The sequence below is a fragment of the Nerophis ophidion genome, linkage group LG27 (assembly GCF_033978795.1).
Source record: "Nerophis ophidion isolate RoL-2023_Sa linkage group LG27, RoL_Noph_v1.0, whole genome shotgun sequence".
In the NCBI taxonomy this organism is placed as follows: Eukaryota; Metazoa; Chordata; class Actinopteri; order Syngnathiformes; family Syngnathidae; genus Nerophis; species Nerophis ophidion.
Genome location: NC_084637.1, coordinates 3,856,587 through 3,928,675, shown reverse-complemented (window position 1 = coordinate 3,928,675; position 72,089 = coordinate 3,856,587).

Sequence of the window (72,089 nt, the reverse complement as noted above, 5' to 3'; positions counted from 1 at the left end):
TATTATGTTAGATCCACTATGGACTGGACTCTCACACTATTATATTAGTTCCACTATGGACTGGACTCTCACTATTATGTTAAATCCACTATGGACTGGACTCTCACACTATTATGTTAGATCCACTATGGACTGGACTCTCCCACTATTATGTTAAATCCACTATGGACTGGACTCTCACACTATTATGTTAGATCCACTATGGACTGGACTCTCACACTATTATGTTAGATCCACTATGGACTGGACTCTCACACTATTATGTTGAATCCACTCTGGAATGGACTCTCAGTATTATGTCAGATCCACTATGGACTGGACTCTCACACTATTATGTTAGATCCACTATGGACTGGACTCTCACACTATTATGTTAGATCCACTATGGACTGGACTCTCACACTATTATGTTAGATCCACTATGGACTGGACTCTCACACTATTATGTTAAATCCACTATGGACTGGACTCTCACACTATTATGTTAAATCCACTATGGACTGGACTCTCACACTATTATGTTAGATCCACTATGGACTGGACTCTCACACTATTATGTTAGATCCACTATGGACTGGACTCTCACACTATTATGTTAGATCCACTATGGACTGGACTCTCACACTATTATGTTAAATCCACTATGGACTGGACTCTCACACTATTATGTTAGATCCACTATGGACTGGACTCTCACACTATTATGTTAGATCCACTATGGACTGGACTCTCACACTGTTATGTTAGATCCACTATGGACTGGACTCTCACAATATTATGTTAGATCCACTATGGACTGGACTCTCACACTATTATGTTAGATCCACTATGGACTGGACTCTCACTATTATGTTAGATCCACTATGGACTGGACTCTCACACTATTATGTTAAATCCACTATGGACTGGACTCTCACACTATTATGTTAGATCCACTACGGACTGGACTCTCACACTATTATGTTGGATCCACTATGGACTGGACTCTCACTATTATGTTAGATCCACTATGGACTGGACTCTCACACTATTATGTTAGATCCACTATGGACTGGACTCTCACACTATTATGTTAGATCCACTATGGACTGGACTCTCACTATTATGTTAGATCCACTATGGACTGGACTCTCACACTATTATGTCAGATCCACTATGGACTGGACTCTCACACTATTATGTTAGATCCACTATGGACTGGACTCTCACACTATTATGTTAGATCCACTATGGACTGGAGTCTCACACTATTATGTTAGATCCACTATGGACTGGACTCTCACACTATTATGTTAGATCCACTATGGACTGGACTCTCACACTATTATGTTAGATCCACTATGGACTGGACTCTCACACTGTTATGTTAGATCCACTATGGACTGGACTCTCACAATATTATGTTAGATCCACTATGGACTGGACTCTCACACTATTATGTTAGATCCACTATGGACTGGACTCTCACTATTATGTTAGATCCACTATGGACTGGACTCTCACTATTATGTTAGATCCACTACGGACTGGACTCTCACTATTATGTTGGATCCACTATGGACTGGACTCTCACTATTATGTTAGATCCACTATGGACTGGACTCTCACTATTATGTTAGATCCACTATGGACTGGACTCTCACACTATTATGTTAGATCCACTATGGACTGGACTCTCACACTATTATGTTAGATCCACTATGGACTGGACTCTCACTATTATGTTAGATCCACTATGGACTGGACTCTCACACTATTATGTCAGATCCACTATGGACTGGACTCTCACACTATTATGTTAGATCCACTATGGACTGGACTCTCACACTATTATGTTAGATCCACTATGGACTGGACTCTCACACTATTATGTTAGATCCACTATGGACTGGACTCTCACTATTATGTTAGATCCACTATGGACTGGACTCTCACACTATTATGTCAGATCCACTATGGACTGGACTCTCACACTATTATGTTAAATCCACTATGGACTGGACTCTCACACTATTATGTTAGATCCACTATGGACTGGACTCTCACACTATTATGTTGAATCCACTCTGGAATGGACTCTCAGTATTATGTCAGATCCACTATGGACTGGACTCTCACACTATTATGTTAGATCCACTATGGACTGGACTCTCACACTATTATGTTAGATCCACTATGGACTGGACTCTCACACTATTATGTTAGATCCACTATGGACTGGACTCTCACACTATTATGTTAAATCCACTATGGACTGGACTCTCACACTATTATGTTAAATCCACTATGGACTGGACTCTCACACTATTATGTTAGATCCACTATGGACTGGACTCTCACACTATTATGTTAGATCCACTATGGACTGGACTCTCACACTATTATGTTAGATCCACTATGGACTGGACTCTCACACTATTATGTTAAATCCACTATGGACTGGACTCTCACACTATTATGTTAGATCCACTATGGACTGGACTCTCACACTATTATGTTAGATCCACTATGGACTGGACTCTCACACTGTTATGTTAGATCCACTATGGACTGGACTCTCACAATATTATGTTAGATCCACTATGGACTGGACTCTCACACTATTATGTTAGATCCACTATGGACTGGACTCTCACTATTATGTTAGATCCACTATGGACTGGACTCTCACACTATTATGTTAAATCCACTATGGACTGGACTCTCACACTATTATGTTAGATCCACTACGGACTGGACTCTCACACTATTATGTTGGATCCACTATGGACTGGACTCTCACTATTATGTTAGATCCACTATGGACTGGACTCTCACACTATTATGTTAGATCCACTATGGACTGGACTCTCACACTATTATGTTAGATCCACTATGGACTGGACTCTCACTATTATGTTAGATCCACTATGGACTGGACTCTCACACTATTATGTCAGATCCACTATGGACTGGACTCTCACACTATTATGTTAGATCCACTATGGACTGGACTCTCACACTATTATGTTAGATCCACTATGGACTGGAGTCTCACACTATTATGTTAGATCCACTATGGACTGGACTCTCACACTATTATGTTAGATCCACTATGGACTGGACTCTCACACTATTATGTTAGATCCACTATGGACTGGACTCTCACACTGTTATGTTAGATCCACTATGGACTGGACTCTCACAATATTATGTTAGATCCACTATGGACTGGACTCTCACACTATTATGTTAGATCCACTATGGACTGGACTCTCACTATTATGTTAGATCCACTATGGACTGGACTCTCACTATTATGTTAGATCCACTACGGACTGGACTCTCACTATTATGTTGGATCCACTATGGACTGGACTCTCACTATTATGTTAGATCCACTATGGACTGGACTCTCACTATTATGTTAGATCCACTATGGACTGGACTCTCACACTATTATGTTAGATCCACTATGGACTGGACTCTCACACTATTATGTTAGATCCACTATGGACTGGACTCTCACTATTATGTTAGATCCACTATGGACTGGACTCTCACACTATTATGTCAGATCCACTATGGACTGGACTCTCACACTATTATGTTAGATCCACTATGGACTGGACTCTCACACTATTATGTTAGATCCACTATGGACTGGACTCTCACACTATTATGTTAGATCCACTATGGACTGGACTCTCACTATTATGTTAGATCCACTATGGACTGGACTCTCACACTATTATGTCAGATCCACTATGGACTGGACTCTCACACTATTATGTTAAATCCACTATGGACTGGACTCTCACACTATTATGCTAGATCCACTCGAGGTCCATTGCACTGGTTGCTCAATCTGCGTTCCCCTCCAAAGTTTCTCATTGTCATCCCATTGGCTTGAGTTTTTCCTTGCCCTGATGTGGGATCTGAGCCGAGGGCATCGTTGTGGCTTGTGCAGCCCTCTGAGACACTTGTGATATAGGTCTATACAAGTAAACATTGATTGGTTGATTGATAAAAAGCATCTTTAGTTATGATCATGGTTTGTGGTTTGATGGCAGTAAGTCGGCTTTCTCGCTGACATGTTCTCCGACACAAGTGGACTCGCTGTCAAAAGACGTACTGAGGCCGATACATGAGGGGAAGAACACAGGCTAGCAGATCACTATGTGGCGATGAAACAAGTTGCCTCATCCTCGGAGGTCGGCGGCGTCCTCCAAGGTCGTTCCTCGCCAGGTGAGACTTGTCCCGCCTCCTCCGACGTGCTCTTCACGAAACACCAGCTTTGTCTGCCAATGACGTTTTGGCATTCTGGCTGCAAAGTCACAGTCTGCGGCGGAGTGCCACCGGCCGCCAACCGTCAGCTTTAGGACGCCGAAGACGTTTGACGGGGGCAGAGAGGAGGCCAGGTGGAGGTGGAGCTGCCAGCAACTATTTGTCGAAGCTTCACTCAGCACTTTGGCGGAGGTGTCCGCTTAGTCTTACGCACATCCATGCTCGTCGGTCTCCTCGCCGCCGTCCAAACACGGGAAGGTTGCCTTGGTGAGTTCATCTATCTCTGTCAAGGTGGATCGTGTTCAGGTACACGCCATCTTTTTAGCTGCTCGTTATCACGTCTGTAGTGGGCTTGGTGAGGCGGATCTGACAATATCATCTCTGTGGATTAGTGTCAATTAAATACATGTTTGATTCATATGATCAATCAATGTTTATTTATATAGTCCTAAATCACAAATGTCTCAAAGGGCTGCACGAACCACAACAACATCCTCGGTAGAGCCCACACAAGGGCAAGGAAAAACTCACACCCAATGGGACGTCGGTGACAGTAACAATGAAAAATGGGTTGTACTTGTATAGCGCTTTTCTACCTTCAAGGTACTCAAAGCGCTTTGACACTACTTCCACATTCACACACACATTCACACACTGATGGCGGGAGCTGTCATGCAAGGCCCTAACCACGAACCATCAGGAGCAAGGGTGAAGTGTCTTGCTCAAGGACACAACAGACGTGACGAGGTTGGTAGAAGGTGGGGATTGAACCAGGAACCCTCAGGTTGCTGCCACTGCCACTCTCCCAACTTCGCCACGCCGTCACCATGATGACTATGAGAAACCTTGGAAAGGACCCCCCCCCCCAGGACATCAGCACCGTAACACAACATAAACACAAGAGAACAAATACCCAGAACCCCTTGCAGCACTAACTCTTCCAGGACGCTACAATTAAGATATTCTGATTAACATTGAAGGGATTGGAATATCCATCCATCCATTTTCTACCTCTTATTCCTTTCAGGGTCACGGGGGGTGCTGGAGCCTATCGCAGCTGCATTCGGGCGGAAGGCGTTGTACTCTCTGGACAAGTCGCCATCTCATCACAGGGCCACTGATAGACAATATTCACACTCGAAGGCCAATTGAGTGTTGCCAATCAACCTATCAACAGGTGCATGTCTTTGGAGGTGGGTGGGGCCTATCCCCAGGTGCATGTCTATGGAAGTGGGAGGGGCCTATCCCCAGGTGCATGTCTTTGGAGGTGGGAGGGGCCTATCCCCAGGTGCATGTCTTTGGAAGTGGGAGGGGCCTATCCCCAGGTGCATGTCTTTGGAGGTGGGAGGGGCCTATCCCCAGGTGCATGTCTTTGGAGGTGGGTGGGGCCTATCCCCAGGTGCATGTCTTTGGAGGTGGGAGGGGCCTATCCCCAGGTGCATGTCTTTGGAGGTGGGAGGGGCCTATCCCCAGGTGCATGTCTTTGGAGGTGGGAGGGGCCTATCCCTAGGTGCATGTCTTTGGAGGTGGGAGGGGCCTATCCCCAGGTGCATGTCTTTGGAGGTGGGAGGGGCCTATCCCCAGGTGCATGTCTTTGGAGGTGGGAGGGGCCTATCCCTAGGTGCATGTCTTTGGAGGTGGAAGGGGCCTATCTCCAGGTGCATGTCTTTGGAGGTGGAAGGGGCCTATCTCCAGGTGCATGTCTTTGGAGGTGGGAGGGGCCTATCCCCAGGTGCATGTTTTTGGAGATGGAAGGGGCCTATCCCCAGGTGCATGTTTTTGGAGGTGGAAGGGGCCTATCTCCAGGTGCATGTCTTTGGAGGTGGGAGGGGCCTATCCCCAGGTGCATGTCTTTGGAGGGGGGAAGAAGCCAGGGTAATGAAGTGAAGTGAATTATATTTATATAGCGCTTTTCTCTAGTGACTCAAAGCGCTTTACATAGTGAAACCCAATATCTAAGTTACATTTAAACCAGTGTGGGTGGCACTGAGAGCAGGTGGGTAAAGTGTCTTGCCCAAGGACACAACGGCAGTGACTAGGATGGTGGAAGCGGGAATCGAACCTGCAACCCTCAAGTTGCTGGCCCGGCAGAGTCCCGGGGGAGAACATGCAAACTCCACACAGCCCAACACCCGTGTCTCCTCATTGAACCAAATTGAACTCTGTCTCTGCATGATTCCTTGCTTCTTGTCTGTGTAATAAATGTCATCAGTGTTTGAACCTGACAAAGACAGATGCATACTATTGAAGCCTTGGTGGAGGTCTTGTTTGCAAGCATGTTAAGCAGCACTAAGTGGTGTAGTCCTGAATCCACGCTGGAGTTGGCAAGATATTTCCTTCCGCCGCGTCACTCATCGGACAATCTGTATTGAATTTCCAACGACAACCCGTGTCTTGTCCGACACATTCTGGGAAGTAGATTTCTCTTTCCTTTGGACATGACCTTTTAAAGCCACCCCGACCTTCCCTCCCTCTCCTGGCTCTTGATTTCCCCAAAGTGCCGTGTTTCATGTGTGCTTTACTTTGGACGGAGCACGGCGGCGGGGTCAGGAGGAGCGGAGACCAGCATCCCCGAGACGTGGGAGAGTGAAATGAGGTGGCTGTTTATTCTCCCACCACCACGGCTACATACCTTTTTTTTTTTTTTTTTTTCAGGTGGCTTTGGAGTGCGGCCTGAAACAACACCAGAGGCCATGTGTACCCATTACAAGTCTTCCATGGAAAAGGAGGGCTGGGTACAGTTCCCACTCCAGACTATTTATTACAATAAAGTCGAGTCCTTTTAAGATCCACACCGACTGCGAAAGATTACTTTTTCTTTGTGACACCCCCGCCATTCCTCCATTTTTTTTTTTTTTTAAATGCATGTCCATTTTTCCCATCTTTGTGCAGGGTTCATCTGGAGGCCGCGGCAGATTATTCAAACTGAGAACTCACGTTTCATTTTGCAGAGGAAGCCGTTGTGACTTTGATAGATTACAGCCAGAAAGAAGTGTCCTAATTGAAATGAATATCACAATCTTCCCTCTGCGTATTTGTCTTGTCTGCAGACAAACAACAGCACACGCACTACAGACCGCAATAAGAGGAGCAACACTGGTAATAAATGTTGCGAGAAATAAAAACAACTATTGTGAAATGAAGGTACTGTATTTTCCGGACTATAACCCTTTTTTCGCTCAAAACTCGACATTGTCCGCCCTGAGCTGGGTAGGTTGTGAGTCATACCAAAGACTATAAAAATGGAACCCATTACATCCATGCTTGGCACTCACCAAAAATGATTTCTGGGCGTGGCCACCGCTGCTGCTCACTGCTCCCCTCACCTCCCAGGGGGTGATCAAGGATGATGCGTCAAATGCAGTGAATAATTTCGCCACACTTTGTGTGTGTTTGTGACACTTTAAATGAACTTAAAGGCCCACTAAAACCCACTACTACTGATAGTTTATATATCAATGATGAGATATTAACAATGCAACACATGCCAATGCGGCCTTTTTAGTTTAATACAGGGGTGCCCAAACTTTTTCTGCAGGCGAGCTACTTTTCAATTGACCAACTCGAGGGGATTTACCTCATTTATATATATCATTTATATTTATTTATTTATGAAAGAGACATTTTTGTAAACAAGTTAAATGTGTTTAATGATAATACAAGCATGTGTAACACATATAGATGTCTTTCTTTCACGAAGACAAGAATATAAGTTGGTGTATTACCTGATTCTGATGACTTGCATTGATTGGAATCAGACAGTAATGATGATAACGCCCACATTTTCAAATGGAGGAGAAAAAAAGTTGTCCTTTCTCTACAATACCACATGAAAGTGGTTGGTTTTTGGCATCTAATTCATCCAGCTTCCATACACTTTACAAGAAAAACATTGGCGGCAAATTCCGTAGCTTGCTTGATTGACATTCACGGCACCAGAGGGTCTTGTGAGATGACGCTGGCTGCTGCCAGTTCATTATTATGAAAAAAGGACAGAGAGGAAGGCGAGAAACACTTTTTATTTCAACAGACTTTCGCGCCGTCCCTTCCGTCAAAACTCTAAAGGCCGACTGCACATTTCCTATCTTCACAATAAAAGCCCTGCTTCATGCTGCCTGCGCTAACAAAATAAAAGTCTGGGAAAGCTGGCGTGCACAAGTGATGTGCACGCCAGCTTTCTGAGGGATCGCTTGTGCACGCCAGTTTTCCGAGACTGTATTTAGTTAGCGCAGGCAGCATGAAGCAGGGCTTTTATTGTGAAGATAGGATATGTGCAGTCGGCCTTTAGAGTTTTGACGGAAGGTACGGCGCGAGAGTCTGTTGAAATAAAAAGTGTTTCTCGCCTTCCTCTCGGTCATATTTTCATAATAATGATCTTGCAGCAGCCAGCGTCATCTCACAAGACCCTCCGGTACCGTGAATGTCATTTAAGTGACGTCTTGGTGAAGATTGATGATCACTCATTTTTAGGTCTATTTTTTTTAAAAGCCTGGCTGGAGATCGACTGACACACCCCCCGCGGTCGACTGGTAGCTCGCGATCGACGTAATGGGCACCCCTGGTTTAATAAATAGCAATTTTAAATTTTCCGCATAGTGTCGTGTTGAAAACGTCACGGAATGATGACGCCTGCGTTTGACGTCTCGGGTTGTAGCGGACATGATTTTCCAGCCCGGTCCAAGCTATAAGTAGTTAGCTTTAGTCGCATAAATCCACAGTCTTTTGGACATCTGTGTTGCTGAATCTTTTGCAATTTGTTCAATTAATAATGGAGACGTCAAAGAAGAAAGATGTAGGTGGGAAGCTTGTTTTAAATTCCTGAAGGTGAAGCTTTACTATGGAATGGAGCGGTCAACCGGCAGGTTTCGGTGAGAAAATTGTGGTAATAAGTCGGCTCTTAGCAGAGACATCAGCGGAACTTTCTCCTGCTGCAGCTGCGTGACTTCCCTCAGAGATACTGGCGGTCAACACACCCGTGGCCACACCCCTACGACTTGCAGGTACTATTTAATCTCACTAAAACACTAGCAACACAATAGGCAAATAAGGGATTTTCCAGAATTATCCTAGTAAATGTGTCAATCCATCCATCCATCATCTTGCGCTTATCCAAGGTCGGGTCGCGGGGGCAACAGCCTAAGCAGGGAAACCCAGACTTCCCTCTCCCCAGCCACTTGGTCCAGCTCTTCCCGGGGGATCCCGAGGCGTTCCCAGGCCAGCCGGGAGACATAGTCTTCCCAACGTGTCCTGGGTCTTCCCCGTGGCCTCCTACCGGTTGGACGTGCCCTAAACACCTCCCTAGGGAGGCGTTCGGGTGGCATCCTGACCAGATGCCTGAACCACCTCATCTGACTCCTCTCCATGTGGACGAGCAGCGGCTTTACTTTGAGTTCCTCCCGGATGGCAGAGCTTCTCACCCTATCTCTAAGGGAGAGACCCGCCACACGGCGGAGGAAACTCATTTGGGCCGCTTGTACCCGTGATCTTATCCTTTCAGTCATAACCCAAAGCTCATGACCAAAGGTGAGGATGGGAACGTAGATCGACCGGTAAATTGAGAGCTTTGCCTTCCGGCTCAGCTCCTTCTTCACCACAACGGATCGGTACAACGTCCGCATTATTGAAGACGCCGCACCTATCCGCCTGTCGATCTCACGATCAACTCTTCCCTCACTCGTGAGGGAATGTGTCTAATAACATCTGAATTGCTACCACTGCAATCACCTTTTTTTTTTCTTTTCTAGTCCTTCACTCCAAATTTCCTCATCCACGAATCTTTCATTCTCGCTGAAATTAATGGGGAATTCGTCGTTTTCTCGGTCCGAATAGCTCTTGCTGCTGCTGGCTATGATTGTAAACAATGTTCAGATGTGAGGAGCTCCACAACCCGTGACGTCACGCGCACATCGTCTGCTACTTCCGGTACAGGCAAGGCTTTTTTATTAGCGACCAAAAGTTGCGATTTTTATCGTCGATGTTCTCTACTAATTCCTTTCAGCAAAAATATGGCAATATCGCGAAGTAATCAAGTATGACACATAGAATGGACCTGCTATCCCCGTTTAAATATGAAAATCTCACTTCAGTAGGCCTTTAATAAGCGGGATCACGACTTTGTGAGAGGTTGAGAACGCCAAGCTTTATTTACTCAAATATCATCCTGAGAACCAGCGTCCTCTGCAGTTGACATCTGTTTTCAGTCTATTTCTTTTTGTCAGGGTTACACATTTGGGAAAAAATAAAAAAATAAAAAAATGCTCAAGCTCCCAGGAGGACGCAGGACATTTAGTGTCCACAGCTTACTAATAAAAGCCTGCTTTATTTGTTGTATCAGCACTTTAGCTCCGCTGCACCCATAACAGTCCATACCTGTTATTGTTGGCTAGGTTATTATTTACCCAAGCTCAACAAAAGTGACAATTCCTGAAGTGTTTACACACATAAATCGGAGCCCAGGTCTAAGCCCCACCTCCCAGGCCTGAGCCGGTCCCGGGGCTGATAGAGGTCAGCGCGGAGCAGGAAACGGGGGGCGGGGGGGGAATTGTTCCTGGGCGCCACGCCGATGATGACCAGTGGTTTGGAAAGCATAAGCTCATCCATCATGACATCCGCTATCTCGTGACCCGGCTCGGGGTGTGAATCGATGTCCAGTGTGTAGCACTTTGTCGTCGGTGTTGTGAAGTCAACGTGGCTGATTGTTGTAATTATAGTCTTTGCGGTTCAGTGAGTGTGTGTGTGTGTGTGTGTGTGTGTGTCAAAAGGTGGAATAGCGAGGGTGTGTGAGTGCAAGATGAGACTCTATATTCCCGCAAGTTTTTGTGTTTGTGCGCAGGCATGGCATTGTTGGGCAGTCAAACGCTACATTAGTGGTACGTCAGGCTTGGACACACCCCGGCTGTCCTCTGCAAGTACGCAGGTTTCGAAACTATTTCGGGTTCCCGCTCCAGTCTGCGGCAGAACCGCCTCGCCTCTCTGCAGAGCACCGTGTGGTTATTTTATTTTTTTTTGTCACCGACAAAAACACACACTAACGCGCGCTCGGAAACATCGGGAGTCTCGCGAAGGAAAGACAAAGCGGTGGCTGCAAGAAGGACAAGGATGGACGGAAGAAACAAAGCGATGCCAAAGTCCTGCACAACTCGGCCGGGCCTCCAAACCATCCGAGTCTGCTCCGCCACAGGACTCGTGAAGACGGCGACCGCATTACGTACTCGCTCAGAACAAGAGTCATAACAAGCTCCTCTGCATGGGGAAGGAAATCATGTTTAGCGGACAGCTGTGTGGTTGTTTGGCAGTATGAATACTAAAAGTTAGTCAGGAAAAGTCCTTTGCAATGACTCAGCAAAAAACAACAACAAAAAAAAAAAAGATTAAATGCGCCCAACATTACGAGTTGTCATTATTTTCATCTTTATTATGTTGGATCCACTATGGACTGGACTCTCACTATTATGTTAGATCCACTATGGACTGGACTCTCACACTATTATGTTAGATCCACTATGGACTGGACTCTCACTATTATGTTAGATCCACTATGGACTGGACTCTCACTATTATGTTAGATCCACTATGGACTGGACTCTCACTATTATGTTTGATCCACTATGGACTGGACTCTCACTATTATGTTAAATCCACTATGGACTGGACTCTCACTATTATGTTAAATCCACTATGGACTGGACTCTCACACTATTATGTTAGATCCACTGTGGACTGGACTCTCACTATTATGTTAAATCCACTATGGACTGGACTCTCATGCTATAATGTTAGATCCACTATGGACTGGACTCTCACACTATTATGTTAGATCCACTATGGACTGGACTCTCACTATTAAATCCACTATGGACTGGACTCTCACTATTATGTTAGATCCACTATGGACTGGACTCTCACTATTATGTTAGATCCACTATGGACTGGACTCACACAATATTATGGTAGATTGACTATGGACTGGACTCTCATTATTATGTTAGATCCACTGTGGACTGGACTCTCACTATTATGTTAAATCCACTATGGACTGGACTCTCAAACTATTATGTTAGATCCACTATGGACTGGACTCTCACTATTATGTTAGATCCACTATGGACTGGACTCTCACTATTATGTTAGATCCACTATGGACTGGACTCTCACACTATTATGTTAGATCCACTGTGGACTGGACTCTCACTATTATGTTAAATCCACTATGGACTGGACTCTCATGCTATAATGTTAGATCCACTATGGACTGGACTCTCACACTATTATGTTAGATCCACTATGGACTGGACTCTCACTATTAAATCCACTATGGACTGGACTCTCACTATTATGTTAGATCCACTATGGACTGGACTCTCACTATTATGTTAGATCCACTATGGACTGGACTCACACAATATTATGGTAGATTGACTATGGACTGGACTCTCACTATTATGTTAGATCCACTATGGACTGGACTCTCACTATTATGTTTGATCCACTATGGACTGGACTCTCACTATTATGTTAAATCCACTATGGACTGGACTCTCACTATTATGTTGGATCCACTATGGACTGGACTCTCACTATTATGTTAAATCCACTATGGAATGGACTCTCACACTATTATGTTAGATCCACTGTGGACTGGACTCTCACTATTATGTTAAATCCACTATGGACTGGACTCTCACACTATTATGTTAGATCCACTATGGACTGGACTGTCACTATTATGTTAGATCCACTATGGACTGGACTCTCACTATTATGTTAGATCCACTATGGACTGGACTCTCACTATTATGTTGGATCCACCATGGACTGGACTGTTACTATTATGTTGGATCCACTATGGACTGGACTCTCACTATTATGTTAGATCCACTATGGACTGGACTCTCACACTATTATGTTAGATCCACTATGGACTGGACTCTCACTATTATGTTAGATCCACTATGGACTGGACTCTCACACTATTATGTTAGATCCACTATGGACTGGACTGTTACTATTATGTTAGATCCACTATGGACTGGACTCTCACTATTATGTTAGATCCACTGTGGACTGGACTCTCATTATTATGTTAAATCCACTATGGACTGGACTCTCACACTATTATGTTAGATCCACTATCGACTGGACTGTCACTATTATGTTAAATCCACTATGGACTGGACTCTCACTATTATGTTGGATCCACTATGGACTGGACTCTCACTATTATGTTAGATCCGCTATGGACTGGACTCTCACTATTATGTTAAATCCACTATGGACTGGACTCTCACACTATTATGTTAGATCCACTATGGACTGGACTCTCACTATTATGTTAAATCCACTATGGACTGGACTCTCACTATTATGTTAAATCCACTATGGACTGGACTCTCACACTATTATGTTAGATCCACTATGGACTGGACTCTCACTATTATGTTAAATCCACTATGGACTGGACTCTCACACTATTATGTTAGATCCACTGTGGACTGGACTCTCACTATTATGTTAAATCCACTATGAACTGGACTCTCACTATTATGTTAGATCCACTATGGACTGGACTCTCACTATTATGTTAGATCCACTATGGACTGGACTCTCACTATTATGTTAGATCCACTATGGACTGGACTCTCACTATTATCCACTCAATGTCCATTTTATATATATGTATATTTATATATTTATATACAAACCCTGTTTCCATATGAGTTGGGAAATTGTGTTAGATGTAAATATAAACAGAATACAATGATTTGCAAATCATTTTCAACCCATATTCAGTTAAATATGCTACAAAGACAACATATTTGATGTTCAAACTGATAAACATTTTTTTGTGTGCAAATAATCATTAACTTTATAATTTGATGCCAGCAACACGTGAAAAAGAAGTTGGGAAAGGTGGCAATAAATACTGATAAAGTTGAGGAATGCTCATCAAACACTTATTTGGAGCATCCCATAGGTGTGCAGGCTAATTGGGAACAGGTGGGTGCCATGATTGGGTATAAAAACAGCTTCCATGAAATGCTAAGTAATTCACAAACAAGGATGGGGTGAGGGTCACCACTTTGTAAGCAAATTGTCGAACAGTTTTAGAACAACATTTCTCAACGAGCTATTGCAAGGAATTTAGGGATTTTACCATCTACGGTCCGTAAAATCATTAAAAGGTTCAGAGAATCTGGAGAAATCACTGCATGTAAGCGATGATATTACTGACTTTTGATCCCTCAGGCGGTATTGCTTCAAAAACCGACATCAGTGTGTAAAGGATATCACCACATGGCCTCAGGAACACTTCATAAAACCACTGTCAGTAACTACAGTTGGTCGCTACATCTGTAAGTGCAAGTTAAAACTCTACTATGAAAAGCAAAACTCATTCATCAACAATATCCTGAAATGATAGGCAATTATATAATTCGCAACCGCATCACCAAAGTCGTCACCCACCCGCCGTCCATCCAAACCAACATTTTATCAGGACCGTACCCGCCCGCCAACTGCCCGCCAACCGCCCGCCAACCGCCCGCTGAAATACATCAGAGGTCGGCCGCCTTTACCACTCACAGAGCTATTTAAACCTGTTTCACAGAGTAATGAAGACAATTGGAGCCGCTATCGTTCTCGCAACTATCCAATGGCCTTCATCCTGATGACAAGAATATGGGCGTGCTGTGATGCCATTGCCTTAGACACCTTCAACAACATGTATGAACCGATTGTTGGTCCGGCAACATGTTGTGTGCAGCTTCCGCAATTACATGTACAAGATTGAAAGGCATACTGAGTGATACAGAGTAACTATAACACTTACTAATATCCGCCACGCTGTGAAGCCACACAATACAAGATTGACAAACACATTTCGGGAGAACATCCTCACAGTAACACAACATAAACGCAACACAATAAATACCCATAATCCTTTGTATCCGTGATAAACATTAATATATTTTACACCCCCACGCCCGCCCACCTTACCGACGCACGGTGGGGGTGTAAAATATATTCATGCGTATCACGGATACAAAGGATTATGGGTATTTGTTGTGTTGCGTTTATGTTGTGTTCCTGTGAGGACGTTGTCTTGAAATGTGTTTGTCAATCTTTTACTGTGTGGCTTCACAGCGTGGCGCATATTACTAAGAGTGTTAAAATTGTTTATATCACAACCATTAGTGTACTCTGTGTCACCCAGTATGCCTTGCAGTCGTGTGCGTGTTCGAGCGGAAGGATGACAAGCAGATCGTACATGTTGTAGAAGGCGACAAAGCCAATGGCTTCACATCACGCCCTAATACTTATCATCTGGGTGACGGCAGGCAGTCATCCAGAGAATAATAGTATCTCCTATTGTCATTTAGCTTTATGACACGGGTCTTAAATGGCTCTTTGAATGGCAAAAGGATACCGATCCAAGAACCAAGTATAGCAAATATTTCTGGATGGTTCAACCGCCACCCGCCCGAATCTAATTAAAATATATTTTTTCGTCATGTCAACCGCCCGACCCCCGGTCTAATCCGCGGACTCCGTGGATTAGACCGCAAACCGCGCATCTCTACTAGGGACCAATTTTAGTGTTGCCAATCAACCTATATATATATATATGTTTATATATTAGGGCTGGGCAACAATTAAAAATTTTAATCGAAGTTAATCGCACTATGTCTCCGATTAATCGCGATTAACTGCATTGTATACACAAAGCCCAATAATGAATTCCAAAGTAGTGTGTAGTGCACCTTTATTGGAATATTCTCCCACATGAACAAAAGCGCCAAAACATTTGTTGTGCAAACACAATTTAAATCAGTCCTTGTTAAACAGTAGCAGTTAAATAGCATATTTTATGAAAATCAACTCCAAAAATGTAAATACAAACATTTAAGCTTATTGCCACTGCCAGGGTATTTAAGTTATCCTGTTTGTTATGGAAAATAAATATAATCTACATACAAATCTCTGAGCCACAATCATAACATCTGAACAGGCAATTTCTGAGGTAACAGCAGAAACATTTTTTTTAATCAGGGATCTTATGTTTAAAAAACCTATATTATAGGTAGTGGGCTGTTTTAGGGAATTTTTGATCAAATTATCCGTAGTAGCAATATTAATAATGTTGTGTTTATTCTGCGTAGTGCACTTAAAATAATTATGACCATATCTAGGAATTGATATGATGGGAATTTTCCGATTGTTTGCTAGGTGCTTTGATAAACTGAACGCATATACATGGTACTATATTGTGATGTTATGAGCCAGGGAAAAAAAGAACTACCCTACCCAGCACGCAACAGGAGTGAGGAGCATGCGCGGTAGCCCGGTATAGGTTGTGTCGCCATGACGGCATCTTGTATGTTGTGATATGCACGCTCTGAAAGCAAACGTTAAGAACTCAGCCAACACTCCTGGTCTGCATTATTCATAAATAGACAGACAACACATATACTCCGCTGCTTCACAGGCCGCTGGATGTAGCCGGCAAAGTATTCCCATGCTAGCTAGCCGGTCTAGCAAGCACGCCTCATTCAGTCCAAAACGGCCCGATCTATCCACATCCAGAATTGTCTGGCGGTCGTAAGTGATCCCGGAGTGACCACGCTGTAAGCCAGCCATGACATTTGCAGAATTGTCCGGTATTTTTGCCAAATGTTCCATCTTTACCAAGAGCCCCTCCACGCCGAAGTACATCCGGGAGATGCCATCTTGTTAAGAAAAGGCGTTAACAAGATAAAAGCATGTAAACAACATACGTAAATGTGCGATAAAATTATTGTCGGCGTTAATAGATTGATGAGTTAATGCGTAATTAACGCATTAATTTGCCCACCCCTAATATATATATATATATATATATATATATATATATATATATATTGTCCCCCTCACGACCAGTAGGTTGTGAGTTCAAACCCTGGCCGAGTCATACCAAAGACTCTAAATCAATCAATCAATCAATGTTTATTTATATAGCCCCAAATCACAAATGTCTCAAAGGACTGCACAAATCATTACGACTACAACATCCTCGGAAGAACCCACAAAAGGGCAAGGAAAACTCACACCCAGTGGGCAGGGAGAATTCACATTCAGTGGGACGCCAGCGACAATGCTGACTATGAGAAACCTTGGAGAGGACCTCAGATGTGGGCAACCCCCCCCCTCTAGGGGACCGAAAGCAATGGATGTCGAGCGGGTCTAACATGATACTGTGAAAGTTCAATCCATAGTGGCTCCAAGACAGCAGTGAGAGTCCCGTCCACAGGAAACCATCTCAAGCGGATCAGCAGCGTAGAGATGTCCCCAACCGATACAGGCGAGCGGTCCATCCTGGGTCCCGACTCTGGACAGTCAGTACTTCATCCCTGGTCATCGGACCGGACCCCCTCCACAAGGGAGGGGGGGACATAGGAGAAAGAAAAGAAGCGGCAGATCAACTGGTCTAAAAAGGAGGTCTATTTAAAGGCTAGAGTATACAGATGAGTTTTAAGATGAGACTTAAATGCTTCTACTGAGGTAGCATCTCGAACTGTTCCCGGGAGGGCATTCCAGAGTACTGGAGCCCGAACGGAAAACGCTCTATAGCCCGCAGACTTTTTTTGAGCTCTAGGAATCACTAATAAGCCGGAGTCTTTTGAACGCAGATTTCTTGCCGGGACATATGGTACAATACAATCGGCAAGATAGGCTGGAGCTAGACCGTGTAGTATTTTATACGTAAGTAGTAAAACCTTAAAGTCACATCTTAAGTGCACAGGAAGCCAGTGCAGGTGAGCCAGTATAGGTATATATGTATGTATATATGTATATAAAGGTATATACAGTATAGGTATATATGTATGTATATATGTATATAAAGGTATATACAGTATAGGTATATATGTATGTATATATGTATATAAAGGTATATACAGTATAGGTATATATGTATGTATATATGTATATAAAGGTATATACAGCATAGGTATATATGTATGTATATATGTATATAAAGGTATATACAGTATAGGTATATATGTATGTATATATGTATATAAAGGTATATACAGTACAGGCGTAATATGATCAAACTTTCTTGTTCTTGTCAAAAGTCTAGCAGCCGCATTTTGTACCAACTGTAATCTTTTAATGCTAGACATTGGGAGACCCGAAAATAATACGTTACAGTAATCGAGACGAGACGTAACAAACGCATGGATAATGATCTCGGCGTCTTTAGTGGACAAAATGGAGCGAATTTTAGCGATATTACGGAGATGAAAGAAGGCCGTTTTAGTAACGCTTTTAATGTGTGACTCAAAGGAGAGCCATTACCTCCCTGCTTGGCACTCAGCACCAAGGCTTGGAATTGGGGGTTAAATCACCAACAATGATTCCCGGGTGTGGCCACCGCTGCTGCTCACTGCTCCCCTCACCTCCCAGGGGTTGAACAAGGGTGCTGGGTCAAATGCAGAAGATAATTCGGCCAAACCGAATGTGTATGTGTGACAATCATTGCTACTTTAACTAGTTTTAACTTTTTTTTCCACATGTGTCGGAATGGCTGGGACCATTGTGAGAGAACCACAACTTGGCACGTATGCACGAGCGAGATTAAAAAGTAGTTTTTTTCCGTGCAGAGGTCACAGTGTGTGTAGGGCTCATATATATTTAGAAGCCGGGAAACATATACATTGTGAATCGCTTGAAAGCAACTCCCGACTGGAGGCCAAGTGGGGCGGCGGCAGAGGAGAAAGACGGCGGAAGGCAAACAGCCACGTTCAATTCCCCCGCGCTCCCTGCCAGCCTGGAGATAGCCTCCTCCAACTGCCCAAATCCGGAGCAAGCCCTCTCTCCTCCCGATGAGGGGGGACACACGGCTAAAGCCTCTCCCAATGTCAAGTGGCATTTATTAAACACACGCCGAGACGAGCGCTCCTCCTGCCAGCGTCGCCCCGGTGGTCCGTGTGGTCCGAGCGGCGCTGCCAAGTCCCTCTTTCTCCTCGTCTTAGTTTGCGTCGCGTCCTCCGCGGTTGACATTCGGCCAGCTTCGTGGTAATCCCTCCGCAGGAGTCTCAGGTACACGCGACAAAGGCTGGCTGATAACGAAGCGGGCGGAGATAAATAAGCCATTAGAAGAACAAAACCTCGGGGAGATCCGTTCGGCGCCTGAGAAGAGACGACGCCGCCACACTCTGAGGATGCGGGAGGATTTAGGAGCAAATCACATTTTTATTTCTCCCTCCTCCTTTGTGTTTTTTTGGCGAGGGGGTGCGGTAGGGTGGCATCTTTCACAGGCGGCTGGCGGAATCACGGGTGGTAAATCGGCGCTGCGAGACAGGCGGAGGTTCGGCGAGGAGGCCCCCACGGAGCCGCAGATTAACTCTATTTGTCTTCCGCACGCGAAGTCGCCGCGTCTTATTTGGTGTCGCGCCGCAATCTGCGAGTGCAGACCGTCCTGCCCGCCGACCCCGAGTCGCCCGCTTATTGTCTCTCTTTTTGGCGTCGGCTGTCCGGCGAGCGGAAGAACGCGGGACTTGGTATCCAAGGATAATCTTTATTTGCTGGCCGCGTTTAATGCCGTGTCCCCGGGTGTAGCTCGGCTTTTTGCTGGGAAGAATAGCAGGGAGAGCGTGGGATTAGGAGTACGGCGGCCCCTAATCCTTGGGTGACCGGTGCTGAGGCCCAAAAGAGCGCTTACATAAACGCGAGCGGAATAGTTTGCAAAAGTAGCGGGCCGGCTCTTTGTCTTTGGCTCGCATTAAGCTGATCCGGAGACGAGGCGGGGCGACATGAGAAGCTACTTTTATCAGTTCACAGTTTCAGAGGATATTGCAAATCAATTTATTAGATTATGAGGCCTGCTTTGAGCTCTGCTTTTTCTCCCCTCCCCTCCGTCCTCCGGCTTCAATCGTGCTGTTTTAAAGGGAACTCTATTTCTGGATTATGGAGCACTTTATCACACAACTGGGAAGCATAAATTCAGGCCGAGACATCCTAAATCCTATTTTCCCTCTAATGCATCTTTGTGTTCTCAAGGACACGGACATGATGGACATGTTGTCCGTTCTCACCTCTCTAAGGTCCCTTCTACACTAAGTCCTTTAACCCCTTAAACCAGGGGTAGGGAACCTATGGCTCTCGAGCCAGTTGTGGCTCTTTTGATGACTCCATCTGGCTCTCGGATAAGTCTTAGCTGTCATTGTGTCACGCCCTCATGCGCGCTCGGACACGCCCCTGCTCGCGCTGAGAGCAGCACGCCCACGCAGCTACAAGCCTATAAACGATTGCCTTTCTACACACCTGGAATTGATGAGGGCGAGCTGCTTAAAAGACCAGTGGACCCAGGGATCCTCGCGGGAACTTAGTTCTCATATGGTGGACCTGTTTTCCTTCCGCTGCCCTGGATTTCGACTGCCTCCCTCGTTCCTCGACTACTCGCTCGCCCCTGGACTCTGACGCCTCTCTGTCGCCCTTGATCCTGCCTGCACCACGGACTTCCTCATTCCTTTGCTCTCGTCAACACTTTGGTAACACACACTTCAACTAATCTACACACATAGTCGCACGCATACACTCTTGGATTTTGTCACACTCCATTATATAGCTCAGTGGTATTGTTTGTTATTATTATATATACATTGACTATATATATAATACATTTCCATCCATCCATCCATTATCTACCGCTTATTCCCTTTTGGGGTCGCGGGGGGCGCTGGCGCCTATCTCAGCTACAATCAGGCGGAAGGCAGGGTACACCCTGGACAAGTCGCCACCTTATCGCAGGGCATATAATACATTTATGAACATTTAAACCTCTGGTGTCCGTTGTCGTCACATCCCCTTAGTAAACATAACACATTGCGTAACCCGGTAAGTAATGAATAATTCCGCTGGTAATCACAGTGTTAAAAATAATGTTCAAAATATAAAACATTCTCATACATTTTAATCCATCCATCTGTTTTCTACCGGACCTGTTCAAGAAGTCGCATTAATGCTGAGTAGTATTTATTTTTTCATCGGCGAGCTTCCGAATAATAATGTTATTTAAAAGAATAAGAGACCTATTATGTGAAGATCTGTCACTTCATTTCTGTTTGTGCTTCTTTGTTTTGTATTTACTTCCCATCAGTGCTTTTATTTTGTTTCCATTTCCTGATTGTCCCGCTGAGCGTTGTGTTTTTTCCCCCTCACCTGCTGTTTGTTGGCAGCCGGTTCACACCTGCTGCCAATCAGCATTTTTAGGGACCGAATGTCCCTTTGGGACAGATGACCCTATTGTATTTCTAAGGTTTTATTATTATTATACTGCCGCCTCTTTGAGATGTAATATGACCTCCTTAACATGCTTCAAAACTCACAAAATTTTACACACACATCAGGACTGGCGAAAATTGCCATCCAATAAAAAACCAAACCCCAAAACTCAAAATTGCACTCTAGCGCCCCCCAGGATTAAACACAGATAAAACTGCTTGTAACTTTCATTAGGAATGTCGTAGAGACATGAAACAAAAACCTCTATGTAGGTCTGACTTAGAACTACATGTCATAAAATAACATCCTTCAGCAAAATCTAACAGGAAGTTGGTAAACACCCCTTCAAAGCAAAAGGTACCTAAAAAAATCTCATTTTTGCCTCTGAGTTGTAATTTGACCCCCTTAAAATGCTTTAAAACTCACCAAACTGGACACACAAATCAGGACTGGTGAAAATTGCGATCTAATAAAAAAACAAACCCCAAAACTCCAAATTGCGCTCTAGCACCCCCTAGGAGTAAAACACTGACAACACTGCTCCTGGGAAGAATAGACAGACAAAACTGCTTGTAAATTCCGGTAGGAATGTCGTAGAAACATGAAACAAAAACCTCTATGTAGGTCTCACTTAGACCTACATTTCATCAATTGACAGCCTTCAGCAAAAATCAATAATCAGTTGGCAATTACCCCTTCAAAACAAAAGTTTTGTAAAAACCCGTCACCTTTTTTCATTATCTCCTCTGAGCGCGTTTGTTGTGTCGGCTTAAAACTCGCACAGGAAAAAAATTGAACCCTTCTGTTTAAAAGTCGCGCAAAGAGTTTTTCTAACTGCTCCGGTTTTGATTTTACGAGCCTTCAAAGAACTTATGCGCTGATGCTGCTGCGCTGCTGCTGTCTTAAGATGGCCGCTTAAAAGCAGGAAGCACCAGCGTGACCACACGATGCAGAGAAGGTAGATACTGTGCAGGTAAAGATATCTTGAAAGGGTGAAAGAAGGAGGCATCAGTTTGACTCCAGGATACAGAGAAGGCAGGTCAAGTGCAGGTAAATATATGTTGTCTGGGTGATGGCAGGAAACACCAGCATGTATGGGTGAAAGAAAGAAGCACCAGTGTGACCCCAGGATGCAGGGAAGGTAGGTAATGTGCAGGTAAATATATGTTGACTGGGTGAAAGAAGGAGGCACCAGTTTGACTCCAGGATACAGAGAAGGTAGGTAATGTGCAGGTAAAGATATGTTGTCTGGGTGAAAGAAGGAGGCACCAGTTTGACTCCAGGATACAGAGAAGGTAGGTAATGTGCAGGTAAAGATGTGTTGTCTGGGAGAAAGAAGGAGGCACCAGTTTGACTCCAGGATACAGAGAAGGTAGGTAATGTGCAGGTAAGGATATCTTGACTGGGTGAAAGAAGGAGGCACCAGTTTGACTCCAGGATACAGAGAAGGTAGGTAATGTGCAGGTAAAGATGTGTTGTCTGGGTGATGGCAGGAAACACCAGCATGTATGGGTGAAAGAAAGAAGCACCAGTGTGACCCCGGGATGCAGGGAAGGTAGGTAATGTGCAGGTAATGATATGTTGTCTGGGTGATGGCAGGAAACACCAGCATGTATGGGTGAAAGAAAGACGCACCAGTGTGACCCCAGGATGCAGGGAAGGTAGGTAATGTGCAGGTAAAGATATGCTGACTGGGTGAAAGGAGGCGGCACCAGCTTGACTCCAGGATACAGAGGAGGTAGGTAATGTGCAGGTAATGATATGTTGTCTGGGTGATGGGAGGAAACACCAGCATGTATGGGTGAAAGAAAGACGCACCAGTGTGACCCCAGGATGCAGGGAAGGTAGGTAATGTGCAGGTAAAGATATGCTGACTGGGTGAAAGGAGGCGGCACCAGCTTGACTCCAGGATACAGAGGAGGTAGGTAATGTGCAGGTAAAGAAATGTTGTCTGGGTGATGGCAGGAAACACCAGCATGTATGGGTGAAAGAAAGAAGCGCCGGTGTGACCCCAGGATGCAGGGAAGGTAGGTAATGTGCAGGTAAAGATATGTTGTCTGGGTGAAAGAAGGAGGCACCAGTTTGACACCAGGATACAGAGAAGGTAGGTAAAGTGCAGGTAAATATATGTTGTCTGGGTGATGGCAGGAAACACCAGCGTGTATGGGTGACAGAAAGAAGCACCAGTGTGACCCCAGGATGCAGGGATGGTAGCTAAATGTGGACAGGACATAAAACATGAACAAATACAGAGTTTACATCTTTTGAGTTAATACTTGGACTCTGTGCTGGTCCGGGCTGCTCTCGGAGGAAGTAATCAATAAAATAAAAAGCAGATATTTCTCGGCCCACATGAAGCAAGAAAGTGCAAGAACACGCCGCTGCAATTAATCTTCAGCAAGTGATCCAATTATCCAATTGAAGCTATAATTTATGGACACGCGGCTCGTCCCGTGCTAAGAAAAAAGCTCCGATTTCTTCCTCAAGACCAATGAGATGATTCCTTAAATGTTATTATCCTTGTTGGGAGATTGTTTCTTCCCAGGGATTTTCCTCTCAAAGCTTCTCGTGCATCTCTGCTACGTCAAAGATAATTTTGTGGCTCTTTAATTCCACGCCTCTCTGGTGGTGGGCCGACTTAGACTAAGACCCTAAAGGACGGCTGTCCCGTTTGCCTTTTTGGATCTTTTTGGATCGCGAGTGCAGGATTTATGCAGTGGATGATAAACCAAACTGTGTAGCAAAATGGCATGTTGTTTTTTTAAATGCTTTGTTTAGCTGAACTGGACTGGACTCTTACTTTATTATGTTAGATCCACTATGGACTGGACTCTCACACTATTATGTTGGATCCACTATGGACTGGACTCTCACACTATTATGTTAGATCCACTATGGACTGAACTCTCACTATTATGTTAGATCCACTATGGACTGGACTCTCTCACTATTATGTTAGATCCACTATGGACTGGACTCTCACACTATTATGTTAGATCCACTATGGACTGGACTCTCACACTATTATGTTAGATCCACTATGGACTGGACTATCACTATTATGTTAGATCCACTATGGACTGGACTCTCTCACTATTATGTTAGATCCACTATAGACTGGACTCTCACTATTATGTTAGATCCACTATGGACTGGACTCTCACACTATTATGTTAGATCCACTATGGACTGAACTCTCACTATTATGTTAGATCCACTATGGACTGGACTCTCTCACTATTATGTTAGATCCACTATGGACTGGACTCTCTCACTATTATGTTAGATCCACTATGGACTGGACTCTCACACTATTATGTTAGATCCACTATGGACTGGACTCTCTCACTATTATGTTAGATCCACTATGGACTGGACTCTCTCACTATTATGTTAGATCCACTATGGACTGGACTCTCACACTATTATGTTAGATCCACTATGGACTGGACTCTCACACTATTATGTTAGATCCACTATGGACTGGACTCTCTCACTATTATGTTAGATCCACTATGGACTGGACTCTCACTATTATGTTAGATCCACTATGGACTGGACTCTCACTATTATGTTAGATCCACTATGGACTGGACTATCACTATTATGTTAGATCCACTATAGACTGGACTCTCACTATTATGTTAGATCCACTATAGACTGGACTCTCACTATTATGTTAGATCCACTATGGACTGGACTCTCACACTATTATGTTAGATCCACTATGGAGTGGACTCTCACACTATTATGTTAGATCCACTATAGACTGGGCTCTCACACTATTATGTTAGATCCACTATGGACTGGACTCTCACTATTATGTTAGATCCACTATGGACTGGACTCTCACTATTATGTTAGATCCACTACGGACTGGACTCTCACACTATTATGTTAGATCCACTATGGACTGGACTCTCACTATTATGTTAGATCCACTATGGACTGGACTCTCTCACTATTATGTTAGATCCACTATAGACTGGACTCTCACTATTATGTTAGATCCACTATGGACTGGACTCTCACACTATTATGTTAGATCCACTATGGACTGGACTCTCACTATTATGTTAGATCCACTATGGACTGAACTCTCACTATTATGTTAGATCCACTATGGACTGGACTCTCTCACTATTATGTTAGATCCACTATGGACTGAACTCTCACTATTATGTTAGATCCACTATGGACTGGACTCTCTCACTATTATGTTAGATCTACTATGGACTGGACTATATATATATATATATATATATATATATATATATATATATATATATATATATATATATATATATATATATATATATATATAGAGAGAGAGAGAGGGTTAGGGTTAAGACTAACTAGGACTCTTAGATAATGGCTTACTGGTTGTATAATAAGACCATGCAGAATAAGGCATTAATATGTACTTAATAATGACTAATTAAGAGTTAATATGTTACTAATATGCATATTAACAGGCAACTAACTAACGGTGAATATGTTACCTTTACTAAAGTATGATTTGATTAACGTGGACCCCGACTTAAACAAGTTGAAAAACTTATTGGGGTGTTACCATTTAGTGGTCAATTGTACAGAATATGTACTGTACTGTAAAATCTACTAATAAAAGTTTCAATCAATTTCAATCAATCAAGTGTTACCATATATTCATATACAGTATTTCCTTCAATTGCCGCCGGGGCGCTAATTATTTTAAAACCTCTTCTCACTCCGGCGTTTACCAAAGGCATGCGGTAAATTTAGGCCTGCGCTTATAAATTTGAGTGTGATGTAATGATACCATCATGAAAAGCACATTTAATAATAAAAGAACGTTATCAGGGTCTCACCTTTACTTATAAATGAAGTCCATGCGCAGCTCCTTCTGATCAAAAGCATCGATAACTTGTTTATAGAAGTCTTCCTTATCTTTCTTCAGTTTCAAAAGTCTCTCTATCTTGATAGATCTTCCTTTATTACCTCCTGCTTCGATTGAAAGTCCAGTTTAGAAAACTGTTTTATTTTAGATATGTAATCCTAATACTGTACTGGGGCACACCTGGGGCACAAATAATTCATGTGAGCATGCAAAGCGCGGAAGCAAAAACATTTTTAGCACTTATTTATCATAAAAAAGATACATAAATAGTGCTTTAAACTATGAAATCATATCAGATGATGTTGTATGGATCTTTGATGAACCACCTGAAATTAACTCATGCATTTGACCTACTTGTGCACTTTTTTACTCCAGACTTCTAAACTGCTACTGGTAAAAGCAAAAAGGAAGAGCAATGAAATATTTATTGCAGTAATCATCTGCAAATTTAACAACTACAAAAGTAAAACAAAAAATAAAGCACCCCCACATCTCTGGGTTCTTTTATATTATTTAATTTCCATTTATGGCAATGTGGCTAATCCTATTTCAGATACACAAAACTATCAAATATACACAAAACAATAAAGCCACAGTAGTAGAATAAATGAACAACTGTTGTGTGTCTGTTCAGGGAATCATTTTATGAGAAGTAAACTTGAACGTCTTGTTTTCATTTTTGCAAAGTGGTCAATCACTCTGGACAGACATGGAAATATTACAGTAACTGTTATACAGTTGACCAGTGGTTCCCAACTGCTGGGTCGCGACATAAAAGTGGATTGTGTGTCATTTTCAGTCAGATGTGTGCATGAAAAAAAAAAAGTCCATCCATCCATCCATCATCTTCCGCTTATCCGAGGTCGGGTCGCGGGGGCAGCAGCCTAAGCAGGGAAGCCCGGACTTCCCTATCTCCAGCCACTTCGTCTAGCTCTTCCTGGGGGATCCCGAGGCGTTCCCAGGCCAGCCGGGAGACATAGTCTTCCCAACGTGTCCTGGGTCTTCCCCGTGGCCTCCTACCAGCTGGACGTGCCCTAAACACATCCCTAGGGAGGCGTTCGGGTGGCATCCTGACCAGATGCCCGAACCACCTCATCTGGCTCCTCTCGATGTGAAGGAGCAGCGGCTTTACTTTGAGTTCCTCCCGGATGGCAGAGCTTCTCACCCTATCTCTAAGGGAGAGCCCCGCCACCCGGCGGAGGAAACTCATTTCGGCCGCTTGTACCCGTGATCTTATCCTTTCGGTCATGACCCAAAGCTCATGACCATAGGTGAGGATGGGAACGTAGATCGACCGGTAAATTGAGAGCTTTGCCTTCCGGCTCAGCTCCTTCTTCACCACAACGGATCGATACAACGGCCGCATTACTGAAGACGCCGCACCGATCCGCCTGTCGATCTCACGATCCAGTTTAGGGAGAAAAAAATCAAACTGTGGCAACAAAACCAGATATTTTTAGCCATTTTTCTAGTGACTATTAGTGAGTATTTTAGCAAAAGGCAAAGCGACTAACAAGTTGGAGGAGGACTCAGGACAGACATGGAAATATATTTTTTAAAATCTAAATGGGGCAACAAAACCCACAACATCCGCAGTTGAGGTCAGCAGAACACCATCCACACCATACACGGTGTTGATAGTGCACTGCTTCCCCTTCCTGAGGCGGCGGATGGTGGTCCAGAATCGCTTCGAAGCCATCCGGAAGTAATTTTCCATGGCTTCCCCAAACTCTTCCCATGTCCGAGTTTTCGCCTCTGTGACCGCTGAAGCTGCACACCGCTTGGCCTGTCAGTACCTGTCCACTGCCTCTGGAGTCCTATGAGCCAAAAGAACCCGATAGGACTCCTTCTTCAGCTTGACGGCATCCCTCACCGCTGGTGTCCACCAGCGGGTTCTAGGATTACCGCCACGACAAGCACCAACTACCTTGCGGCCACAGCTCCGATCAGCCGCCTCGACAATAGAGGTGCGGAACATGGTCCACTCGGACTCAATGTCCAGCACCTCCCTCATGACATGTTCAAAGTTCTCCCGGAGGTGGGAATTGAAACTTTCTCTGACAGGAGACTCAGCCAGACGTTCCCAGCAAACCCTCACAATGCGCTTGGGCCTGCCAGGTCTGTCCGGCATCCTCCCCCACCATCGCAGCCAACTCACCACCAGGTGGTGATCGGTAGAAAGCTCCGCCCCTCTCTTTACCCTAGTGTCCAAAACATGAGGCCGCAAATCCGATGACACAACTACAAAGTCGATCATCGGACAGGCGGATTGGTGCGGCGTCTTCAGTAATGCGGACGTTGTATCGATCCGTTGTGGTGAAGAAGGAGCTGAGCCGGAAGGCAAAGCTCTCAATTTACCGGTCGATCTACGTTCCCATCCTCACCTATGGTCATGAGCTTTGGGTCATGACCGAAAGGATAAGATCACGGGTACAAGCGGCCCAAATGAGTTTCCAGGTCTCTCCCTTAGAGATAGGGTGAGAAGCTCTGCCATCCGGGAGGAACTCAAAGTAAAGCCGCTGCTCCTCCACATCGAGAGGAGCCAGATGAGGTGGTTCGGGCATCTGGTCAGGATGCCACCCGAACGCCTCCCTAGGGAGGTGTTTAGGGCACGTCCAACCGGTAGGAGGCCACGGGGAAGACCCAGGACACGTTGGGAAGACTATGTCTCCCGGCTGGCCTGGGAACGCCTCGGGATCCCCCGGGAAGAGCTAGACGAAGTGGCTGGGGAAAGGGAAGTCTGGGCTTCCCTGCTTAGGCTGCTGCCCCCGCGACCCGACCTCGGATAAGCGGAAGAAGATGGATGGATGGATGGATGGATAAATGGGGCAACAAAACCCGATATTTTCAGCCATCTTTCTGAAAACAAATACAGAAATGTTACTATTTTTTTCTGGAAACAAAACCAGATGCTTTAGCTGTAGCCATTTTTCTGGTGACAAAACAAGATTATTTTAGTCAAAGTCACACCGATTAACAAGACAAGTCTACTCTGCTATTTTTCTCTGAAATAAACTTGAATGATTTAAAAATTTGATGATATGGAAAAATGTTTTTCTTCCTGAAGATAAAGCATTTGAGAAGCACTCAACTCACATATGCTGACTCCAAATCCTCATTGATGCAGAAGCAGCAGACAATAACCAACATGATGTTTCATGTTCATTGGAAATTCCCCCGACAGCTCGTACAGCAAATGAATATGTTTGTCTCGATACAAGGAATAACGTTAGCTAACTTAGCATCAACTTAAGACAATGATGTTGCCTAGCTAGCTAGGACTTCACTTACATCTCTCATTCCTGCTGCTTCTTCTCTGCTGCGGGCGAATAACTTTCTTAAATCCATCTAGGAGTTACAGTTTGAGTCAAATCAAAATCAAAATAATGTAATTAACAAATTGTTGTTGGCTAACGTTACCTACCTCAGCAGTGATTCTCACCCCCCCCCCTCTCTCTCTCAACCGAAGTCTCGATTCACACGTGAATAAATTACCATATTAAGTAGCCATGTGCTCACTGTTTCGTGGAGTGAATACAGTAGCCATCAATTACCATACTAAGTAGTATGTGCGCTGTTGTCTATGTTATGTAGACTTAAAACTCTGAAACGTTTTTTTTTTTTATTGGTGAAATTTTTACTGGGGCACGTGCCCCAGTGAAATCTGTCTGGCGACGCCCCTGCTTTAAACAAAATCCTAATAGGTTGCGTGTGTGCCTGCGAGTCTTTGTTTTGTTGCTTGTAACATGAACTCCTCTTACCACTCGGAAGAGGAAGAAAACAAATAGTGGAAGCGACACAAAAAGGATGGGAAAGTGATGAAAAGGAGGTTATTTGCTTGGTGGCGGTCGGAGCCCATTTGCGCCCATTTGCATCTGGGCTGAAACCTGCAGCTGAGAGCATCTCAGCGACGTATAATGACCGGTTGTCACAACAACACGGGAGGTGGCCCCGCCGGCAAAATGACAGCCCTGTCACTCCTCCGCAGAGACAGAGTGCTGGCAACCTGTAATTCCGCTCCCGGCGCGGCCTCCTTCCTGCCCGCCGCCTGGTTAAATGGCACCTTTTGAAGGAAGTAAATCTGCAAAGTTGTGTTTAATAACATTGGCAGCGGCGAATGCGCGAGGTGTATTTGCGGAGGTGGGCGTCGGGTAAGCGTATCCCAGGGTTAAGAGGGATTTGTCATTTGTTTGTGAGCGCGGGGCCTAATCTGTTCATTGAAACGTCCCATCTTTGCAGCTGAAGTCAATGAAAAACAATTATGGCGCATGTGAGGTGCCTCGTCCTTAATGTCTTCCCGCCCGTGTTGTGGAGCCACTCATGCTGCTCCGCTGTTAACTGAGAGGATCGCAACATAATTATGTGCCGCTTCTGGAGCTGGAATTAGCACTTGACCTTTGACCCACCCCCCAGGACTTGTCATATACAAAAAAAAAAAATCATTCACCTCCCACATACATACACAAATACAGTACATACCTGCACACTTAAAGTTTGTACATCCACATTCAGTGTACAAACATACATATACATGTACATATACATTTACATTCGGTGTACAAACATACATGTACACATACATGTACATATACATTTACTGTACAATCATACACATACATGTACATATACATTCACTGTGCAAACATACAAATACATTAACTGCACAAACATACATATACACATACATGTACATACACATTCACTGTACAAACATACATATACAAATACATGTACATATACATTCACTGTGCAAACATACATATACACATACATGTACATATACATTCACTGTACAAACATACATATACACATACATGTACATATACATTTACTGTACAATCATACACATACACATACATGTACATATACATTCACTGTGCAAACATACAAATACATTAACTGCACAAACATACATATACACATACATGTACATACACATTCACTGTACAAACATACATATACAAATACATGTACATATACATTCACTGTGCAAACATACATATACACATACATGTACATATACATTCACTGTACAAACATACATATACACATACATGTACATACACATTCACTGTACAAACATACATATACAAATACATGTACATATACATTCACTGTGCAAACATACATATACACATACATGTACATATACATTCACTGTACAAACATACATATACACATACATGTACATATACATTCACTGTGCAAACATACATATACACATACATGTACATATACATTCACTGTACAAACATACATATACACACACATGTACATATACATTCACTGTGCAAACATACATATACATTAACTGCACAAACATACATATACACATACATGTACACATAAATTCACTGTACAAACATACATATACACGTACATATACATCTACTGTACACACATACATATACACATGCACGTACATGTACACTAACTGCACAAACATACATATACATGTACACATATTCACTGTACAAACATACATATACACATACATGTACATACATTCACCGTGCACACATACATATACACGTACTGTACACATACATTCACTGGACAAACATACATATATATTCACTGTACAAACATACATATACACATACTAAACATACACATTCACTGTACAAACACACATATACACATACATGTACATATACATTCACTGTACGAACATACATATACACACATGTACATATACTTTTACTGTACAAACATACATATACACATACACGTACAGAGACATTCACTGTACAAACATACATATACACATACATGTACATATACATTTACTGTACAAACATACATATACACATACACGTACAGAGACATTCACTGTACAAACATACATATACACATACATGTACATATACATTTACTGTACAAACATACGTATACACATACACGTACAGATACATTCACTGTACAAACATACATATAGACATATATGTACATATACATTCACTGTACAAACATACATATACACACATGTACATATACAATCATATACACATACATGTGTAGATGTATGTGTATATGTTCTCTTGGGAAATGTACTTGCTTTTAAATTGAATTATTACTTAATTGTTTTAAATAACCTGCTGTGGTGTGACTGCTGTTATTCTGTTGTATTGTCTTGATGTCATCATTATTACTATTGTAATATTTTGTTTGCGGCGAACTCTTTGTCAGGTCACTCTTGAAAAATAGATTCTAATCTCAATGTGTCTTTAGCCGGTTAAATAAAGGACATTTATTTATTGATTTATTACTGTACGTTTGACACCCCTGTCTGGGGGAAACTGGGTAACACACTAACTAACCACTGACAAAGCTTGACCTATTCTTACTATAACAATCTACAAGGTTAATGTTGGCTTCTCTTCTTCCCTTCATTTATCTGTTTTCTTTTGCATTTCAAGTTATCATATACATATATGTATTGTTGCATTTGAAACAATTGTATAAATGATACTAGAAGTACTTTTTGTGTGTAGATACTCCAGTCATTACAACCTACTCTCACACCCGTCCAAAGACAAAACCCATTAACTCAATTTTGGTCAAAACTGAGCTAATAATAATTTTGGAGCTCCTAGGTGATATCCTTTACATTAGTGTATGCGATATTGTAATTTGTTCCGTAAGTAAGCTGTTACGCGCATGGCAGGACCTAGCAACTACCACATAACCGCGTAGATACAACAGAAAAACCTAGTATCTCAAGGGACCAATCAGAGCTTCTTTGTCAGTCGCCTTATTGTCTTTAATGAGATATTTGCACGAATGGGGTCCGACGGTCAAGCTGATTATGTGATATTATGACACGAGGGGATATTTGGAAGATTGGCCCAGGACGTTGCAAGCACCTTCATTAAATGTAGTCTTCTTGATTCTTCCCCTTGCATACTCTTTAGGGCAGATAACTGTGGAGGTCAAAATAAAAACTGGACGCTGTACACGGCTCTTGCCCAACGTGCAAACGCAGAATGGGGCCCGCCCGAGATTGTGATAAAATATCTGGAGAAAATGAGAGCAGATTCAATCCATGGCTCAATCGGCAAGAAAATGAAAGCTCAAGAAAACATCTATAAGTTTGATGACTTTGTAGATCTTTGTAAGACAGCATCAAGATGGATTGCTTTTCCTTGGTTTTCTCAAAATCAGCTAGAAGTGAGTTACTAGGTTTTGCCTTTGGCCGGGAGACAGGATGTCCTCCACATTAAGGTTTCTAGAGCCAACACAGAACTTGGGGGGAAAAAAAACATTCAGTCATGCTGCTCCCTGGTCATGGAATGGCATCTAGAAAGATCTGAGGCTACCAGAATTGATCACTTTGGGAGAGTTTGAGTCCATTTTAAAAGATGGAGAAAACAGTTATTCGGGAAATGTACTTGCTTTTAAATTCAATCAATCAATCAATCAATGTTTACTTATATAGCCCTAAATCACTAGTGTCTCAAAGGGCTGCACAAACCACTACCACATCCTCGGTAGGCCCACATAAGGGCAAGGAAAACTCACACCCAGTGGGACGTCGGTGACAATGATGACTATGAGAACCTTGGAGAGGAGGAAAGCAATGGATGTCGAGCGGGTCTAACATGATACTGTGAAAGTTCAATCCATAATGGATCCAACACAGTCGCGAGAGTCCAGTCCAAAGCGGATCCAACACAGCAGCGAGAGTCCCGTTCACAGCGGAACCAGCAGGAAACCATCCCAAGCGGAGGCGGATCAGCAGCGCAGAGATGTCCCCAGCCGATACACAGGCGAGCAGTACATGGCCACCGGATCGGACCGGACCCCCTCCACAAGGGAGAGTGGGACATAGGAGAAAAAGAAAAGAAACGGCAGATCAACTGGTCTAAAAAGGAGGTCTATTTAAAGGCAGATGAGTTTTAAGGTGAGACTTAATTGCTTCTACTGAGGTAGCATCTCGAACTGTTACCGGGAGGGCATTCCAGAGTACTGGAGCCTGAACGGAAAACGCTCTATAGCCCGCGGACTTTTTTTGGGCTTTAGGAATTACTAATAAGCCAGAGTTCTATGAAGGCAGATTTCTTGCCGGGACATATGGTACAATACAATCGGCAAGATAGGATGGAGCTAAACCGTGTAGTATTTTATACGTAAGTAGTAAAACCTTAAAGTCACATCTTAAGTGCCAGTGCAGGTGAGCCAGTATAGGTATATATGTATGTATATATGTATATAAAGGTATATACAGTATAGGTATATAGGTATGTATGTATATATATATATATATATATATATATATATATAAATAAAGGTATATACAGTATAGGTATATATGTATGTATATATGTATATAAAGGTATATAAAGTATAGGTATATATGTATGTATATATGTATATAAAGGTATATACAGTACAGGCGTAATGTGATCAAACTTTCTTGTTCTTGTCAAAAGTCTAGCAGCCGCATTTTGTACCAACTGTAATCTTTTAATGCTAGACATGGGGAGACCCGAAAATAATACGTTACAGTAGTCGAGACGAGACGTAACAAACGCATGGATAATGATCTCAGCGTCTTTAGTGGACAAAATGGAGCGAATTTTAGCGATATTACGGAGATGAAAGAAGGCCGTTTTAGTAACGCTTTTAATGTGTGACTCAAAGGAGAGAGTTGGGTGGAAGATAATACCCAGATTCTTTACTGAGACGCATTGTTTAATTGTTTGGTTGTCAAATGTTAAAGTTGTATTATTAAATAGAGGTCGGTGTCTAGCAGGACCGATAATCAGCATTTCCGTTTTTTTGGCGTTAAGTTGCAAAAAATTAGCGGACATCCATTGTTTAATTTCATTAAGACACGCCTCCAACTGACTACAGTCCGGCATGTTGGTCAGCTTTAGGGGCATGTAGAGTTGGGTGTCATCAGCATAGCAGTGAAAGCTAATACCGTATTTGCGTATGATGTCACCTAGCGGCAGCATGTAGATGCTGAAGAGTGCAGAGCCAAGGACCGAACCCTGGGGAACTCCACACGTTACCTTAACATAGTCCGAGGTCACATTGTTATGGGAGACGCACTGCACCCTGTCAGTAAGATAAGAGTTAAACCAAGACAGGGCTGAGTCTGACCTACCAATTCGTGTTTTGATACGCTCTAATACAATATTATTACTATTACTATTGTAACCTTGTTTGTGGCGCCCTCTTTGTCAGGTGACTCTTGAATTTTTTTAATCTCAATGAGTCTTTATCTGGTTAAATAAAGGACATTGATTGATTGATTGATTGCGGTCCTGATCTGTGTATGTTTGACCATACCTGCCAACCCTCCCGTAATACAAATAATTAGAGGAGTATCCCACACTTCTCTTGGGCATCGACATCAACTATATGACCTACTCGGTGGCCTAATGGTTAGTCCCACATAAGGGCAAGGAAAACTCACACCCAGTGGGACGTCGGATAACAAAGGTTGTGTCGAGGGTGAGTAGAGGGTGATGTCGCCAGCTTACTGCCTGGCAACTACAGGCTTAAATGGTGCTGTGGTGCTTGAAAACAGGTACGTGAGTTCAAATGAATCAGGTGCGTGAGTCGTGAGGACAGATGAACTGATTGGTTGGCATGGTGACAAAACAAACAAGAGTGCCCAATGAATCCAAAACAAAACATGACACATTTCCTGCGGGATCAAATTCTTCGGCCTTCCTCTGACTATCGATAACTGCAAGCAGACTGAATTTTTTAAGAGAATAACACAACAAAGCACAGTAACTGTAAATACATGTTAAATGTACATGTAGATACAGTGTCTGCCCTAAGATCGGTAGGTCGTGAGTTCAAATCAATCAATCAATGTTTACTTATATAGCCCTAAATCACTAGTGTCTCAAAGGGCTGCACAAACCACCACGACATCCTCGGTAGGCCCACATAAGGGCAAGGAAAACTCACACCCAGTGGGACGTCGGTGACAATGATGACTATGAGAACCTTGGAGAGGAGGAAAGCAATGGATGTAGAGCGGGTCTAACATGATACTGTGAAAGTTCAATCCATAATGGATCCAACACAGTCGCGAGAGTCCAGTCCAAAGCGGATCCAACACAGCAGCGAGAGTCCCGTTCACAGCGGAGCCAGCAGGAAACCATCCCAAGAGGAGGCTGATCACCAGCGCAGACAGGTCCCCAGCCGATACACAGGCGAGCAGTACATGGCCACCGGATCGGACCGGACTCCCTCCACAAAGGAGAGTGGGACATAGAAGAAAAAGAAAAGAAACGGCAGATCAACTGGTCTAAAAAGGGAGTCTATTTAAAGGCTAGAGTATACAAATGAGTTTTAAGGTGAGACTTAAATGCTTCTACTGAAATCCCGGCCGAGTCATACCAAGGACTATAAAAATGGGAGCCATTACCTCCCTGCTTGGCTTTAAGGGTTGGAATTGGGGGTTAAATCACCATAAATGATTCCCGGGCGTGGCACCGCTGCTGCTCACTGCTCCCCTCACCTCCCAGGGGCTGATCAAAGGGATGGGTCAAATGCAAAGAATATTTTTGCCACATCTAGTGTGTGTGAGACAATCATTGCTACTTTAACTTGATATGATTCGCCTGCAAAGCTGGACATGACTAAAAAAATTGAAATAAATAAATAAATAAAATCATCTCTGTCTGTCTTTTTTTGAAAAACTTTGCCTGCGACGAATCCAAAATGCCCGCGACTCGCTCTGCTGCCTCTGCACATGCCAGATTGTTGTGCAGGCAGCAAAGAAAAAGACAGACAAGTGAACCTGTGCAGAAAGAAAGTCGAAGAAGCGTCAGGGAAATTAGCGAGAAAAAGCATTATAATTTGTCACTGTTGCATAAATCTTGCTGACGTGCTCCGTCACGTTAATGGCCGCCTCGGTGCCAGGCTGTGCAAAGTTGCGCGGTTGCAGAAAAAGAAACCAAAAAAAATATATGTTCCGACATCACCTTATTTGCATAATTTACCAAAAGCCAATGAGGCAGCTCAAGGAGTGCGGCTGATAGTAATAAGTGTTTGGGAAAGGCAGAAAGATCACTAATGGTTTGCCTATGGGGATTTCTTCACGCCATGGGGGAGGAAAATGAGAAATATTTTTCAAACAGCGGGGGTAAAGGTTTTAAAACGGCGAGCACATGGGGAGATAAAGATGTTGCTGCCACGGGGTGCTGCAGGGGGGGAACGCAAAGGCGAGGATGACAAAAAGAATGCCCCCGTAATTTTGGCATTAAGAGGTAATAATCATGTTTCAGCGGCGATATTAAACATGGCAACCCGCGACGCCGCCATAGAATAAATATACAAATGGGAAGTGGCGGGCGAGGATGAGGAGGAGGAGGAAGAGGAGGAGGGGGGGAGGGTGGGGGGGTCCATCAGGTAGAGAGGTAATGAGGTGGCGTCTGGCGGCGTGCAGATGGAGGGGGATGCTCGTTGTGGTCTCCGTGCGAGAGTAAACAAAGAGCGAGGTGAGGAGAGTTGTGGGATCATGTCGGTGTTAGAGATCTCTGGCCTCCTGCTGGGAAGGTCGTCATTAACGTTCCCAGAAGAGATGCCATCCAACGTCTTCCTGGCTGAGGCTAAGTGTTTATACATACATACATATATATATATATATAAATATAAATATATACTATCATTATGTCACTATTATGTTAGATCCACTATGGACTGGACTCTCACTATTATGTTAGATCCACAATGGAACTATGGACTGGACTCTCTCACTAATATGTTAGATCCAGTATGGACTGGACTCACACTATTATGTTGGATCCACTATGGACTGGACTCACACTATTATGTTAGATCCACTATGGACTGGACTCTCACTATTATGTTAGATCCACTATGGACTGGACTCTCACTATTATGTTAGGTCCCCAATGAACTGGACTCTTACACTATTATGTTAGATCCACTATGGACTGGACTCTCACACTATTATGTTGGATCCACTATGGACTGGACTCTCACACTATTATGTTAGATCCACTATGGACTGGACTCACACTATTATGTTAGATCCACTATGGACTGGACTCACACTATTATGTTGGATCCACTATGGACTGGAATCTCAAACTATTATGTTAGATCCACTATGGACTGGACTCACACTATGTTAAGCTCGATCCATTATGGACTCACACTATTATGCTAGATCCACTCTGGACTGGAATCTCACACTATTATGTTAGATCCACTATGGATTGGACTCACACTATGTTAAGCTCGATCCATTATGGACTCACACTATTATGTTAGATCCACTATGGACTGGACTCTCACTATTATGTTAGAGCCACTATGGACTGGACTCTCACACTATTATGTTGGATCCACTATGGACTGGACTCTCACTATTATGTTAGATCCACTATGGACTGGACTCTCACACTATTATGTTAGATCCACTATGGACTAGACTCTCACACTATTATGTTAGATCCCCTATGAACTGGACTCTCACACTATTATGTTAGATCCACTATGGACTGGACTCTCACTGTTATGTTAGATCCACCATAGACTGGACTCTCACTATTATGTTAGATCCACTATGGACTGGACTCTCACTATTATGTTAGATCCCCTATGAACTGGACTCTCACACTATTATGTTAGATCCACTATGGACTGGACTCTCACTATTATGTTAGATCCACTATGGACTGGACTCTCACTATTATGTTAGATCCCCTATGAACTGGACTTTCACACTATTATGTTAGATCCACTATGGACTGGACTCTCACACTATTATGTCAGATCCACTATGGACTGGACTCTCACACTATTATGTTAGATCCACTATGGACTGGACTCTCACACTATTACGTTAGATCCACTATGGACTGGACTCTCACTATTATGTTAAATCCACTATGGACTGGACTCTCACACTATTATGTTAGATCCACTATGGACTGGACTCTCACACTATTATGTTAGATCCACTATGGACTGGACTCACACTAGTATGTTAGATCCACTATGGACTGGACTCACACTATTATGTTAGATCCACTATGGACTGGACTCCCACACTATTATGTTAGATCCACTATGGACTGGACTCTCACTATTATGTTAGATCCACTATGGACTGGACTCTCACTATTATGTTAGATCCACTATGGACTGGACTCTCACACTATTATGTTAGAACCACTATGGACTGGACTCACACTATGTTAAACTCGATCCATTATGGACTCACACTATTATGTTAGATCCACTATGGACTGGACTCTCACTATTATGTTAGATCCACTATGGACTGGACTCTCTCACTAATATGTTAGATCCACTATGGACTGGACTCTCACACTATTATGTTAGATCCACTATGGACTGGACTCACACTATTATGTTAGATCCACTATGGACTGGACTCTCACACTATTATGTTAGATCCACTATGGACTGGACTCTCTCACTATTATGTTAGATCCACTATGGACTGGACTCACACTATTATGTTAGATCCACTATGGACTGGACTCTCACACTATTATGTTAGATTCACTATGGACTGGACTCTCACACTATTATGTTAGATCCACTATGGACTGGACTCACACTATTATGTTAGATCCACTATGGACTGGACTCTCACACTATTATGTTAGATCCACTATGGACTGGACTCTCACACTATTATGTTAGATCCACTATGGACTGGACTCTCACACTATTATGTTAGATCCACTATGGACTGGACTCTCACACTATTATGTTAGATCCACTATGGACTGGACTCACACTAGTATGTTAGATCCACTATGAACTGGACTCTCACACTATTATGTTAGATCCACTATGGACTGGACTCACACTATTATGTTAGATCCACTATGGACTGGACTCACACTATTATGTTAGATCCCCTATGAACTGGACTCTCACACTATTATGTTAGATCCACTATGGACTGGACTCTCACACTATTATGTTAGATCCACTATGGACTGGACTCTCACTATTATGTTAGATCCAGTATGGACTGGACTCTCACACTATTATGTTAGATCCATTATGGACTGGACTCTCACACTATTATGTTAGATCCACTATGGACTGGACTTTCACACTATCATGTTAGATCCACTATGGACTGTACTCTCACACTATCATGTTAGATCCACTTTGGACTGGACTCTCACACTATTATGTTAGATCCACTTTGGACTGGACTCTCACACAATTATGTTAGATCCACTATGGACTGGACTCTTACACTATTATGTTAGATCCACAATGGACTGGACTTTCTCACTATTATGTTAGATCCACTATGGACTGGACTCTCACACAATTATGTTAGATCCACTATGGACTGGACTCTTACGCTATTATGTTAGATCCACAATGGACTGGACTCTCACACTATTATGTTAGATCCACTATGGACTGGACTCTCACACTATTATGTTAGATCCACTATGGACTGGACTCTCACACTATTATGTTAGATCCACTATGGACTGGACTCACACTATTATTCTAGATCCGCTCGACATCCATTGCACCAGTCCCCCTAGGGGCAGGAGTCCCCACAACTGCGGTCCTCTACAAGGTTTCTCATTGTCCCATTGGGTTGAGTTTTTCCTTGCCCTGATGTGGGATCTGAACCGAGGATGCCGTTGTGGCTTATGCAGCCCTTTGAGACACTCATGATTTCGGGCTATATAAGTAAACATTGATTGAGTCAGTGGAACACAACTTGATTCTTCTTGTCCAACATCGGTCATGATTGTGATCGAGTCTTCTCAGCATTGACTCTCTTGAGGTTTGTGGTTCAAACCCGCTTTGCTTTGTTGTGTTGTACAGGAAGTGAAACGTGTAGAGCCCTGACATACTAAAGGAAGTGTTCAAAAAGTGTCTCTCCGATATATTTATTCAATCAACCGACAGTGTCGGATTAGTCTTTCCACGGCCGACATTAAGCTGAGTGCAAACAAACGTTTGAGCTCCAAACTCCAGCACAAACTCCGGGACTAACAAGAGCCTCGGCGAGGCCGCTGTGAATGTCAGCGGGCGTCTGCCTGCCACTTCCCACCAAGGAGCCGATAAGCGGGCGCTGGCTGAGAGCAGCGGCCAGGGCGCCGCGTTGCCATAATGACATTTGGGGAGGGATAGCGGTTGAAAGCTGCTAAGCTCTTCCATAGCAGCAAGAAGATTAGTGCACGAGATGGGACTGAACCACGGCGAAGGTAGCGTCCCTCGCCGGGCGGACTTGGCACGCAGAGGTCCGCTAAAAGCCAAGCGCTCACTTTCCGCCGAGGAACAATCGTCCTTCACGCATCCAGAGTGAAGACAATCTTGGTCGCCACTTGCTACTAATGTCTGGCTTTACCTTTTGCACAGAGGTGTGCAGCCCGCTGTGAGGCGCTGATAAACCTGCTTCGTGATCCTTCACGTTTTGCAAATAGGAAGGATTGCCCTGATGGAACCTTTAAGGCAGGGGTCGATAACCAAACATGTTGAAAGAGGTCCATTTTGGACCGAAAACACACACACACAAAAAATCTGTGTTATAATGAAGACAACACATGATGTAAGTGTCTATATTAGCCATGTTAGCCTACTACCAAAATTATATTAAACATCTTATATAAGTGTTATAATGAAGACAACACATGATGTAAGTGTCTATATTAGCCATGTTAGCCTACTACCAAAATTATATTAAACATCTTATATAAGTGTTATAATGAAGACAACACATGATGTAAGTGTCTATATTAGCTATGTTAGCCTACTACCAAAATTATATTAAACATCTTATATAAGTGTTATGATGAAGACAACACATGATGTAAGTGTCTATAATAGCCATGTTAGCCTACTATCAAAATTACATTAAATGTCTTATATAAGTGTTATAATGAAGACAACACATGATGTAAGTGTCTATAATAGCCATGTTAGCCTACTATCAAAATTACATTAAATGTCTTATATAAGTGTTATAATGAAGGCAACACATGATGTAAGTGTCTATAATAGCCATGTTAGCCTACTATCAAAATTACATTAAATGTCTTATATAAGTGTTATAATGAAGGCAACACATGATGTAAGTGTCTATAATAGCCATGTTAGCCTACTATCAAAATTACATTAAACGTCTTATATGGAGTATAAGACACAAAGTACAGTGTATTATGCAGCTATGATTTCGAAAGATTGTGTTTTGAAGAGGGTCCCTTGCAAAGGGCAGAGATGGGCATCGCCACCACCCGTCGACTGGTGCTGAAGAAAGGTGCGGGGCTGACCTTCAGGTTGTACAGGTACGACCATATAATCTCACTAAAACACTAGTAACACAATAAGCAGATACGGGATTTTCCAGAATTATCCTAGTAAATGTGTCTAACAACATCTGAATTGCTCCCACTGCCCTCTAGTCTTTTTATTTTTTTTATTTTTTATAGTCCTTCACTCTCACTTTCCTCATCCACGAATCTTTCATCCTCGCTCAAATTAATGGGGAAATCGTCGCTTTCTCGGTCCGAATTGCTCTCGCTGCTGGTGGCCATGATTTTAAACAATGTTCAGATGTGAGGAGCTCCAAAACCAATCACGTCACGCGCACATCGTCTGCTACTTCCGGTACAGGCAAGGCTTTTTTATTAGCGACCAAAAGTTGCCAACTTTATCATCGATGTTCTCTACTAAACCCTTTCAGCAAAAATATGGCAATATCGCTGATATGATCAAGTATGACACATAGAATGTACCTGCTATCCCCGTTTAAATAAGAAAAGCTCATTTCTGTAGGCCTTTAATTGAAACGGAATTAAAAGTTTCGACCGTACAACAGCAGCTATGGACAACTTTCTCCGATGTGTCGCCCACCGGCCTTCACATACCTTAAACTCCGCTGTGTGTATAAGCCTTCAGGGAGCGTGCATTCACCGAGATTATTGTCCAGCTCTTGATGTCCCTCTGCCCACACACCACTCATTTTTATTCATTATCCTCTCCGACAGCACAGGACGCAACGGAAAGCGCTTTGTCATTTCTTTAGCGTCTGACAGTGCGCATGAAGATCAGCACGGAGAATGCGAGCATGTCTGGATGACGAAGCCACCAGAGGATTCATAACGTGTCAGAAAAGCGGTCGGCGTTAGGTGAGACGGGGAGGGGCCGTAACAGTGCGCCTTGACCTCCGGCACATGCCTCCAGTTCCCTGGTGGCGTGGCGGCGGCGTGAAAACTGAGTGCGGCGTGATGAAAGAAAAAGGGTGCCGAAGTGACAGGGAAGTCATCTCGAGAGAGGAGATTGGTCTCAAAACCGGCAACTTCAGTCAGGCCTGTCAGCTTTCCCTTCTGACCCCCCCCCACCATGTCATCACTTTTTCACTAAAAATAACCAACAGTACAAAAAGCAGCACTTTTGACTTTGAAACAGGGCGACACAGGACATCGGAAATATTGATTCGCAATAATACTTTTATTTTACTTAACGAGCTGCGTCACAAACAAACGGAGGAGGAGCAATCACATTGATTAATTGACGTCAATCATGTTGTTGGTGACGAACCCCAAGATGCAGAGAAGGCAGGCTTTGTCCAAGAAAACATGATTTAATCTTCAAAATAAAAGGTAAAAAAAACACAAACCACAAACTAGGTGTAGCCAAAACTGAAAACAGAAACCAGCAAACAGAAAAACTGGAAACAGCTAATGGCTAACAAGAAAACACGAAACAAAAGAGCTAGGAGAACGCAAACTACAAATAGCTAACAGGAACAGCTTACTGCTACGACGACAGCAACAAAGACAAGTAGTAACACGACAGGTAGTAGCTGTAACGATATCGACAATGACATGTAGTGGTGACATCGACACGACAATACTCCAACAACGAGTGGAGACAAAACAGGTTTAAATAGTAGCTGGCTGATTGACACCAGGTGTGGCCAGGTGCCAATCAGCCACAGGTGAGGGGACACAGCAGGAAACAGAACCTTCTCTTCTTTTCTTTATATTTATATAGCGCTTTTCTCTAGTGACTCAAAGCGCTTTACATAGTGAAACCCAATATCTAAATTACATTTAAACCAGTGTGGGTGGCATTGGGAGCAGCTGGGTAAAGTGTCTTGCCCAAGGACACAACGGCAGTGAGTAGGATGGCGGAAGCGGGAATCGAACCTGCAACCCTCAAGTTGCTGGCACGGCTGCTCTACCAACCGAGCTATGCCACCCAAAACAAGAGCGCTGACAGGAAATACAACCAACACAGAGGAAAAACTAAAACAACCAAACTGTCAGGGGCAAGCCTGACACAAACAACACAAATGGGGACACGTTTGCAAACACCAATGACGTTGAATAGTCACACTGCTTCATGTTTAATGCCCCATTCAGTTAATGATAAGTGCTGGTTAGGTTTTAGCAGATTTTACCTATTTTTCCTACAGACAGCATTTGTCAAACAACAAGACTATGGATTGATTAACACTGGTTTTCCTACTTTTGAAGGGTACTGGAAAAACTGGATAGTTGATCTTGAGAGTCCTTAAAAAGTGCTTGAATTTGGCCATGGAAAAGCTTTACGAACCCGGATTATGGCAAATCCATTACTTAGCCGCATCGTTTTATAAGCCGCAGTTTTATGGTTTGTAGAGGGAGATGACGGCAACAGACACCAGAGGTTGTAGAGCTCTATGTATTTATTATATATATATACACACAATATATATATATATAATAATAATCAAACAATACTAACTATACTAACTAAGGAAATGGAGTGTGACAAAATCCAAGAGTGTGTATGGTGTAAGACTATGTGTGTGGATTAGATGTTGAGGGTTACCAACAGTACAAAAAGCAGCACTTTAGACTTTTAAACAGGGCGACACAGGACATCGGAAATATGGATTCGCAATAATATTTTTATTTTACTTAGCGAGCTGCGTCACAAACAAACGCGGGACGGACTGGCAGGAAGAGCAATCACATTGATTAATTGACGTTAAACACAAAATGGGGACACGTTTGCAAACACCAATGACGTTGAATAGTCACACTGCTTCATGTTTAATGCCCCATTCAGTTATTAATAACTGCTGGTTAGGTTTTAGCAGATTTCACCTATTTTTCCTACTGACCGCATTTGTCAAATAACAAGACTATGGATTGATTAACACTGGTTTTCCTACTTTTGAAGGGTACTGGAAAAACTGGATAATTGATCTTGAGACTCCTTAAAAAGTGCTTGAATTTGGCCATGGAAAAGGTTTACGAACCCTGATTATGGCAAATCCATTACTTAGCCGCATCGTTTTATAAGCCGCAGTGTTATGGTTTGTAGAGGGAGATGACGGCAACAGACACTAGGGGCTTTATAGCTGTATGTATTTATTATATACGTATATAGACAATATATATATTATAACAATCAAACAATAATAACTATACTAACTAAGGAAATGGAGTGTGACAAAATCCAAGAGTGTGTATGGTGTAAGACTGTGTGTGTAGATTAGCTGTTGAGTGTTACCGTAAATGTTGAACAAGAGGAAGGAACATGGAAGTCCGTGGGACAGGAATATGATCCAGGGCGTGAGAGAAGTGACAAGATCCGTTTCCAAGCGGTCCGGGAAGCAAGGGGGACAAAAAGATGACGAGACACACAGCTCGCCTACACAGGAACAAAGGCAGACGCCGGAAGGACAAGGAAGAACAATGAAACACGGAGCGAGATACGTAAAGAGAGCATAAAGCTTGGTATCGGCTTACGGTACAGAAGACTATATTCCGGGGCGGCATGGCAGGTTGTGCGGGCTTATGAAGGCAGCTGGATCACCATGGGCAGGTGCACTGATTGCAAATTGTCTTCAGGCTCGAGGAGAGAGAGCGCCTGTGGCCATCAAGACGTAAATATGAGGGCGAATGCGCCCTGGCCGTGACACGCAGGGTTCAAAGCGTAGGACAAAAAGTAGCAGCTTACAGTCTGGAAAATACCGTAATTCACAAGATAAATATTATAAAGTTAAATAATAATTCAAGTCAGGGGGGTCGCAGTAAAATGTGAGTCCCCCAGGAGGGTCACGACAAAGTAATTGAGAAGATTATTACAAAGCTTGTGTTCAGGGTGTAATTGATGATTTATGATCAACCACCGAGAGATATGTTGTTACTGCGAACATTACAGTGTTATATTCGCCGAGAATAACAGAAGAATCCGACTGCGGGATATTCACGCCACCACCTCCCGACTGGAGAGGCTCCTAGGTGTTTGTGTTCGCTCTTTGGGGATCACATCTGTCTCGGCCCATGTTTTGTCACGGACCGTGTCTGAATTCCCAGGTGTGGCTTCACGCTGGGGTCGAGGTCCAAACGGCGCCGGGACGCCGTGGTGTCCGAGTAGGGGAGCGTGTGCATGTTTGTGTTTGCTATACTGAAGAGTCCTGGTCACTTACACGTGTAAAGAACATCATGTCATGGCTGTCTTGAGTCTACAATCATTTCTACAACTCTTATTTTTTTTTGTGTTTGGAGCACATACTTGTTGGTCACAAAAACATTCATGGAGTTTGGTTCTTTTATGAAGTTATTGTGGCTTTACTGAAAATGTGAGAAAATGTGCTGGATGAAAAGTATACATACAGCAATGTTTATATTTGCATACAAGTTTCACTGCAATAAGGCGCTTTTGGTAGCCAACCACCAAGCTTCTGCTTGAGTTTGTGACCACTCGACAAAATTGGTGCAGTTCAGCTGAATGTGTTGATTTTCTGACATGGACTTGTTTCTTCAGCATTGTAGGTCAGGTGGATCTTTATTGTCAAGTGCAATGGAACTTTGTTTTCGGCACAAACCCGTTCAAGATTACACAAACACACAGTGTACAGCAAGGGTGTACAAAGTGTGGCCCACACATTCTGGATATGATATTGCAAATTAAAAAAAAAAAAACATTTTCAAAAATTGGAATGATGTGAAATCTTATGAGAAAAAGTTGCAATATTGACCCAAAGCTGCCTTGCAGGCTGTTTTTTTCCTTTTCTCTTCATTTTTCTGTTTTTGCCATTCCATCCATCCATCATCTTCCGCTTATCCGAGGTCGGTTCGCGGGGGCAGCAGCCTAAGCAGGGAAGCCCAGACTTCCCTCTCTCCAGCCACTTTGTCCAGCTCTTCCCGGGGGATCCCGAGGCGTTCCCAGGCCAGCCGGGAGACATAGTCTTCCAAACGTGTCCTGGGTCACTGTTTTTGCCATTGCTCCCCCCAAAAAGACAAAAAAATCAATGCTATAATGAACTATTTTCAAAGGGTGAACTGAAGTGAATTATATTTATATAGCGCTTTTCTCTAGTGACTCAAAGCGCTTTACATAGTGAAACCCCAATATCTAAGTTCCATTTAAACCAGTGTGGGTGGCACTGGGAGCAGGTGGGGAAAATGCCTTGCCCAAGGACACAACGGCAGTGACTAGGATGGTGGAAGCGGGAATCGAACCTGCAAACCTCAAGTTGCTGGCACAGCCACTCTACCGACCGAGCTATGCCGCTCCAAGGCTCCAATTACTTTAAAAATGACACTTTAAAATGTTTTATGTGGACAAAATATTGCATATATTGTGTGGTTGCCCGTATAAAAACATAAAAGTTTTCTTTAAAACAAACAAAACAATAGTTCAAACGTAAAATCGACAGATATTCTGAAATTGATCTTGTGACTTAACTGTTGAAAGAAAAAAAAATAAACAACTAATACAAATGTATCACTTTGAGTGGGGCACCTTTTAGATCCCAGTTATATTTAATGGGATTTTATTTGTCTTTACACTGTGGTTACTCAAATTTAATAATGAATTAAAATCAATGGTCTCCTTCAAGTGGAGGAGTTCAAGTACCTAGGAGTCTTGTTCACGAGTGAGGGAAGAGTGGATCGTAAGATCGACAGGCGGATCGGTGCGGCGTCTTCAGTAATGCGGACGTTGTACCGATCCGTTGTGGTGAAGAAGGAGCTGAGCCGGAAGGCAAAGCTCTCAATTTACCGGTCGATCTACGTTCACATCCTCACCTATGGTCATGAGCTTTGGGTCATGACCGAAAGGATAAGATCACGGGTACAAGAGGCCGAAATGAGTTAAGGTCTCTCCCTTAGAGATAGGGTGAGAAGCTCTGCCATCCGGGAGGAACTCAAAGTAAAGCCGCTGCTCCTCCACATGGAGAGGAGCCAGATGAAGTGGTTCGGGCATCTGGTCAGGATGCCACCCGAACACCTCCCTAGGGAGGTGTTTAGGCCACGTCCAACCGGTAGGAGGTCACGGGGAAGACCCAGGACACGTTGGGAAGACTATGTCTCCCTGCTGGCCTGGGAACGCCTCGGGATCCCCCGGGAAGAGCTAGACGAAGTGGCTGGGGAGAGGGAAGTCTGGGTTTCCCTGCTTAGGCTGCTACCCCCGCGACCCGACCTCGGATAAGCGGAAGAAGATGGATGGATGAGATGGATGGTCTCCTGCATTATTGATCTTTTATGGCTCTAATCACTAAAAACTGCATATTTCAGTTTTACTATAAAAAAACAAGTTGTCTTTGACAAAAAAGGCATTTTTTTTTTTACTTCATATAAACCTGAAGTTTTATTAGCAGTAATGACTGAGACCCTTTATGGTCCCCGGGAGTTCTAAAAGTAAAAAACAAAAACGCAACAAAATCCATATATGGTGTTCCATCCATCCATTTTCTACCGCTTATTCCCTTTCGGGGTCGCGGGGGGCCCTGGCGCCTATCTCAGCTACAATCGGGCGGAAGGCGGAAGGTCCTGCAGTCCTGGGTTCAAATCCAGGCTTGGGATCTTTCTGTGTGGAGTTTGCATGTTCATATATGGTGTTATGGTTTGAAAATTAAAAATATCAAAATAACCCCCGCTTGTTTCAATTTTTCCATGTGCAGCCCTCAGTGGAAATAGTTTGGACACCCCTGGTGTACACGGTTACAGAACAGGAACGCGGACGGGTCGCTACAAGGCGCCCCGTAAAAAGATGGGAAAAAGTTAAATGCCGGGGAAGGATGAGTAAAAAAATACTAACTAGACTGGGGAAAAAACCTCCATAGCAAAGCACATTTATGTATTAGAATGTAGATCTCCAGATATCTACCAGCAGAGGGGAGGGAGTGTGGGGGCCATGGTGGCAGGCTGCAGCTCTTCAGGTGCTGCCCATTCATCCATCATTCCTACGGGATTTGCGTCGAGGGCATTGGATTGGGGTGGTGGTAGATGGGTTATATTTGTATGGCGCTTTTCTACCTTTTTAAAGGAACTCAGAGCGCTTTGACACTATTTCCACATTCACACACACATTCTCACACTGATGGAGGGAGCTGCCATGCAAGGAGCTAACCAGGACCAATCAGGAGCAAGGGTGAAGTGTCTTGCTCAAGGACACAACGGGTTTGACTAGGATGGTCGAAGGTGGGGATTGAACCAGGAACCCTCAGGTTACTGGCACAGCCACTCTCCCAACCGCGCCACACGGTCTTTGTGTGTGTGTGTGTGTGTTGTCCAGGACTTTGGGAAGTCCATTCTAAAACCTTCATTCTAGCCTGATTTAGCCATTCCTTTACTACTTTCGAGGTGTGTTTGGGGTCATTGTCCTGTTGGAACACCCAACTGCGCCCAAGACCCAACATCCAGGCTGAGGATTTTAGTTTGTCCTGAAGAACTTGGAGGTAATCTTCCTTTTTCATTGTCCCATTTAAAGCACCAGTACAATTGGCATCAAAACAGGCCCAGAGCATAATACTACCACCACCATGCTTGACAGTAGGAGTAGTGTTCCTGGGATTAAAGACCACACCTTTTCTCCTCCAAACACATTGCTGTGTATTGTGGCCAAACAGCTGAATTGTTGTGTCATCTGACCACAGAACTTTCCTCCAGAAGGTCTTATCTTTGTCCGTGTGATGTCAGATGAAACAAAAATGAGCTGTTTGGCCACAATAAATGTAAGCCACTATTAACATTGCTCTATGTATACTTTTGACCCGGCATATTTGCTCACATTTTCAGTAGACCGGGGGTCGGCAACCCACGGCTCTACTCTAGCGCCGCCCTGGTGACTCTCTGGAGCTTTTTCAAAAATGTATGAAAAATGGAAAAGAGATGAGGGGAAAAAAAAAAAATTTTTGTTTTAATATAGTTTCTGTCGGAGGACAAACATGACACAAATTGTCATAAAGCACACTGGTTGTATTAAACATGCTTCACTTATTCGAGTATTTGGCGAGCGCCGTTTTTTCCTACTACTTTTGGCGGTCTTTGAACGCACCGTGAACGCACTTTCTCCGACTTTCTATGACGTGTTTTATGCCACTTCTTTTTCCGTCCCATTTTGTCCACAAAACTTTTAACGTTGTGAGTGAATGCACAAAGGTGTCATGTCTATGTAATCATGTTTTGTTTTAGTCATGTTCTGTTTGTTTTTAGGCCACTCAGTTCCTGTTTTTGCACTTACTGGTTTGTTTTGTCACCATGACTACCTATTAGTTTTCACCTTGTCCTCATGTCTCACACCTGTTTTCACTAATCACCACAGTATTATTTAAGCCTGTCTGTTTCTGTTGTTCATGCTGGCAACATCACCCTCCATCACCTGCTACGCACCTTATAATCCATGCCAATGATCCATGTCCCGTTCTCATTCCAAGTAAGTTTTTTCGTTATTTATGCCACAGTGCAAGTTTTTGTTTTAGGTTCATAGTTTTGCCTTAGTGCGAGTTTTGTTTTCACAGCCAAGTTTTTTTTATCGCCATTGTGCGTGCCATTTGTTTGTGTACTTATAGTGTTAAAATTAAAGATGTCTTTACCTTCATGCCATCTCCGGTCAAAGCTTACTTGCATCTCGGGAAAACAACCACCCTTTAGTCCAAGTATTGACAAAAGGTGAGGTTTTTTTTGATGTTATTGACTTGTGTGGAGTGCTAATCAGACATATTTGTTCACTGCATGATTGTAAGCTAATCGATGCTAACATTCTATTTAGGCTAGCTGTATGTACATATTGCATCATTATGCCACATTTGTAGCTATATTTGAGCTGATTTAGTTTCCTTTAAGTCCTCTTAATTCAATTTATATCTCCTATTTGTATGTAATATGGCTTTTATTTTTTTGCGGCTCCAGACATATTTGTTTTAGTATTTTTGGTCCAACATGGCTCTTTCAACATTTTAGGTTGCCGACCCCTGCAGTAGACTCATAATAAATTCATAAAAGTACCAAACTGTAACGTGTTGGGCGTATGGTGATGTGGGTTTCGTTTGCCCAGGGATGCAGACAGGCTTCGGACACATCGTGCAGGTAGGAAATGATTTATTTAAGCAATAAAACCGACTTTGACAAAACTAAAAGAGCTAGCATGGGAGCTAGAAAACAAAAAGCCTAGCGTGGAAGCTAGCAGGTCGTGAGCAGGAAAACAGAAGTTGTTACTTGTTGTATGAAAACATATTAGGAAGCAAGACTGACTGACTGGAGAAGGCAGGCTTAAATAATGACAGTAATCACAAAACAGGTGCACGCCTGGAACAGGCGGCAGGTGGAAATAATGAGTAACTATGGAAACGAACTTAGAGGTGCACAAACAGGAACCGGAGGAGTCCAAAACCAACAGAAAACACAAAAAGACTCAAAAATCTAAATCATAATATGATCCGGGCAGCGGATCATAACACAAACTTAATGAACGCTTTTTGTGAGCGACAAGTAGAAGTATGTGCTCCAATCACTCTGTCACAAAATAAGAGTTGTAGAAATGATCGGGAACTCAAGGCAGCCATGACATGATGCTCTTCACAAGTGTATGTAAACTTTGGACCAGGACTGTAAGTTACTTTTTGTGGGCTGGCATCTCTTCTGCAGTGTTTCATCGGAGAAGACTTGGAATCAGCACTTCCCCAAAACGCAGCCGTCTCCTGGCGTAATTTGTGGCCTCAGTGGGCTTTTTGTCTTCTGCTTTCATGATGTTTATTCGCGCCAGCGCCGCAAACAGATTCGGCGAGCGGCGGCAGCCGTGAGAAGCATGGACGAGCACAGCAGGTACTCCTGCGCCGCACTGTAACAAATACCTCTTAAAGACTCTTATTTAAATGCCCCATCTGCTTTGACAGGTGCTGTTTGAAATCTAACCCCACGGGGGACAGCCTTGTAACTTTTTACGCGCCTCTTTGTAACCGCGCGAGCAGAAACGACGGGAGGCAGCCTCTCTTGTCAACCCGCCGCACTTTGAAAAAGAATATTGTAGGAATAAAAAAAAAAATAAAAAGGGTGGGGGGGTGTAGGGCATACTGATGCTTTAGAAAACTTTGACTCAAAGATTCTTCTTCTTGTGGCGCATTCTCCTCACAAAGTCTGGTCTGAATGGCCCGGGTGCCGTTTGCATCCCGCAGCTCCAGTTTTGATGTCCTCCACATATTGTGGGGGGGGGGGAACAACAGTAAAATTGTAAGAATACACACATACATTCACGGTAAAAACATACATATACACATTAATTCACTGTAAAAATATACATATACACATACATCTAGGTATACATTCACGGTACATATACACACACCGTACATATACATTCACTATATAAACATACTGTACATATACACATACATGTACATATAAATTCACTGTACAAACTTACATATACACATACATGTACATATTCAGTCACTATACAAACAACATGTACACATACATGTACATATACATATATATTCACTGTACAAGCATATATATACACACATACATATACTGTACATTCACAGTAAAAACAGACATTTACACACACATGTACATATACATTCACTGTAAAAAAATACATATACACATACATGTACATATACATTTACTGTACAAACATATACATACACATACATGTACATATACATTCACTGTACAAACATACATATACACGTACATATACATTCACTGTACAAACATACATGTACACATACATTCCCTTTACAAACATACATATACAAATACATATACAGTCACTACACAGACATATACACATACATGTACATATACATTCACCGTACAAACATACATATACACATACATGTACATATACATTTACTGTAGAAACATATATATATATACACATGTACATATGCATTCACTTAACAAACATACATATACAAGTACATAAACATATACATTTACTGTACAAATATACATATAGACATACATGTACTTTTACTGTACAAACATACATGTACATATACATTCACTGTACAAACATACATATACATATACATACACTATACAAACATACATATACATGTATATATACATTCACTGTACAAACATACATGTACACATACATTCCCTTTATAAACATACATATACAAATACATATACATTCACTATACAAACAGACATATACACATACATGTACATATACATTCACCGTACAAACATACATATACACATACATGTACATATACATTCACTGTACAAACATACATATACACATACATGTACATATACACATACATGTACATATACAATCACTGTACAAACATACATATACATATGCATTTACTGTACAAACATACATATACACATACATATACATTCACTGTACAAACATACATATACACATACATGTACATTCACTATACAAACATACATATACACATACATGTACGTATACATTCACTGTACAAACATACATATACACATACATGTACATTCACTGTACAAACATACATATACACATACATATACACATACTTTACATATACAAGTACACATACATACATGCTCTCATGCTTATAATCACGTTTCGTCAAACATATATTAATGTTGTTGCCCTAAGGGAAACTGGGCAACACCTATTTACTATAACAATCTACAAGGTTACTCCACTTCACCTTCTCCCCCTCCATGTATCTGCTTTCTTTTGTAATCCAAGTTATAATTACTTGTATGTATTGTTGCATTTGAATCAATTGTATTGTTGACAATAGAGGTAATTATTGTTGTTGTTCATTATCCACAGCGCTACTTCTATCGGTATCCGTATCGCTCCATTTCTCTGTGTTTCTGTCGGCGCCGTTGTCATCCCTCCCGATTTGATAAAGCCTCCCGTTTGATTAGAACTAATAAAGCAGGCCTACCTGCTCTCCTCTGCCGCGTCCATGAAGATGAATTACCCTTTTAATAAATAATGACATGCTGTGAGCAATGACAATTACCTGACTTATTTTCCATTCGGCGAGTGCGGGGCTTTGCTGCACACGGGGCGGCGGCGGAAGACACCTCACGCCGTCACGGACGGCGGAGCGTAAACTGCGAGCCTTAATTACCTTGTTGTTTTTGTCCCTCAATCACGCCGGCCCCTGCACTCCATCATCGGGCTGTCAGGGCCCCACTCAGCACAGCCAAATGTCCCACTTGCCTCAGCAACACATGAACAATACATTCATAAATAACATTATTTCTTTGCCCCCTTTGTCCTTCCCTTTCTCACTTCACCCGCTTATTTGGGCTTTTATTTATTAAATTGCCTTGTTGTCGCCTGTCGTCGGGCCAAGACTCAAAAAAATGCCCGCCACTGCGAGCTTGTCGCCGGATTCATTTGAAGCTCCGGTAAGATAATTGCTATCAGTGTAATGATCGCAGCGCTTTCATGTATCGGCCTGTCTTCCACACACGTGTCATTAAGAGCAAGGTTTTCTTTGTTGGTGCTTGGACATAGGCCAACACACACACACACACACACACACACACACACACACACACACACACACACACACACACTTGTATTTCCTACCTTCTTGAGACCTCCGGAAAATGCCAACCTTTTCATGACCACCCTTTCTAGATATACAAATATTTAAACAATAATAATAAATACGATTCGTGTATAAAAAAGGTAAGCTTTTTGTTATTTTTGTTTGTTTGTAGTTGGTTTTTAATCTTCATAATTTACCTCAAGATATGACAGTATGTCTCTATATACATATTTTTAAAAAAAATTTAAATACATTTTTGGCCAAAGGGGGCGCATTTCAATTTCTTACACACACTTGTTATTTCATATGTTGGCCAGAAAGAGAGCAATTCTAATTTTTACACACACTTGTTGTTTCATATGTTGACCAAAGGCGGGGCACTTTTAAAACCAACACACAGTCAATTTGAAAAAGCCCAACTTTTTGGAACCACCCTAATTCACCCACACACCCACACACCCACACACCCACACACCCACACACACACACACACACACACACACACACACACACACACACACACACACACACACACTTGTATTTCTTACCTTCTTGAGACCTCCGGAAAATGCCAACCTTTTCATGACCACCCTTTCTAGATATACAAATATTTAAACAATAATAATAAATACGATTTGTGTATAACAAAGGTAAGCTTTTTGTTATTTTTGTTTGTTTGTAGTTGGTTTTTAATCTTCATAATTTACCTCAAGATATGACAGTATGTCTCGATATACATATTTTAATGTTTTGTTTTAAATACATTTTTGGCCAAAGGGGGCGCGTTTCAATTTCTTACTCACACTTGTTATTTCATATGTTGCCCAGAAAGAGAGCACTTCCAATTCACCCCCCCCCCCCCCCCACACACACACTTGTATTTCTTACCTTCTTGAGACCTCTGGAAAATGCCAACCTTTTCAGGACCACCCTTTCTAGATATACAAAGATTTGTATTTACAATAATAATAAATACTATACATGTATAAAAAAGGTAAGCTTTTTGTTATTTTTGTTTGTTTGTAGTTGGTTTTCAATCTTCATAATTTCTTCAAGATATGACAGTATGTCTCTATATACGTATTTTAATTTTTTGTTTTAAATACATTTTTGGCCAAAGGGGGCGCATTTCAATTTCTTACACACACTTGTTATTTCATATGTTGGCCAGAAAGAGAGCATTTCTAATTTTTACACACACTTGTTGTTTCATATGTTGACCAAAGGCGGGGCACTTTTAAAACCAACACACAGTCAATTTGAAAAAGCCCAACTTTTTGGGACCACCCTAATTCACCCACACACCCACACACACACACACACACACACACACACACACACACACACTTGTATTTCTTACCTTCTTGAGACCTCCGGAAAATGCCAACCTTTTCATGACCACCCTTTCTAGATATACAAATATTTAAACAATAATAATAAATGCGATTCGTGTATAAAAAAGGTAAGCTTTTTGTTATTGTTATTTGTTTGTAGTTGGTTTTCAATCTTCATAATTTACTTCAAGATATGACAGTATGTCTCGATATACATATTTAAATTTTTTGTTTTAAATACATTTTTGGCCAAAGGGGGCGCATTTCAATTTCTTACACACACTTGTTATTTCATATGTTGGCCAGAAAGAGAGCACTTCTAATTTTTACACACACTTGTTGTTTCATATGTTGACCAAAGGCGGGGCACTTTTAAAACCAACACACAGACAATTTGAAAAAGCCCAACTTTTTGGAACCACACACACACACACACACACACACACACACACACACACACACACACACACTTGTATTTCTTACATTCTTGAGACCTCCGGAAAATGCCAACTTTTTCATGACCACAATTTCTAGGTATACAAAGATTTGTATTTACAATAATAATAAATATATGCATGTATAAAAAAGGTAAGCTTTTTGTTATTTTTTTTTGTTTGTAGTTGGTTTTTAATCTTCATAATTTACTTCAAGATATGACAGTATGTCTCTATATACATATTTGTAATTTTTTTTTTAAATACATTTTTGGCCAAAGGGGGCGCATTTCAATTTCTTACACACACTTGTTATTTCATATGTTGGCCAGAAAGAGAGTACTTCAAATTTTTACACACACTTGTTTCATATGTTGAGCAACACACAATTTGTATTTTCAACATTAATAATATACACAAATTATTTTAATATAAAAAAGCTTGTTGTGAAAAAGGAGTTGGAAAGAAAAACTTAGATTTTTGGCAGTAATATAATAAAAGTCGTAATTTTACTCAGCACAAGTCCAAATGTTACAAGAAAAATGTGCGCTATATTATGATAATAGTTGGAATTTTACTTAGTCACAATTTCACAAGAAAAGCTTAAAATTTGGGCAATTTTATGAAGAGTCGTCATTTTACTCGACAAAAGTCACAATTTTATAAGAAAACTAAAAAATGTTGTCAATTTTAATAATCGGACATTCACTTGGCAAAATTATGACAAAATTTATTTTACTCAAAAAAGTCACTATTGTACAAGAACAACAACACAAATTGGCCCTTTTATGATAAAAGTCTGAATATTATATGACAAATGCTACCAATTTGCATTAAAATGTAATAATTTTACATGAAAAAGCAATAATTTTACGAGAAAATAGTTCAATAATACAGAAAGAGAAAGAATATGAGAAATTGTTCCCAATATTATGAGGAAAAAAGTCGACACATTGTGAGAAAGAATTTTTTCTTTTAACTTTTTGGCTGTAATTTACTTTTATTCTTCATTATTTACTTCAAATTATTAAAGTATGTCTATATATATACACATATATATATATACAAAAAAAACTGAACATGTGCGCAATAATAAGATAAAAGTTGGAATTTTACTCAATATGAGTCATAATTTTACAAAAAAGCTTAACATTTTGGCAATTTTATGTAAAAAGTCGTAATTTTACTTGACAAAAGTCACTTTTAGAAGAAAACTGTAAAATGTCAGTTTTAATAAAAATCGGCATTCACTTGGCAAAATTATGACCAAAAGTCATCATTTTACGCAAAAAAATTCACTATTGTACAAGTACAACACAAATTGGCAATATTGTGATAAGTTACAATTTTATGACGAATATCATTTTGCATGAAAAAGTAATAATTCTACAAGAAAAAGTAATAATTTTACGAGAAAATATAGCAAATATTACAGAAACACAACAAATTTGAGAAATTGTTCTCAACTTTATAAGAAAAAAAGTCGACATTTATTTTTATTTTTGTCTGTAATTGGTTTTTAGTCTTCATTATGTACTCTCCCCCCCGCCCCCCCCTCTCTCTCTCTCTGTCTCTCTCTCTCTCTGTCTCTCTCTATATATATTAAATGAATTTTGGCCAAATGGGGCGCATTTCAAATTTTTTACACACACTTGTTATTTCATATGTTGACCAGAGTGGGAGCACTTTTAAAAGCGACACACAGTCAATCTAAAAAAAATCCCTCCTTTTTGGGACCACCCTCATCTTGATAGATGTCACCAGCAGGGGTGCTAATGAGACTTTCTCTATTAGATGCAATGTTATTGGGACCATGATTTATGTCCTCACTAGTTCATACCTCCACATATGGAAGCTACTTTTCCTTCTTCATGTCTCAAGAATGGAAGAGAAAAACACACACACGCACACACACACACACACACACACACACACACACACACACACACACACACACACACACACACACCCACACACACACACACACACATTTGAAAGAAGCAAAGCTATTCTGTTTGGGTGATGCTAAAAGAAACATGTTTCATCTCATCAGCGGCTCAAGCCCGCGAGGTAGCGTCAATAATTGATGGCGTCATTGTTGAGGCCGACATGTGAGAGACCATTACGGCGGGGAATTAAAATCAATTACACCGTGGTGCTCACAGACCCCCCCCCCCCCCCCCCCCCCGAGTCAGATAGGTGCGATTACTGTGTTTTGGGGCTTTTTTCTTGGGTCCGGAAGAAGTCGTTGCTGTGTAATTTCCGGACAGTAGAAAATGTGGGAGCTTTGAGAGCAAACAAAAGTCAGCATGCAGGAGGGGAAACAAAAGTATTGGCAGACATCTTGGCATCAGCTACTGTTCATGGACTGCTCGCTACTTTCAGTGGGATTTCCTCCCGTGTGTTTCAGACCTGTCTTTCACTTTGCCCCATGGAAAAAAAACACACTATTGTTAATTTTGAACCATATTTCACTTATTAGGGTCCGAATGTCCCTTTGGGACAGAAGATCCTATTGTATTTCTAAGGTTTTATTATTTCTATTATTATTATTATTATTATTATTATTATTCCGCTGCCTCTTTGAGCTGTAATTTGACCCCCTTTAACATGTTTCAAAACTCACCATATTTGACACACACATCAGGACTGGTGAAAATTGCCATCTAAAAAAAGAAAACAAAACCCCAAAATTAAAAATTGCGCTCTAAGGAAAAAACACAGACGAAATTGCTTGTAACTTACGTTAGCAATGTCATAGAGACATGAAACAAAAACCTCTATGTAGGTCTGACTTAGACCTAGATTTCATAAATTAACACCCTTCAGCAAAAATCAACAAAAAGTTGGCAAAAACCCCCTCAAAACAAAAGTTTCCTAAAAAATGTCATTTTTGCCTCTTTGAGCTGTAATTTGACCCCCTTAAAAAACTTAAAAACTCACCAAACTGGACAAACACATCAGGACTGGTGAGAATTGCGATCTAATAATACAATTAAAAAAAAAAATAATAAAAAATAAAAATTACGCTCTAGCGCCCCCTAGGAATAAAACACAGACAAAACTGCTCTTGGGAAGAAAATACAGACAAAACTGCTTGTAACTTACGTTAGCAATGTCGTAGAGACATGAAACAAAAACATCTATGTAGGTCTGACTTAGACCTAGATTTCATAAAATAACATCCTTCAGCAAAAATCAACAAAAAGTTGGCAAAAACCCATTCAAAACAAAAGTTTCCTAAAAAATGTCATTTTTGCCTCTTTGAGCTGTAATTTGACCCCCTTAAAAAACTTCAAAACTCACCAAACTGGACATACACATCAGGACTGGTGAAAATTGCGATCTAATGAAAAACAAACTCAAAATTACGTTCTAGCGCCCCCTAGGAATAAAACACAGACAAAACTGCTCTTGGGAAGAAAACACAGACAAAATTGCTTGTAACTTCCAGTAGGAATGTCGTAAAAACATGAAACAAAAACCTCTATGTAGGTCTCACTTAGACCTACATTTCATTCATTGACATTCTTCAGCAAAAAGCAACAGGAAGTTGGCAATTACCCCTTCAAAACAAAATATTTGTAAAAACACGTCACCTTTTTTCAAACATTATCTCCTCTGAGCGCGTTTGTTGTGTCGGCTTCAAACTACCACAGGAGAGAGATTGAACCCTTGTGATTGAACGTTGACGAAAGTTGCTCCGGTTTTGATTTTACGAGCCTTCAAAGAACTGCGGCGCTGCTGCCGTCTCAAGATGGCCGCTTAAAAGCAGGAAGCACCAGCGTGACCACACAATGCAGAGAAGGTAGGTACTGTGCAGGTAAAGATATGTTGACTGGGTAAAAGAAGGAGGCACCAGTTTGACTCCAGGATACAGAGCAGGTAGGTAAAGTGCAGGTAAATATATGTTGTCTGGGTGATGGCAGGAAGCACCAGCATATATGGGTGGGAGAAAGAAGCATCAGTGTGACCCCAGGATGCAGGGAAGGTAGGTAATGTGCAGGTAAAGATATAGTAAATGGGTAAAGGCAGGAAACACCAGCAAAAGTCGGTCCCATCCATCCCTGCTTGCAGCTTCAATTTTCTGCTTCCTTTTCTATGCACACACACACACACACACACACACACACACACACACACACACACACACACACACGAGCAACAATGTCCCGTTTCTGTATGTTGGCTCCACTTCCCCTCAGATAAGACTCAGGTGTTTCTTTTTGCCGCCTAATAATAATAATACCAATGTTTAGTCTGCCTCGGCCCCAGAACACAATCCAGTCCGGCGGTTGACAATAAAGCAGGAACCATCCTTGCGACCTTGTTGCTGATAACCGTCTCCACGGTAATGGGCCTTCATTGTTGTACGCACACAATGGCGGCGTGGCCGTGCCACCCTGCTGCTCGCCGGCCTCTTTTGGGGCTTTTTGAAGTGTCACACGTGCCCACGGTGCCACCGGCCTGAGTGATTGACCAGTGACGCAAATGGGAGACCACGGCCCTAATGGAACTTATTGTTCGGCGCTGGCGAGGAGACTCCATTCTTACATTGACACAGCCAGTTAATGAACAACCATCCATTCATCTTCTTCCACTTATCAGAGGTCGGGTCACGGGGGCAGCAGCCTAAGTAGGGAAGCCCAAATTTTCCTCTCCCCAGCTCCTCCCGGGTGATCCCGAGGCGTTCCCAGGCCAGCCGGGAGACATAGTCTTCCCAACGTGTCCTGGGTCTTCCCCGTGGCCTCCTACCGGTCGGATGTGACTGAAACACCTCCCTAGGGAGGCGTTCGGGTGGCATCTTGTAGTAAATAATTTTTAAATTAAAATGTAAAAAAAAATATGGTAAGTTGCAATAATTTTACCTCAAAATGTAGTATAGATTATATATATTTTAGATCCACAATGGACTGGACTCTCACTATTATGTTAGATCCACTATGGACTGGACTCTCACTATTATGTTAGATCCAGTATGGACTGGACTCTCACACTATTATGTTAGATCCACTATGGACTGGACTCTCACTATTATGTTAGATCCACTATGGACTGGACTCTCACTATTATGTTAGATCCACTATGGACTGGACTCTCACTATTATGTTAGATCCACTATGGACTGGACTCTCACACTATTATGTTAGATCCATTATGGACTGGACTCTCACTATTATGTTGGATCCAGTATGGACTGGACTGTCACTATTATGTTAGATCCACTACGGACTGGACTTTAATTATTATATTTGATCCACTATGGACTGGACTCTCCCCATTATGTTAGATACACTATGGACTGGACTCTCACTATTATGTTGGATCCACTACGGACTGGACTCTAATTATTATGTTATATACACTATGGACTGGACTCCCACTAATATGTTAGATCCACTATTGACTGGACTCTCACTATTATGTTAGATCCACTATGGACTGGACTCTCACTATTATGTTAGATCCACTATGGACTGGACTCTCACTATTATGTTAGATCCACTATGGACTGGACTCTCACTATTATGTTAGATCCACTATAGACTGGACTCATTATTATATTAGATCCACTATGGACTGGACTCTCACTATTATGTTAGATCCACTATGGACTGAACGCTCACTATTATGTTAGATCCACTATGGACTGGACTCTCACTATTATGTTGGATCCACTATGGACTGGACTCTGACTGTTATATTAGATCCACTGTGGGCTGGAATTTAACAATACCATGTTAGACCTGCTCGACATATATTGCTTTCAGTCTCCCCTAGGGGTGGGGGGTTGCCCACATATTTGGTCCTCTCCAAGGTTTCTCATAGTCACAGTCACCGACGTCCCACTGGGGTGAGTTTTTCCTTGCCCTTTTGTGGGCTCTGTACCGCGGATGTTGTTGTGGCTTGTGCAGCCCTTTGAGACACTTGTGATTTAGGGCTATATAGATAAACATTGATTGATTGATTGATTGATGGAAAAAATAATTTCAGTTCATCCAGGACAGCTCAAAGGGGGAGGGGTATGCTGCCTGTGTGACGTTTGCTGGGCATAGTGATGCCGGATTTGTTCTTCTGTGGATGCGTTCGGGCAAGAACACAGCGAATGGTAGGAAATAAAGATTTATTTAACTAATAAAAGGCTAAGAACAAAAACACTGGTGCTAGGCAGAAAAGGCAAACAAAAAGGCGCTAGCATGGGAGCTGGGGAAACAAACAGAAACACATACACTTGGCACAAAGGCACAAAAAGGGAAAACAAAAACAACTAGCATGAGAGCTAGGAATAAAAAAGCTATCGAGTATAAACAGACAGCAGTCGTCACTTGTTGCATGAAAGCAAATTAGGATCCGAGCCCGAATGAACAAAAAGGTTTGGCTTAAGTAAGGACGGTGATTAACAAAACAGGTGTGCCTCAACAGCAGGTAGCAGGTGGAACTAATAAGAAACCATGGTGACTGAACAAACAGGAAATAAGGAAGTCAAATAACAGAATGTGATATAAAACTGGAACAAAAGAAGAATATGGAATGATCCGGGTGGCGGATCATAACAGCCTGCACATTTTGACAGACTTCTCCATTGAACAAGGTGGCCGAACGTGTGTGTATATATATATATATATATATATATATATATATATAAATATATATATATATACACACACACACACACACACACACACACACACAGAGGTGGGTAGAGTAGCCAGCAATTGTACTCAAGTAAGAGTACAGTTACTTTAGAGATGTATTACTCAAGTAAAAGTAAGGAGTAGTCACCCAAATATTTACTTGAGTAAAAGTAAAAAGTATGTTGTGAAAAAACTACTCAAGTACTGAGTAACTGATGAGTAACCTGTTTGTTTAATGATTACGGCAACAAGTTATGCACAAAAACATAAAAATAGCAATGAGCAAATTCAGAGCCAGGAATATCTCTTAAGCAACTAAAACAATAATACATTAAAATAAAATTTAAAAAATGGCACATTGAGCCACAATAACTTAACAGCACCATAGGCTCTATAGGCATTCATTGATTTGATTGATTGATTGATTGATTGATTAAAACTTGTATTAGTAGATTGCACAGTACAGTACATATTCTGTACAATTGACCACTAAATGGTAACACCCCAATAAGTTTTTCAACGTTTATCAATTACTTAATAAATGACCAAGTCGAGGTGATCTACCTCATATTTACATACACACACATATACATACACACACATATCATATATATATATATATATATATATATATCAGTATATAATTTATATTTATTTATTTTGCCGTTTTTGTTGACATGTTGAAGGTGTTTTAATGAATATACATGCATGTTTAACATATAGATTCCTATCTTTCACGAAGACAAGAATATAAGTTGGTGTATTACCTGATTCTGATGACTTGCATTGATTGGAATCAGACAGTATAGTGCTGATAACGTCCACGTTTTCAAATGGAGGAGAAAAAAAGTTCCTCCTTTCTGTCTAATACCACTTGAAAGTCGTTGGTTTTTGGCATCTTATTTGTCCAGCTTCCATATTTGTTTTTATACACTTTACAAGAAATACATTTGCGGTAAACTCCGTAGTTTGCTAGCTTGTATGCGCTGGCTTTCAGAGACTCTTATTTTGTTAGCGCAGGCGCGATGGAGCGGCACTTTTATTGTGAAGACAGGAACTGTGCGATCAGTCTTTAGGCTTTTGACGGGAAGTACGGTTGAAATAAAAAGTGTATTTTTTCTTTTACACTTTTGATTGATTGATTGAAACTTTTATTAGTAGATTGCACAGTACAGTACATATTCTGTACAATTGACCACTAAATGGTAACACCCCAATAAGTTTTTCCACTTGTTTAAGTCGGGTCATGTGACCGCCTGGCTCTGTTTGATTGGTCCAGCGTCACCAGGGACTACATGTGATTGGTGAAACGCAGGCATGCGTAGATTTGACTTTTAAGCTCTGTCAATAACCAAAACAAACATTAATAGATCAATAAAAAAAAGTAGCAAGTAGCGAGCTGAATGTAGATCAATGGAACGGAGTAAAAGTAGCGTTTCTTCTCTATAAATATATTCAAGTAAAAGTATGTTGCATAAAAACTACTCGTAGAAGTACAATTTATCCCAAAAGTTACTCAAGTAGATGTAACGGAGTAAATATAGCGTGTTACTACCCACCTCTGTATATATAAGAAATACGTGAACATATATACACCCTCCAACCCTTCTCCCGAATTCGGGGGTCTCAAGGTTGACAAGTATGCCTTGATCGCCCCCCCTGGGACGTGAGGGGAGCAGTGAGCAGCAGCAGTGGCCGCGCCTGGGAATCATTTTTGGTGATTTAACCCCCAAATTCCAACCCTTGATGCTGAGTGCCAATCAGGGAGGTAATGGCTCCCATTTTTATAGTCTTTGGTATGACTCGGCCGAAATGGATTCCGAAAGTTCTCACAATCAATTCTTAATGATCCCTTTCTAGACGACATGGCAAGGACTGCTTTTAGTAATGCAGGCGCAGCGTCCATTCTTTGTCAGGACTCTGAAGAGTCCCAAGACGGCGGGAGTCCCAAAGACCCCCAGTGTGACTGACAGGGCGAGGACATGGAGTCACGTCTTTTTGGTACCTCTTGAGCGCCGTTGACGTGACAGCAGAGGGACTTCTGGGGGCCGGATGGCGTCCATTGTTAAGTTGACAGCCCGCCGGCCACGTCACGGTTTATCCAGGCATTTACCGCCACTGCTCGCTGTCTCATCCAGCAAATGGGAGCGTAACAGAAATGAAGAAACAGAGCGCAGATCTGATTCTCTTCGATTGGAAACAGAGTGTTCAGGCCGCAGTGAGTCATTGCACGTGGCCCCACTTCCTTTTCATCCGCGCCGCAGAAATGATACAAATTGCATTTGGCCCCGGCGAAACACAATAAGCGTGATGGAGAACATATTCATTTATTTGCAAGGAGCTTTACGCGCGGCGCGGGGCCCCGACCTTATCTGATGGCGAGACATCGACTTCCTCTCCCGGGCAAGATGCGGAGACGCAGCAGCGGCGATGGCGATGTGCGATGGCCGCGGCGACTCAAAAGTGGTCGGATTCACAGACGCGCTGATTCCATCAAGATGTGGATTACCTCAGGATACAAGATGGCGTGATGTTTATCGCAGCTGTGATGATGGACAGACCTTCTTGTCCCGATCACATTGCTCAGAAGTTACGCTGTGTGTCAGTTCTACTTTAAAGCAGGACAAATTACAGGACCCCGCCATCCCCCTCAGGGACGAGCGGTAGAAAATGGATGGATATTGCAGTATTTGTGTTGTCCATCAGTGTCCTTTGGTCCCCAGCTTTGCTAAAGTATTGGGACACGTAGCTATTCCACTGTCATGTTGGACGTACAAACCCCTCTCCATATGAGTTAGGAAATTGTGTTAGATGTAAATATAAACGGAATACAATAATTTGCAAATCATTTTCGACCCATATTCAGTTGAATATGCTACAAAGACAACATATTTGATGTTCAAAGTGATAAACATTATTTTTTTGTTACTGCAAATAATCATTAACTTGCATGTCTAGCATTAAAAGATTACAGTTGGTACAAAATGCGGCTGCTAGACTTTTGACAAGAACAAGAAAGTTTGATCATATTACGCCTGTACTGTATATACCTTTATATACATATATACATACATATATACCTATACTGTATATACCTTTATATACATATATACATACATATATACCTATACTGGCTCACCTGCACTGGCCTCCTGTGCACTTAAGATGTGACTTTAAGGTTTTACTACTTACGTATAAAATACTACACGGTCTAGCTCCAGCCTATCTTGCCGATTGTATTGTACCATATGTCCCGGCAAGAAATCTGCGTTCAAAAGACTCCGGCTTATTAGTGATTCCTAGAGTTCAAAAAAAGTCTGCGGGCTATAGAGCGTTTTCCGTTCGGGCTCCAGTACTCTGGAATGCCCTCCCGGTAACAGTTCGAGATGCTACCTCAGTAGAAGCATTTAAGTCTCACCTTAAAACTCATTTGTATACTCTAGCCTTTAAATAGACCTCCTTTTTAGACCAGTTGATCTGCCGCTTCTTTTCTTTCTCCTATGTCCCCCCCTCCCTTGTGGAGGGGGTCCGGTCCGATGACCATGGATGAAGTACTGGCTGTCCAGAGTCGAGACCCAGGATGGACCGCTCGTCGGGACCCAGGATGGACCGCTCGCCTGTATCGGTTGGGGACATCTCTACGCTGCTGATCCGCTTGAGATGGTTTCCTGTGGACGGGACTCTCGCTGCTGTCTTGGAGCCACTATGGATTGAACTTTCACAGTATCATGTTAGACCCGCTCGACATCCATTGCTTTCGGTCCCCTAGAGGGGGGGGGGGTTGCCCACATCTGAGGTCCTCTCCAAGGTTTCTCATAGTCAGCATTGTCACTGGCGTCCCACTGGATGTGAATTCTCTCTGCCCACTGGGTGTGAGTTTTCCTTGCCCTTTTGTGGGTTCTTCCGAGGATGTTGTAGTCGTAATGATTTGTGCAGTCCTTTGAGACATTTGTGATTTAGGGCTATATAAATAAACATTGATTGATTGATTGATTAACTTAGAATTTGATGCCAGCAACACGTGACAAAGACGTTGGGAAAGGTGGCAATAAATACTGATAACGTTCAGGAAGGCTCATCAAACACTTATTTGGAACATCCCACAGGTGTGCAGGCTAATTGGGAACAGGTGGGTGCCATGATTGGGTATAAAAACAGCTTCCCAAAAAATTGCTCAGTCTTTCACAAGAAAGGATGGGGCGAGGTACACCCCTTTGTCCACAACTGCGTGAGCAAATTGTCAAACAGTTTAAGAACAACGTTTCTCAAAGTGCAATTGCAAGAAATTGAGGGATTTCAACATCTACGGTGTACCCCTCTGCTTTGTTTTAATGAACACTTAAGCGTACTACGCTACTGTATCTTAATGTTGGTCTTAATGTTGGTACTTGGAGGCCAAGTTTTTCTGAGGTGATACTTGGTAAAATGTTTCTGAACCACTATCTCAACAAAAAATAACATCTTAGCTTCGTGCTGTAGGTGACAAAACAAATTAGTTATATTTCAGTGTTTCCCTGGACTCCAGGTAGCAGAGACGGCAGGCAAGTGCAGGAAAGAAGCAGCAGGAAAACATCAGTGCACAGATGGAAAGCTGATGTACAAATAGGTTGAAGTAACAACAAAATGACTAATAATAACTGTCATGTGAGATCATGACATGAGTGAAGTTCTTGTCAAATAACTAAATCTCATCCCCACATGACAGTTATTATTATTGTCTGGTATTTTGTATTAGTTGCCTCCATTTGCCACTCGTCTTCTGGTCTGAGTGCTGGCAGCTGTCCCTGATCGGTTGCCAATCAGGATGCTTTTTATGCCAGCCCTGTCCTCTGGATGGCATTTGTTTGTATCTCCACGTGTTCATACATCAGTTTTCCATTTTGTTTACTTCCCCGAAGCACATACTTGTTTTCGTGTTACCTCAATTTCTCTAATAAAAAAGTCCTTCTTTCTTGCCCTTGTCTGCAACCCGGTAACGCAGCAAACTGACTTGCTTTATCACCTACAGTCCATCCAGAAAGTATGCACTTAATGACAGTCTGAAAAAGACTTTCTAAAAGAGTGTCGTCTTCTCGTCTACTTATCTAGAACGCATTTGTGAGGCTGGAGGTCACAGTGGTTGGATGATGCTCACGATGAGATACATCGGACCACATCTCCATGCACAAAAAGCCAGCCTTCAACTGTCGCTAAGTTGGAAACGTCCTCCAATCCTTCTTCCTGAAATATGTAAATGTGATAAAATAGGGGTGGACTCTTGAGGTCGTCTCCTGCCACTGTTGGCCTGAGCTCGAGGGATTTTGTATCCTACTGAGAATATCTACTGCATAGTCTTCTGACAGTTGCATTATTTTGGTCTCCTCGAGTCATCTCCCTCCCACAACTACTATGCTGGAGTGCAAAACCTTTCTGCACTAAGGTGGTGACTTGTCCAGGGTCTACCCTGCCTTCCACCCTGCAGGTGAGATAGGATCCAGCACCCCCGCGACCCCAAAAGGGAATAAGCGGTAGAAAATGGATGGATGGATGGAAGACCTTTCTGCAACTGTGTCTAAAGTAGGGCCGTTTGTAACCTGCAGCTGTGTTTTGGTGTTTTATTATTGTAAAAACAAATTATTCATTTTATATGAGATATTATATTATGTGTTGCACTAATGCAGTGCTTCTCAATTATATTTAGTTACGCCCCCCAGGAAAAAGAAAACATTTTGCACCACCCAACTCTCCGCCCTGACTATAAATAGTGTCAATTGTCTATAAAAATGTTTTAAGTATACTTCTGCATAACAATGTATCCTATTAGCATTAGTGACAAACAAATTAAATAATAATAAATGTATACCGTATATATATATATATGTAAATAAATACAATATATGTATAGCGTACAGCCCAGATCTTTGGACACACCTTCTCATTCAATGTGTTTTCTTTACTTTACATGACTATTTACATTGTAGATCGTCACATCAAAACTAAGAATGTACACGTGGAGTTATGTACTTCACAGAAAAAGGTGAAATAACTAAAAACATGTGTATACACACACATATATATATATATATATATATAAAATGATCAAATATATAGAGATAGAAAAAGTTTTGCACCGCCCAACTCTCTGCCACGACTATAGGTAGTCATTTGTCTATAAAATTCTTATACGTATATTTCTGCATAACAATGCATCCCTATTAGCATTAGAGACAAAAAATAAATAAATATATATGTTTGTGTGGGAATCATCACAAGACTACATCTCTACAGAACTGTTTCATGAGGGTGGTTCCCTCAATCATCAGAAGATTTCTCCTGATGATTGAGGGAACCCCTCATGAAACAGTTCTGTAGAGATGAAGTAGTCTAGTGATTTTTCCCAAACATATATATTGCGCACTATTCTCTGGATATATATATATATATATATATATACACATATGTGTATATATATATATATATATATATATACACACATATGTGTATATATATATATATACACACATATGTGTATATATATATATATATATATATATCCAGAGAATAGTGCGCAATATATATGTTTGGGAAAAATCACTAGACTACTTCATCATATATACACACACATATATACACACACATATATACATATATATATATATATATATATATATATATATATATATATATATATATACACATATATATATGTATATATGTGCATATATATATATATATGTGTGCATATATATATATATATATATGTGTGCATATATATATATATATATATATATATATATATATATATATGTGTCTTAATTGGATTATCCAGCAAATAGTGCTCGATACCATGGTAGAGCGCAATCACTAGACTACATCTTTACAGAACTGTTTCATGAGGGGTTCCCTCAATCGTCAGGAGATATACACAAAGGTGGGTTGCACGTTTGTGTGTGTGTGTGTGTTTGTGTGTGTACGTATATCTATTGTCAAGTTCTTCAGGTTTTTTCACAGCCGTGCCCAAACTTTAAAAGGGCCAGTTGGTTTCAGGAAGGACACAAAAGAAAAACTCAATCCTCTTTCCTTGTGATTTATTGATGTTTGATTTGAAGCAATCAAATAAACTGGGTTATTGGTGTAAATGAATGGATTAACAGAATGAATTGTCGAATAGTCAGTAGCTAAATAGTAGAACAGCCAATTAGTGGATAGTTGCTTAGTGGATAGTTGATTATTTGGATATCGGAATAGTAGATTAGTTGGTTGTTGATTAGGTTGATAACCTTAACCAAACAGAAAAAAAACCACATTGGTGTTTCTTAAACATACAACATAATACATGCTTTACTTTCTATTAAATCAGGGGTCGGGAACCTTTTTGGCTGAGAGAGCCATAAAAGCTAAATATTTTAAAATGTATTTCTGTGAGAGCCGTATCATATTTTTCAACATTGAATACAACTAAATGCGTGCATTTTTTAAGAAAGACCAACATTTTTACAGTATATTAAGTCTCTAATTGTTTTTAATAATATTGTTATTTCTTGAACAGGTGCGGTAGGAAACGGATGGATGGATTAAAATGCATGAGGATGTTTTATACTTTGAACGTTATTAACATTGTGATTACCAGCGGAATTATTCATTATTTATCGTGTTAAGCAATGTCAGCTAAGATTTATCTGAGAGCCAAATGCAGTCTTCAAAAGAGCCACATCTGGCTCTAGAACCATAGGTTCCTTACCTCTGTATTAAATCAATCCAACCAAAATGAATTTCCACTGATAGGGACTATAGGTTTAAGAATAAACTCAAACATTTCCAATAATATGAATGAAATTAAATTTAAACAATCCATCTTAATTCTAAGAATAAACTTAAACATCACTGAAATGTTCATTTCAGTCAACTTAAAGAACTTTGTCAACATCAGTGAAATCATCTCCTTTAAACATTTTCCCCAGTGATATTTTTTTCTTGAAACATTCCCTTTAGTCCTAACAAGTAAACAAACACTTATTTCTTTGGTTTACTCACCAGTTGCGTCTTCTGAGTCCACACAGGAGTTGTCTTCCTTCCTCTTAGCAGGTGACTGACTGAAGCAGGTGAACAGGTGAACTCAATCAAGCCAATCTGGTGGAAGCAGGTGGAGATGTTCAGCCCTCAGCTCTCACTGTTGCCCCTTCAGGCCTGGAGTGTGCACTACAACTCAGTGCTGTTTGTGCTGCTCTGTACTTTGACTTGACATCTACATATATATAAATATACATATATATATATATGTATATACCAACCAACTCACCGCCCCAACTATAGTGTGAAGTGATTAATATTTATATAGCACTTTTCTCTAGTGACTCAAAGCGCTTTTACGTAGTGAGACCCAATATCTAAGTTACATTTAAAGCAGTGTGGGTGGCACCGGGAGCAGGTGGGTAAAGTGTCTTGCCCAAGGACACAACGGCAGTGACTAGGATGGCAGGGGCGGGGATCGAACCTGGAACCCTCAAGTATGCTGGCACGGCCACTCGACCAACCGAGGCA